Below are 72,089 nucleotides of genomic sequence, written 5' to 3'. Positions count from 1 at the left end.
ATAGCTCAATTAACAACTTATATATCCTTCTAGTTTTCACTACATTCCTATTAACTGCAGTTATATGTCCCTTACATGCATTATTACACTACCCAATGTCCTTATATTGTGCAATTGGATTTTGCTAGATCAGTATATACATGAGCTGTATCTTACATACAAACTGTCCTAGATGCAGATGTTACTGCAAAATATTTTGAGAATTACTCACACACACTACTGCTAAGATGGTACACTGACAGCTCTACTTTCATATAATTATCTAGATATGTTCAGGTGAAAGTATCAGTTATATGTTAACAGCTCCCTACATTTCTGGTAGCACACTGACATTTCTGGGGAACACAATACCAAGCTACTCATGTGCCAGATTAACCTGTACATGCTGGGCATGAACCAACAGCTGAGGGCTGTAAATATGCATAAAAGCAACTGGCACTCCCTTCATCCACATTATATGAGCCTACCCAAGTGTGGGTTGACACTGCTTAATACAACACTACTATTTGTAGAATGCAACAGTACAACAACATATCAAAGAAAATGACACAGACGCACTCCAGGAATTATACATTTATTAAAGGATTATTACACCTTTATTTATTGGGTTAAAACACTGTTTGAAGGCTCTCTCATTTATTTTATATAACAGTACATGCAGAATAATTACTAACCTGCCTCATGACGCAGCCTTTGCAGCCTATCTTCATGGGCTTGCAGATTCATAGCCTGGTCACCTGCAGCTGTGAAGTAAATGCAGTGATATTGAGACATACCTATCCATAGTATAGACAAGCATGGTAATTCTTAACTACATAATACAATGGCTACTTACTCAGTACTGGAGCATTAGGCATCCTACAGGATTCCTGGATCCACCAGTCCAGTTCATCCCCCCTACGCCGCATCAGGTCAGAATAATGTTGCCTGACCTGCTCACCAGTCTGAGAAACACCAGTGACACTGGTGAGATCATGGGCAAGACTGTTCCAGGCCTCCGTTTTATATTGGGTACCCTGGTACTGGCCCTGCAGGAGTCTTTGCTCATGTTTGTGGATGAGGAGCCAAACCATACTTTTGAACTCCTGGATGCCCCAGCGTTGTGCTCTAAATCGAGTGCCGTCACCTACACCAGCCATGCTGACTGCAGAAAGAAGCTAAAACCAGTTATAACAAGTATTCCCACCTGTGGAGATTAAATATGCCTCATTTCCCACACTTATTTGTGATTGGCCAGTTTTGGAAAAGCTCAGCTGTGGGCACGCCTGCTTAGCTGATGTTGGCAATGTTTAAAATCCCTTTGATTGATATGTCTCTGTTGAAAGTGCATGCTTGTGAAATGCTGTCATGGCTTAGTGGTTAAGTACTGCGATTATAGTGCACAGTATCCTGAGTTCGAGCCCTGTCACTGCTTTTTATTTTCCTGCTGGGCAGAACTGACTGGTTAAGGAACAGTAAAGCAGGTGTGAGCGTGTTTACCCGACTTTGCCCGAGTTTGCCCGATGTTGCACTGTTTAGCGCAGAGTTACGCAAAGGTAATCAGCAGTAACATGCGGTGAACCTGTGTTACTCCTCCTTAGCATAGCGCAGCTACAGGCAAATGTATTTAAATATGCTTAATGCTGGTAACATGTGGCTAGCAGTGCTTTATATTGTTTAAAATAAGGTACACATGCCTCAGAATGCATAAACATTTCACCTTCATATATATATAATTCATGCACTACTAAATTTAACTTTTCAATGCTTTTTACAAAACTTATACATAACATAATGTCAGGAAATGTTTTTGTATACAGATTTCCAACAGAAAATGGAACGTGCAGTAGTGGGACTCGAACTGGGAATGCCTCCTCTTTGTGTGAAAACTCTATCCACTATGCTATCTCTATGTTGCCTAATTTGCATATTTTTTTCTTGTTATCCTCTTCTGGTGTCTAAGCTGCTGTAACTGTAGCTAAGCAATGGGCAAACCCGGGCAAACCCATGCAACTATGCGCAGCTATATCAGAAGATTAAAAAAAAATTATTTTTATTTTTTATTCTGTTAGTTGTTTAACATATGGGGGAGTGTAGTGTTACATTGTACACATGTGAGCGGACTCGCTCATTTAAATGTGAAGTTGCGGCATTTCTCCATTGCAGGGGCGTGGCTATTTGGACTGCTCAGCAGTCCGACACACCCCCTAAACTCATCCACGATCCGTGTAAGCTTTAGAGTTGAGGCAGCGCACCCTCATTAATATGCATGGTGCGCTGCTGTCATACTCTTACACTGGTGCTTCCGTGCAAGACTAATCTAGTCTTACACGGAAGATTAGTAAATCCGGGGGACAGACAATTATCTATCATATTACTCACCAAATTCAGTCTTTGGCTCTATCCTTTAATTCAGACACATCTGCATCAATGAATTCTTGAGAACCATACCTGTCAATCGCTCCACTTTATGCAGTGGTCTGATTTAAGGCATAAATTAAATGGCTGCTTCACTCCCCAGCTTCAAACATTGACCACTTTTATTTATGCATTCTTATTGGTTTGGCTACAGTGTGGCAATGAACCAATGAGAGACCAGCTTCCTGGATCCCATCAGCTTTACAGTGGTCCAATCCCTAATTCCCTTACTATAGATATAACTCAATGCTGCATTAATGTAAGGCTTTGTTGCTGTTCCTGGAGCTAAGCAGTTGAGAGCTATGCTTCATAATATTTATAAATATTATAATAAAACCAAATTGCTATGAAAGTTCTGCTTAAATTGTACTGGATGTCTCTTTACTTTGTTATTCTCTGGACTTTGATGGTTTTAACACAGGATTCACAGCAAGTTATACTAGAATTTGTATGTGATTTGACCTACTTGTTTAAGTAGACATAAGTGAAGAGGGAATGATATTTTGTACCATTAGTCTTCTTGAGTGCTTCAGTATCCACCATGCTTGTTGTTCCTGGACATATTGTTTGTAGAAACTTATATGCTGCCTGAATGGATTTACATGGATTTGAAATGAATGGTGTGGAGCTACAGAGCTGAATAGCTAGAGCTGCATTTTGTTGTTTCTTCCAGTAGTGCTACAGCTGTAAATGTTGCAGTGGGTCTTACTAACTGAAGACTGCAGTAAACAGCAGCCATTAATCAAATCTGATATACAGAAACCACTGTTGTTCTTGAAAGGAGGGAGTTTACAGTTCATTTGTATACTAATTATACAATCTGAGGATGGTTATCCTGTGGATTTTGCCATCTTACACAGCCATTTTTGAACAGTCATTTCAACTCCATCTTCTGAGGCAATTTCACATGTTATTTTGAAGAATTTCAGACGTACTTTGTGAATGTTCTGTCATTTTTCATTCATACGGGGCAGTGACATTTATTGGAATTCCCCCCCCCCCCCCGAGTGATAAAATGTTCAGTGCTCATGTTCAGTACACCCTGAAATGAAGACTTGCAGGAAAAGACACGTTTCCATAGGGAGCTACAAGGATGTTTCTCTACTTAACAACAAGGCTTTCTACAGTATGTGCCTGTTATCACTTTCAAAGTAATTTTTAACCCATAATGCACTGGCAAAATCTATTTTAGTTGTCAAATGCAATTTCAGACTTGGAAATTTATCATACATTTGCCCTCCTACTGCAGCCTTCAGACTTGGACTTAAAGTTGCACAACAGCATGTGCACGGTTGAATATTTGTTATCAACTGCAGCTTCATCATACGTTCTAAATGATGAGAATTAATGAAAACTGCTGTGTTTACCATTTGCTTGTTTGTTTACTCTGATTTCTTGACTGGGTTTAGTAACTTGTTCCTCTTTTGTGTACTGTTCTTGTGGAGCAGTTTTATACATAAGAGTGAAATAAATGCACCTTTAAAAGCAGAGTAGGGGTAGATAAGTATTGCTGCCCCTGGGAGTAAAAATCTGTAACTCTCCCCTTCAAAATTACATTTCCTGAGTGCAAATTTACATGTTGACCCCATCCCTAAGACTGTGTATTAATATATATGCCAATGTTAAAGTTAATAATCATGATTTTGAACTCTTGCTATGATTTTAATAGTCCATGCTATCATTTGCATGGCTCCATCTTTTAAATGCCATTTTCTAGTGAAAAATAACTGGCAAACATATGGTAAGCTCTTTTATGATCCCAGTACCACTTGTCTTTAAAGTAAATCACTCTACTGTTTTTTAGTATAACTAAATGCATCAAATACTTTAATTATATCATCAACTCCTGCCAGGTGAAGGGAATGCACAACATGGACTAGTTATTTGTTTTTTTAGATAAGTCTGAAGTATGCTGTAATGACTGAACTGCTGCACCCATCGCCTTCAATGTTCTTCTAATCTACCACGTAAAAGCAAATATGCAGTTACAGTGGATTGCAAAATTGAGGCTAAAATGAATAATTAACAGTTGCTGGTGAAAGAAAATTGTAGATAATTTATAAAGTTCATGACTATTGCTGCAGATGAAACTTTGTTGGATGTTTCATCTTATTTGTCATTCATTCTGCTTCTGTGAATGAATTGCAGCTTTTTGTTATGTTTATTGTTGTCTTATTGAAGGATTTTTTTTTCTTTCCGTATTTAATGGCACTTTTTTGCTGTTCAGAGATAAATATTTGCTTGCTTTGGCTTGTAATTGTGTCAAAACTTGTCATGCCTTTAAAGCAATTGGTTTCATTATTTCACCCCCCTGATGCCTAAGATCATGTTCATGTTTTTTCTAAATCTTGATGACAGCCATTTGGCCCTATGTTATGTATTCCCCTATGACAATCAGTCTTCATCTCCACTGCCTTTAGACTGATGACTGTCCACAGAGTTCCTCAATATATATTTTCTCCAGAAGAGGCTAATACTACTGGTCCATTGGGTTGCAAGTGATCCGACTTTCTTTCATAATAGTTTGTTTTTAATATGTATGTTTCTTTTTTTCCTCTTAAATATTACTTACACAGTCTGCATTAGTTGCCCAAACCTGTTGCTGAATATCATAATATGACTAAGTATGATGTGGAAAATGTGTATATAAAACTGTACTTGAAAGCACATGAATAGTTGCTGCAGCTGCCTTTTGAAACAAATCATCATATGTGAGGATTTCTTCATTAGAATTCTTTCTATCTAATTTTACACCCACCCTCACACTAAAATTACAAATATTATAGTGCACTGTTTTCATGGCCAGAATGTAGCAAGGTGTAGTAGTTCTTTGGACCTAGATGCCTTACCTTTGCTTATAAATTGCATAACACAGAATGATTTCCTCACTGCTGTAGAGATGTCATGGTCAAAGGTTAGATTACTGGATATGTGTGTCCCCAAGTCTCTGACTACTGGGCCAACTGTTGGGGTGTGTTGTCAATGATAGTTACCAGAGATGGATGACTTCCTGAAGGATACTATTATACATTTCTTGGAATTTAGCTTTAGTCCATGGCTCTGATACAAGTTATTTGTCTGTGTCAGCCCTTCCAGGAGAACATTAGTGTCAGTCATGGATTCTTTGACTGCTCCTAATTTGCAATCATCTGCAAATTTGGTCAGCTAGAGACCATTGATATTCGCCTTAACTTCAGGGAAGTAAATGCCAAAAAGGAGCAGTGCCAGAGCCAATCCCTGAGGGATTCGGCTTGTGACTGACCTATTTATAGAGGTGGACTTCCCAATTCTAACTTCCTAGGTCCTGTCCGTGAGCCAACTGGCTAATCACTGGGTGACATAGGTTCATAGGTTCATAGGATGATCCTAGGCTATTGGCCTGGAGACCCTTATAAGCCTAGCCAAGATTTTCCCCCATGTTCCCTCAAAGTCAGCACCTGTTTCCCCTGTCCAGCAGGGACACTGGTGAGATCTCAGGGGTATATTTTCTGTTTCCCATCCAGTCGTCCAGGTTCCTTTTAAAGATGGCTAGTGAGGTACTCTGCTTGACATGGAAAGGGAGTCTATTCCACAGATGGTGGAGTCTTTGGGACACAAATCTATCCCACCAACAAGTTCTATTAGTGTCGCAGATCAGGTTAAGACCTTGCATGTGGGTTGCATGAGTGGAGTCTGTTTTATGGATATGCAGCAACTCCATTAAGGCTGGGTCTGAACTGGCCTTGTATGGCAGACACAGGACACTCTGAGCAGTCTATATGAGCCTGAGTAGAGGGACAGGGCTTTTAGCCTATCTTTATAGGATAGGTGTTTGAGACCCTGCATTTTCCTGGTCAGGAACCTCTATGGTCTTTCCAACTGCTGCATGTGTTTGGCAGGGTACATGCCGAAAGGGGAATTATACTCAATAATGGGTCTGATAAGTGACTAGTACAGGGATGTTATGACCTCCTTGTTCCTGGATGAAATACCCTTATTTATGAGGTGGGCCATGTAGAAAGCCTTCCATACAACAAGGCAACATTGTGGTCAAAAATCAGGTTGCTATCAACCTGGGTGCCCAAGTCCCTCACGACTAATTGCATGCTTAGTATGTTGTTATTAATGTGATAATTAGTGTGGATAACATTTTCCCCAAAGGGGATAATGATGCATTTCTTGGCATTCAGTTTGAGGCCATGCTTCTGGCACCAGTCATTAGTTTGTGTAAGGCCCTCTTGGAGGATGTTCACATCACTAGGGGAATTTAAGACAGCAGATAGCTTGCAGTCATCTGCAAACTTAGTCAGCACAGACCACTGGTTTTGACTTGCACCTCAGAAAAGTATATCCCAAACTGTAGAGGCCCCAAGACTGATCCTTGGTGTACACCACTCATTACAGGTCTACTACTAGAGGTGGTTCCCCCTACTTTGACTGAGTAGGTTCTATCAGTGAGCGAGTTAGCTACCTATCTGGTAACATATGGGTTGATGCCTAGCTGGGAGAATTTATCTATGATGCCCGAGTGGGGACTAGTGTCAAAGGCTTTGGCTAGGTCAGGGTAGGTGGTATGCACCATCTTTCCCTTGTCTGTGGCTTTGGTGACTGTTTCAAAGAAGTCAATCAAGTTTAACAGGCATGATCTCCATTTGATAAAACCAAACTGTGTGGGGTCAAGCATTTGGAGGTTGCCAATGTCCTTGTTTATAAGGTCCATGACAATGCGTTCCATGGCCTTGTAGATTAGTCTAGTTGGGCTGATCGCCCTATAACTGCCTGGGTCAATGGATGAGGCACCTTTGTGTAGAGGGATGACAGTGGCTGTCCTCCATTCAGCAGGGATGAAGTTGGTGCTCAGGTTTTGGTTGAATAGAGTGTCTAATGGAGCTGAGAGCTCATGCCTCAGTTCATGTAGGATGCAGCCAGGGATTTATCGGGTCCCATGGAGACTGTATTATTTGCCTTTGAGATGGCATTAAGTACCTGCTCCCTGGTGATGAGGGGAGGGGGGCAGGTGAGAGGGATGTCCTGGTTTACTGCTGGGGTGACGGGCAGGTGAAGTTTTCACTGAACCTGTCTCCCAGCAGATTGGCTATATTTATGGCATCTGTGTATGTGGTGTTATTGACTACCAGTTCACAGCAGATTTGGGTGTTGCCTTTGAGATTGAGGACATATATGAAGAAGCCCTTGTGATTGTCCTTGGTGGATGTGGCCAATTTGGACTCAAAGTTGACCTTAGATTTTTTATCTACCTTTTGAGTTTACCAACAATATCTGAGTGGGGTATTATGTTAAATGCCTTGGCCAAGTCAAGGTATGTAGTGTGAACTATTTTGCCCTCATCCATTGCTTTGGTGACCTTCTCAAAGAAGACCACTAGGCTGAGTAGGCACAACCTGCCTTTGATGAAACCAAATTCGGTTGAGTCCAGTGTCTGGAGGTCTTGTATGCCATTGTTGATATTTCCATGATAATTCTTTCCATGGCTTTGTATTTGAGACTAGCGAGAGTTATGGGTCTGTAGTTCCCTGGGTTTGTACCTTTATGTAGAGGGTTAACTGTTCTATTCTCCATTCACTAGGCACAAAGGGTGTGGGGAGGCTATGGTTAAATAGAGATTCTAGAGGGCCTGACGGGCCTTATGTTTTGTGCTATTTAGAAGGCATGCTGGCATATTGTCTTGACCCATCAATGCAGTGTTCTTGGCCTTTGACAAAGCATGAGGACCTGTTCCCTAGTAATAGTAGGAGCAATTATATATGATGGTATGTCGTGAGGGGAGGTTGAGGAAGAGAGAGGGGTAAAGTTATAGCTCAATTTGTCTGTCAGTAGGTTTGCTATATCTTTTGGATTAATATAGGTGGGTCTATTAAAAGTTACTCTGCACACAATCGTGTATTTTGAGGTTGTAGACATAGCTAAAGAATGCATTTTAGTTGTCCTTGGTCTGGAAGTCCAAATGTATCTTAAATTAGCTTCTGCAGGCTTCATTTTTCTTCTGAATTGTTTGTTTAGTTCTGGGTCCTACAACTCCTAATTTTTGCCAAGATTTTTTTCCTTCTGTTGTAGAGCTTACTGATGTTGTAATACTACCAGGGTGGCCTGTTATTTGAATTGGTTCTGTAGTTATTTCTGGTGGATAACATGACTGTTTAGGGTTTCTGTGAACAGTTCTGTGTAGGCAGCAGTGTTCTCAGGGTTTATGGGGACTTGGAATTTTGCCAGATTATCACTTAATAGTAGAAAATTTGCCTTAGAGTAGTTCCTGAGCCTTTCAGTGTTAGCTGGGGTTCTTGGTTTTATTTTTCTTCAAAAGATGCTGCTTTGTATTCTGACCATATCAAAGAGGAAATTACACTAGGAGATGTGCAGCACTCTCCCATATTAGTCAGGACCAGATCCAGTATGTTTGCTCCCCTGGTTGATGTATTGTATTTACAAAATCCAGGAATTTCTGTGCCTGCACATTTGGTGTCATATATGATTCAAAGTGAAAAGAGTGGTAATTAAAGTCATCCATGAATATGGTTTTGGGTTGGATCATGTTTCCAGTAAGCTTAAATACACATTATGGGTTTCCTTGGTCAGATATGGGCTTGCAAGGAAGTGGCATTGGATTTTGCCTATGGTGATTTGAATGTGGAAAAGGTTAAGTGCATTGTCCAGTTTGACCAGCCTTGACATATATTTATTTTTTTTATGTCAGTCGAGGCAGCTCCACCTTTAGTCCCTTTCTGTATAGTAGGTAGTCTGAATGTGTGGAAGGCATTATAACCTTACACTCTCGGTGTGTGCTCTGTGGCTTTAAACAATGTCTCATTGACTACACAGACATTAGCATTCTCTAGGATGAGGAGAGCTTGCAGGGAGTGGAGTTTCTTGTTTAGCCTGCTAGTATTTAGTAGTAACACCATTGGATTTTCTTGGTTTTGATTTGCAATGTCGTAAGTACTTTTTTGGCATTGAATAAAAAAGACACTATGGGGAGGAGAATGTTTTATCTAATATATGAAAGCCTAGAGGAATGATGGGAGAGGTGCAGACCAACCCTGGCAAAGCAGTGTGGTCTGTTCACCATCTCCCTCCATGCTGACATATACTGCACCCCCTTAGAATGACACCAGAATCTAAACCAATTATTAAAGTTAGTCATCTTCTGTTTGTATTGTAGCATCATCCTTAGAAAAAGTAAAATGCTGTTCAATGCTAGGCTCATACTACCCAGGGACAAATATTCCAAGAATTCCATGAAGTCTGTCTTCATATAGTTCAGGATCATACATTTCACTCCATTACAATTGACTAATTAGTGCAAGTGGAGCTAGAATATCTTTGAATACCATGGTTAGTTATACTTGTCTTATTTTTCTGTTTCACATTTAACTACTTGTTTTCTTTTTGTTTTCATTTTATGTACTTCATAAGTGTTTTTCATTCTCACAATCTACTTGTCATGAATAATTTAACATAATTTGTAATAATTCTTTTTATATTTCACTGCACCATTCTTTCTGCATCACTTTACTTTGTAAACATTGTTTGGGAAATAATTTGTCTAACTCATTAGCACCTATATAATGTGGAATGTCAAAACTCTAGCAGGATAAAAAAGCTTGCATTTTTAAGTATTTTCTAAAAAACATAAACTTAGAAAGCTTAAAATATAGGTAAATGTAAATATTTTGTTAACAGCAGAAGCTATTAAAACTGCACAAATATCAATGGTATCCACAAGAAGTGTTCTTTACAGAGAAAATAATCAGTGTATTCGTACCCCTAGATTTAATAAATTCTCTGCAGACATAGTGTAGAGCCTACAAGGAATGTTACCATGTCTGTGTACACAGTTCCCCCTCGGCAGAGCGCCATGCATATCAATCATAGCACATTGCCGCGGGATAGCTGGGGGGCTCTGTTATTAAATAAGTGTAGGGATTGTGGTGCTAACTGTGTCTGCAGATGAGTAACATATTCCCTGCACTGTCCAATTGGAGTGTAGAAATGTAATTTAATTTATATTTATTTTTTTTTTAAATCATGTTTGTGCAGTGTGGCACAGAGCACAGCAGTGCTAAGCGGCACTGAGACACCAGACATCTAAAAATTTAAACCAAATGTCTTTAATTATTTATCTAAAGGTAAAGTTTAAGCATAGCTGAGTGGGTTTGCTCAGTGTGGCACAGTGCTCAACAGTGCTTAAAGGTAGCTCATAAGTATATTTAAAGGTATTACAAAATTCCAGATAGCTAACTGGGTAGAGCTATGGTCTCATGTGCAGTAGGTGTAGGGTTTGAATACAGGGGAGGGCAAGTTAACATCTTTGTTCAAAATAGAAATTATGCAACTTACTTTAAATACTGGCCTGCTGCACTCAGCTAAACTCTGCTAAGCCCTGCTAAGGACCTCACAAACACAGTAGTGGCTGAAATTGTTTATGCACTGCTCGGCATCACTTTTCTGGGTTGCACACTGTTAAGCACTGCTAAGCATACGGGTTTTAGCACAGCTCAGCTGCACTGGTTTGTGTGGTGCTAAGCAAAGCACCACATTTTTAAATATTGCCCAATGGCATGTAAGAGCAGCAAAACAGGCTATATTAAGCCCAATAGGCAAGAATACAGCATAATCCATTGGAGATCTGTCTCTGAAGGATAGAATGTCAGGCATTGGAGAGGGTTCACACTTTCAGGCACAGTGGTGGGGCATTCAGGAGTCCAAGGTTATGGTCGGACTCCTTGTAAAAAACCATGAGGGCTGGCTGATGCAGGGAGGTTACCAAGGCTCAGAGTGGAAGGCGGAGGCCTGGGACCAGCTGGCAAATGATCTCAACTGGTATCCCCCACACAGGTGAGCAGTGTCATCACCACCATGATAGAAGGGGGCTCTCTTGGACACCTGGGTCCAAGAATTGCCAACTGGGCATGCCCCAACTGTATGTAAGTACCATTATCTGTGTTTCACCAATATCTAATCTTGAATTTCTGTTAGTATGCATAATATGTATGATGGTGTGCTTCTCTCCCAACAACTCCAGAGCAGAGGGCTCGCAACATCAAGGTGCATGCCAGGTGCTTGGCCAGGTTGCACTGTGAGTGTGGTGAGTACAGATGCATTTTGCTATCTATAGTCAAATAAGCAAGAATGAATAAAGCAGTAACTGTGATTAGGTATATACAGTGAAGACTGCATTGCAATGAATGTGGACTTACCTATACTGCAAGAAGTAAATACTGTCAACTGTAGTGTCATAAGTAGGGAAGACTAAAGTATTAACAGTAATAAAGTATATGCAATAATAGTTTGTAGTGCAATAACTGTGGAATTACAGCTGTGTTGCAACACCTGCATAATGACAACTGTTGTGCAATAAAAACATGAAATTATAGCTGTAATTGATTGAAGGTTTCTCTAATAAATTCTATTGTGCAATGACTGTGGAAATAGGGCTGTTTTACAAGAAATCAATTATTAAAGCTGTTCTGCAATAAAAACATGAAATGGTATCAGTACCTGCATGAAGGTATGTCTAATAAAGACTGTTGAGCGATAGGGCTGTTTTGCAAGAAATCAATTATCACAACTGTTCTGCAAGAAAAACAGGAAATACTATCAGTACCTGCATGAAGGTATGTCTAATAAAGTCTGTTGTGCTGTAAGTATAAGTTCAGAGTTGTTTTGTAAGAAATCACTTATGACAACTGGTCTGCAACGGGAGCAATAGCAACAACACCAAGGTAAATCAAGTGCAGCAGGATTATCTTATTTTGACCATTGCATGTCAGCTACAAGCAATCAGGCTGTGAGGTAAGTGCTGCAGTCAGGTATGACAGTGTACTAGTTATAGACTGCAAATAATAACCCATAATCACATATTGGTTGCTGACTTCACAGATATTTCAACACACTAACAATGTATTGAATTCTAAGTAATAATATATGCTTTACCTAGTTATCACTGTCATGCTTGAATGTCATGCATGTGTGTTCAACTGTCACTGCAGTCAAGTTTAAAACTGTACCACTATTAGCAGGTCATATTCTGGTGCCAGGTGAGCTCTAGGCAAATATCAATCAGCCAGGAATCAACAGTGACTCAGTAGTGCAGTTTGCTAAATGCTGTGTATGAAATAATTTTTTCCACACACAGACAAGGGTTTGAATCCAGTGCTATGTAGATCTAAATATTGCAGTATCTGTCTCATAATTTTTGCAGATATTCTCTCCATAGAAACTACAGGTGAATGGGTGAGGTAGCCCATATTATGAATACATTATTGTGTGTTTATATGTCACAGACTGTTACAATCATTACTAGGAATGTGAAAATACAGCATAAAAACAGGAAATAAGTGTAATAAAATAAAATAAAATAAAATGTGTAAGTTCCTGGTATGGCTGCATGCTGGAGTGTGTGTTAAAGGTTGCTGCAGTCAATTAATACATTTGATGCAGATATCCGCTGCAGTCATCGCTATTGGGTTCTATCCCCTTGCCTGCCAAACAAGGCATGATGGATGTTTACTGTCTGTACTGTACACATACATGTCTCTCAAGTGTCACACTGTCATGAAATGTAATTACCATTTGTCACAGATGTATTATTCACATATGTATGTAGATAGCAAAGTCACAGTACATCAGCCCACAGTACACTTTATTAGTTATATAGGTACACCTGATGTGCAAGTGTTATGTGTAGTTGTGTACCTGCAGTTATTACTGCTTGGCCCATACTGTCCCATGCAGATAGCTTGAGATGTATGTACATGCTACAGCAGCTATAGGGCGCTTTCACACATAAATAAAGGGAAGGCCTGTAGAGTAGATAGCAGTACTTATGTTAATTATGTATCCTGTAATGGTATTAATGGACTGTATTTCTCTCTCTCTCCCCACACTTTATCTTCAAATATTTGTTATTGTTATGCCTTGATTATGGTTTACTATTAACATGCATTGTTCTACAAGCTTTATTTCTGGGCACATGTTTTATTATTGTTATGCATTAGAATGGCTGCATTTTAAGATATCTTGTTGAATTACCTATTCTGTTGGCTATATGCCGTAGTTGTTACTGGCATGCTATTAATATAATGACTGTTCTGTTATTCATTGTTGTGTTTCGCATAATATGCATTGAAATGTAATGGGGTTATTTTCAATGTTCTGGCATGCTGTTATTAATAACAATGGTTTTGTTCATAACTAACCTAAATGCATTGCTTCACCTCCATAAACACAGCACATCAAAGTAGGTTATTGCTGATACACCTACCCTGCCTCATCTGGCCAAGGCAGCAAGTCTCAGCATGTCTGGGCCGCAAGCTAGTGCTGACCCTCTGCTGGCTGGGCACCACCTTTGTGTGGAACTACCTCAGGGGACAGGGCCCATATCTCCCCCGGGAGTAGTTGCAGAGGGGCGGTTGTCACCCAGGATCTACTACCAGTCATGGTGCGCAGGATTGTTCATAGGAGCTGTGAATATCATCTGCACCGGATTGAGGGCAGACTCGATAACCTGATGGGGCCCACTGGCCTTGACGCCCAGCCTCCAGGACAGCCACCTTAGGGACAGTGAAGGAGCAGTGTGGACTGCCCATGGGTGGGGACCTTCATCACACTGCTGCCTTCTGGAGGCACATGCACTTTGGATTCAACAACACCCTCCCCATCCAAGGTGTTTACCCCCCTAATGCATCTCACACTGCCACTGTCTGTTGTCTTGTCTGTCTGAAATTGCATAGATTTGATCCTTATTTTTCTTGTGGGGCAGAGAGAGTTTAGGATGTTTAGAAACTGCTGTTAAATTCCTGAACAGCATTGCTTAGGGGAAGGTGGAGAAGGTGGGACCAGTCTATAAGAGACAATAGATGGTTGAACTTCTCTGCATTGAAATTAGAGAGGTTACGGCAGTCTCTATAAATATGTTTTTTAGAGGTATGAAGTGGTGTCCTTTGTATAGAGATTGGGAGGTTATCACTTAGAGAGTCAGGTAGAGTACAGGGATTATGGTATTGATTAGGATTAGAGGTTCAGATCCAGTCTAGCATGTAGCTGGAGTCTTTGTTGATTCGGGTGGGAGTCGAAATATGCTGGCTGAACCCAAAGAGGCTAATACTAAGACTGGGGGAGAGGGGTGAGAGTTTGTTCCAGCCTATGTTGACATCCCCAAGTAGTATTGTTTCATATGATAGATTCTGGGAATTCTGTGCTAGTATAGATTCAAGTACTGGAATATTATTACCCAGAGGGCTATAGGTGGATGCAATTGCAATTTGCTTATGTGGGTTAAAGTGGCAGTTAAGGAAGATGAGTTCTGCAGGAGAGAAGTCAGGGAGGGGGATTGAGATGGGGGTAAGGTTAAGATGTTCTGAGTATAAGACAGCCACACCTCTACCCTTTTTGGATAGTCTGTCCTGCCGGAATATGTTATAACCTGGGGGAAAGATTTCTGCATTTGTGATATGGGGTTTGAGCCATGTTTCAGTTAGGGGTTAAGATGTGCAGAGAGTAACTAGCATTCCATGCATGTAAGTCTGTAATTTTATTTCTGAGACTTTGTAGGTTAATAGAGTAGATGGAAAGGAGTTTTGATGGGGAGGATGGGAGTAGGAGACTATTTAATGAGGCAACACTGTAGACATACTTCATACATCTCTACAGTGGACAGTATTTGTATTTACCCTCTGAGATGCTGTGCTCTCCACACCTCAGTAATGTCCATCTCAACAACTAAGAAAGGGGGCCAATGTCTACATGAAGGCCTTATATATTGTACTGTGGTGCTATGTCATTGGTTAATGATAGTGCAATTCAGCTATTTTGGATGCAGTTAGCAATTCTGAACCACAGATTGGTCCACATGGCAATTACCTGTTAATGAGCATTACCTACAAAAGGCCAACAACTGCTTATGAGGAACAGATATTTATGTGGCTTTACTCACACAGACAGTGTATGTACAAAGCATTTGCAGAGGAACACTTCAATAAAAGGAATGCATCACTCTACCAGGTATGTACTACATTTCCCCATAAAAAGGAATGCAGATGGGAAAATGAAGGTATGGGGAATAAGGATTAAAACAGTAGGCTTGTACTATATCTATGATAATGACATGTGAGTGATACTCTGCTGTCCATCACCTACAGGCATGCCTCTTAATTGTTGCTTTGAATCACATCTCTGCTCTGTCCCTGTCAATCCCTCCTGCAATGGTTGGCTGCTGTGGTAAAGATAGTGGATAAGATATATAGTGATAATAACGAAGGGTGTTCACTTTGTAACATCAAATGATGCACTGTAATTCACCTCCTCTCAGTCTGTCAATGTCATACATAAATAGTACTAGTATTGTAAAAGTGTCCCTGAATTTCCCTGATGTACTCTGGCTAATTCCCTGTTTTGTGGACATTCATCCCTGTCTGCCTGAAAGCTATACCGAACATACATCTCAACCTCCTACAGTAAGAAATCAGGACAAAGCCATATGTAACAGGGTAATGTAGTGTGTCGCCAAACTGTGGGGTATGATGTGTGAGGGAGCAGTGGATAGTGCAGATGTGTGAGGGAGCAGTGGATAATGCAGGACATTATGGGTGTGTAGGGTCTGTACATAGTGGACACCCACGTATCTGGCCCTGTAATGTGTTCTCCTCTTGTTGTCTTCCAGGAAATATGTACCGACGGAGGCATCCTCCATTTTCATCTGCAGAAAATGACACTATACTGGATGCCCTCAGACTCAACCATTACATCCTGCTGTCAAGGGGTTGCCACAATCATGAACAGTGGGCAGCATTGTGGGCCAACCTTGTGAGGGCTGTTAATGATATTGACCAACAGGACAGGACCAAAGAGCAGGTTCGACACTGGGCCACTGACATGGTAAATACTGTACGTCAAAGGGCAGCTGCTGTTGCCATGGATTGTGCTTCCACCAGTGAAGGGCATGCAATAGAGCAACCACTCTCAGCAACAGAGAAATTCCTGATGAACCTAGGAGCAGCTCACAGCTTCCAGCCAACCATCACACCATATATCCTGGAAGTGGATGCCGCAGTGTCTACATCAGAGGAGCGTCCAGGTAAGCTGACTATGTTCACCAGTATAATACATTAGCAGTCATTGTGGCAGGCTCTACAGACCAGTACATGGGTGTCATATACTCAGAATGTCAGCAAAATAGTATCACGTTAGCTACTGTACATGTGGGTATATGCACATATTATCTTGTAACACTGCAACATTTGGTTTTGCCGACAATACCTCTCCCTCACCTTTTCACAGTTACATCAGGTGTGGCCGGAGTTTGTGGTCCTGTAACTGGTAAATGTGATACTGTTGCTTTGCCAGATCAGCTATAACCTATGAATGTTAAGGGCTACCATTTTGCCTTTTGCACAACTATTGTGCTTAGCTAGAGTAGAATAATTGTATGTTACATTTTGGAGCAGTTAACTACAGTGCATAGCCTAGGGAATGACAGGTGTGAATGTGTACAAACATTAAAATGTTTGCACTTGTAGTTATGAGCAACTGCACAGCCTGCTATAGATGAGGCAATTACTCCAAGATGCTGATCCGAACACAACAGGGAGAAGTTACATACTTGAGGCAGTGATACTACAACTGGCATATCATTGTCAAGATAGGTGTACTGGGTTTTATGTGTAGTTCTGTCACATACACTGTCATATTGCATACCTCATAGGTGTATTGAACTGCAATGTTACTCAGATGTAGGTGACGTGCATGTTATACAGGCCCTGGGGTGTCTATGAATGTTGTTTTGAGTGGGTGTGTTGTGCATGGGATCCAAGATGAGAAGATGTGGGACATGTAATGCAGTTGTGGATCCACATCTGTATGTGCCTGTGTCAATTATCATACATAATAGTGCAGGTGGTAACGTACTGCTTTTGTCTTGCTTCTCACAGGTGAACAGTGGGGTTGAAGTCTGTCCCCCTCACAACCTGATGTCAGTGTCTCATTGGATTATGATGATGATGATGGTGGCCACAGTGAAGCATGGGTGGGGTTGTTGGTGGCTGAATCTGTCCCAGAGGTTGACATGCATCTTCTGCCCCCTTTGTCTCTGCACACAGTCAGTATGCTTACACATACCCAGTCACCAGAGACCACAGATATTGGCAGTCAGACAGTGGTGACATAGTACAGGACAGTGTGAAAAGTATGGCGTCAGTGAGTGTAGGCACTGGCCATAGCCAGAGAGCTGGTGAGGTCCCACATGGCAGATTAATAGGGGTGCTCAAAGGAGAACTCCTGCCCATCCACTTCTTGTTGCAGGTGTCACATTGCAGGTCATTTGCTGCATGCTTCGGGCTGTCATGGAGGCAGAGGCATGAGCTGAATGCAACACCAGATGGATGCTTAGGGTTATGGGTGAAGCATGTCTGACATCTATGCCTGCCTCCACTGCATTGGTGACACCATGGAAAGTTTCACTGATGTAGTGGACAGACAGTGGGCTCAAACAATGTCTGTCTTTGAGTGCATGTTGTCTGTGCTGGAACATGTGGTTGGGGTTGGGCATTGTACACATGGACATAAGCCAGCAACACCATCTGCTGGGAGTCCATGTGGCCATGCACAATCATGTTTCCATGGTGGCAGTCCCTCCAGTGCTACAGAGGGAGGTGTGCAGTCCACACCATGACATGGCACGCCATGGCCACATGGTCCTGGGTGGTCCCATGGGGGATACAGGCCCAGCAGACAGCAGTCACCATTAGGTACTAGCACCACATCTGATCTTGGGACTGGTGCTGCTCATGCTACTCATGGTGAAGCCAGTTCCCGTGTTTGTGACTGGATACAGTGAAGTGTCCACTCTACCGTGTATGGTCCACAGCTGTCAACCATACACATGTGTAGGGCTAGCACTGAGCTTGACTGTGTACATCCTCACACTCCAACACCACTGTCACATGCAGGTCACCTACAGGCACACACAGCACCTCTCCATGGCCCATGTCGCCAACACCCTTTCCTGACTCACACACATGCTGTCAATTGTTTTTTTGGTACAGCCTAAGCCTCCAACACCCCACAACACATCCTGTGCGTGTGATGATACCTATGCCACATCCCTGTCATCCATGCCATCAATGCGGGGACCCGCATGTATGTGCCTGATGCACAGGGTGACTATATACCTTTACATGTGTTTCTGTAATGCAGTAGTGTAGTGCCTTGGCAATTGGGGGCTATGACAGGTACTGTATGCTGGCATGTGTCAGGGTTACACATCAAACATTGTGTATCTTTGTTGCCTGATGGTACACTGGAGGTAGTGTTACAGAATGATAGGTGTGTCACAGAGCTGTGTATATTTTGTCCTAGGAGTCTGGGTGGTGCACCTATGGACATATGGTGACAATACAGCAGCACAGGATGGCAAGGCAGCACAGCAAAGATATGACATCAACAAGGTATACCAGTATATGTGCATGGCTGCCTAGGTACATATGTGTAGAACATTGTGTCAGGGACAATGAGGACAGTCAGCATCATCATGCCTTCATACTCTGTAACACATTCTACTACCCTTGATACAGGTCACCTGGGTAGTTTGCATGTACAAATGTAGATGGTGGTGGACATCAATTATGTGTATGTAGAGGAAGGCAATTTAGGGCCAGCAGCTAGTCACAGGGCCATAAAATACATAACCCCTACCTACCTAGTATTACACATTATAGCTCACAGTACTTATCAAATGTGCCACACTGTTTATGTGATAGTCCACTGTCAGCCAATGCATTTAAGGTGGATGACATCAGCAGGCCTTGTAACAGAGGTGAATATTGCATCCAGCAGTTAGTCAGTTGGCATAAAATATATAACCATTGTACAGAGAGTTTGTCTGACATGCTGCATGGGGAAATATTTACACATACACACACACACACACACACATACACACACACACACACACACACACACACACACACACACACACACACACACACACACACACACACACACACACACACACACACACACACACACACACACACACACACACACGTTGGATGCTGTGAGATTAGGACCCCTACCTATCTAGTATAACACACTATGCATTGGAGTACTTACCTCATGTGCCACAGAGTTTATCTATTGTTCAATAGTCAGCCAGTACTCTTAAGGTGGATGACATCCACAGGCCTTATAGAGAAGGGAATTTAGAGGCCAGCAGCCAGTCACAGGCATACCTCTCAACCTCTTAGTGCAAAAAATCTGGATAAAGTCTAAAATAATGGGGGTACAATGGCCAAAAATAGGGACAGGTTTTAAATATTTCTCCTTTTAACTTAAAGTTGTTAGAATAACACAATTTGTTTTAGCATGCATTTTCTGAAGTATATGAATTCTGAAAGTCAAATGTATGCCATTATTTAGTGACTTTAATCCTCAGTTATTTGCCAGAAAAACACACATTTTATGATAAACAGATAAAAAAAATGTGGCTAAATCTGGACATTCTGCAAAAACTGGACAGTTGAGAGGTATGATCACAGAGCCATAAAATGCATACCATTGCACAGAGACAGACCATATGGACATTTCCATAGTGCTGTGAGGGGATATATTGAGACACATGCACACACACACACACACACACACACACACACACACACACACACACACACACACACACACACACAGCTGGAGGATGTGAGATTAGAACTACTGCCTATCTAGTATTACACACTGCAGCTCACAGTACCTATCACATGTGCCGCAGGTTATGTCTGTTGTATATCTTGATGCAGGCACAGTACTTGTGAAGTACGCAACATGGCCTTGTGTTAGACAGCATGTGAGGCCTGCAGAGTGATACTGGTTGTTACTGTTATTGTATCTAGTGTCCTATAGGTTGTATACCTGGTAATATCCCTTCTATGTGTGTACACTTACCAGTCTGGCCATATGTGGCTATTTGCAGTTTGATAGGCAGACATGCGGCCAGGAACAATATGGCCTATCCAAGAACTGTGTTGTACCCATTGTACATTGCACCACATGTCTGCAGGGTGACAGCCAGCAGGATCAGTGGTCTGTGGGTGAGTGGATTATATACTGTTGTGGCCTTGGTCTGTTCCATCAGACAGCTGTTGTGATGTGTATGTGTAGATAACCCCAGCATTCAGGGGTATGTGGAAACATTCATACATCCCTGCCCATATCTATACCAATGGTGTATAACAGGGTTGTCTCCTTAAATGTAGTTGTGTGCATCAGTAATGCAAATGTGTTCTGTAGAACTATGTGGGGAGTCTATGTATCACTGTACTTTATATAGATATATATATACATCTGATAGGGGCACTAATGAAATGTGAGGGGGGATAGGGAGAGAGGGATATGTATACTTAGTTGCATGTCTGTACAAACATATTTCCACAAAGCAGGTCTTTTGATGGTAGAGGCAACAGACTTGGGCTCAAGTTTTCTAAGTTTAAGAGCATGCCCAGTGTGATTGTCAGTACTTACAAGGTAACTCAGGGTAGTGTGCTACATGGTAGAAGAGTTGCATACTGCTGGCCCTCTTCTCAGGGGTGTGGGGAAGATAAATCTGCTCACTGTCATGTGGTAGCATGGCATCCAGGGACTGGTGGAGTACCCTGGAAGCAAATGCCTGTGAGACCCCCATCATGTCCCCATTGGTCTTTGGGAAGTACCTGTAGCTAGTATCCTAAGGGCTACACATATCTTTGTTTCCAATGGTATGAGTTCCCCTCTATTGGCTCTGGGTCTGAGTTGAGGCCAGCAGAACTCACTGAGTTGTTGTAGTATGTCCCTGTTCACCCTGTAGCACTCTACAATTTCCAGCTCATGTAGCTCCTGGTAGGTTACCCTGGGTCTGAGCACTCTTCTCCTTCTCAGTCTAGGCCTATGGTTGGCATCACCTTCCACCTGTCCAATATCTGAGGGCTCCCTGGAATGGGTTGGTGTAGGTCTACTGGCTGTATCCAGTGAATTACAGGGGATGGGTGAATGTCACCTCAGTGTCAGATTCAACCTCTGCATCCCCCGACTGTGTAACACAGTGGGTTAAAACATTTTGCCCTTTATATATCCATTAACAATACCTTTAACAAGAAGCTGGATGACACGTCCACCCCAAGCCCACATGTAATTAACCAGCATGTGTTGTTAACTGTATAAATCTACAACTACCCCCCCAAAAAAATTGTTAAACAGAACTTAAATATTGCTGTCAATATTTTACTATACATGAAATATTTAACAATTGAGATAGGTAAGCCTACCTGGAAGCTCTTCCTGGGACATACTTGTCCTCCCTGAAACAGCAGCACCAACATCAATGACATGCTGTTGTGCACTTTCCACTGAGCTGTCTGGATCCCTGACAGTGGGCAGGATCTATTCCTTTGGTGTCAATGATGGCTCTGTAGCAGGCTCCCACAGTAGCCATCTGTTAATGGGCCACTGCAACTGTTCTCCTCTGGAACAATGAAATCATGTCAGTGGCCCTATGGAGCACCTGCTCTGACCACCTACTGCATTCACACCAGCCACTATCTGATGCCAAATGTACATTCTGCCAGATATACACCCATGTCCCCTCTCAAGCAGAAAGGCACCATGTCACCTAAATACTTCCACAATTGTTTCATTCTTAGAGTCACTGAAAGGGGGTTTGCTGTGATTATGATGCCTGGGTGCCATAATCACTGATGACATAAAACACAAAAGAAAGACAATACAAATAAGTATCGCACAAATAAAAGTCATGCTTAGATATAACACACAAAAGGTGTAGCATTTCAATATTACCCACTGAAGAAATATAAAACAGTCAAGTTATTGAAATATATAACAAATATGTGTTTGTAAAACATATTACAATCACACACAAAGCAAGACTGGATCCGAAACAAGGAGAGTAACAATAGCAAATTTTGTTTGTGCCAACACAGAAATGGAAGTCCCTGGCCTCCAAAATAACTGCCAAATGACACATTTTGCTAATAAACTGTCAGTGAAAAAAGTGCTATCAAATAAACTGTCATAAAAAATGTGTACACATTTCCCACAGAGCATTTAATTTTATGCAATTGCCAGTCACATCTACCTGTGGTCAACACTCCCCTAGAAGTGTCTATGGGCCGTCCTATAAGGCTAACATCCTTGTGTCATTGACTATATAGGGACACTTACATTTCTCTGAAATAACAGTGGAAGAGTGTAAAGAGAAAGACAGTTGTAGCAGCAGCAGTTCTGATGACAGTTAATAAGGCTGTGCATATGAGAAAGTAAAATGCCCTGAAAAAACATGCCTATGCCAGCAGTACACGTCTAAGAAATGCATACAGATAAAAGTAGCATTTGCTAATGCAAATATATTTCAAATATTTTTCTTAATGACATTTCAGTATATCCAGTATATAGCTGAAAAATGCAAGCATACCTTATCAAGATCAGTAAACATCTGTGCAAATAAATCCCAAAGTAGTATGTTCTTCTGTGTTATCCACATAAACTTGTCACCTCACCTTTAAGTTCCTAGCTACATGGTTCCCTTTTTATAGTTTAGATTCAGGGCTATGAGCATAGTGAAGATGCAAAGGAAGCGTGAACTCATTAAAATTGCTGCATGCCCATATACTTGGCTCTGTATACCAGATTTAAATATAGTGCAGGCACTCCCTCAGTGTTTGTTGCTATTGGATTGCAACTGTGAATGATTAGTGATAGGAAGAAGGAAAGCACAACAACAATTCAGACTCCCTTACCTCCTTTGGGTGGGTCAGCCAGGTTAGACTTACAAAGTGTAGAAGCAATTGTATCAAGGTTTTAAATCTAAGTAAGCAGCACACATTTCACAGTTTCTGTTCATAGACATCCAACCTCCCCTTCATTTCTTGACAGCTGTATATTATTGCCATTTAACATCCTCACATATTTTAAGGGCAATATACAGAATGCCTTACAGACTGTGTGTCTCAAATTACTGTTCAGATTACACAAGAATGAAAAAAAAAACACAGAGAGATAAGACAGAGCTGCATGTATGCAAGCAATAGTCATAAATGGTTGTGTGATCACTTAGTGCATGACATCTGAAATTAATACATGTATAAACAACTGGCATATGCTTTGTTAATGCTGCGGATGATGTTGAAGTTTCTTGTACACACAATGATTTTCATTCTCTGCTGCAAAGTTGTTTTTGTGGTAAAGTAGGATAAGACACTCTTAATGTGTTTTGAAGGTTCAAGGAGTGAGAGTTCAAATTCAGACCTGTGTGAAAATATTTCATGTGTAAGGATATAAATTTTTGTAGTGGCTTTTATTTACAAGATTTCTTTTCACCCTTTCTAATAATTTCCCCTTTTTATTTTTTAATGCTAGTGATTGTGCTATGTGTGGATTTGTGCAAACATGGAAACACAAAAACACAATAAATTTCATGTTTAGCTGTGTTTCTGTCATTTCCAAGATGCTTATCACTGCACAAACTTAGACTAGTGGCCCACACAGAAAGCAGATAGTCAACAATTTCAAAATAGGTACATTCTATTAATTCTGTTGGGAACCTTGCAAACACTCTAAGTGGCATTGCATGGCAGTTAACATACAGAATTTAAGAATGAATAAGGAATTATGCAGCTGTCATTTATCTATTCCTATGGCAGTAGGTGTAAGCGAAGGATTTTAATACAGATGGTCCTGGGTTCTAATACAGGAAGTACAACATATTTTTACTGGTGTGACATTTCAGTTTATAGTAATGAACAGGAAAACATCCTAGAATATTTCTGTTGCAACTGGTGTAAGTGCAGGGCTGCCAGACACATGGTCCTCTGTTCTAATACAAGAAATTCCAGATATTTTTACTGGTGTTCCATTTCACATTATATTAAATATCACTTAGAACAATTTATACATAATTATAAATAGTGGAGCTGATGTGAGTTATATGTATGAATGATAAGACACCCTTACTTTTGTTTTGAATAAAGTGTATGACAGAGGATATACTGTCTACTATGTTTCTCTAAGTATAATTCTGCTATCTGGGCTTGAATGGCCTTCACACTTAAATAAGACATGTACACAAATAAATGTATATACAAGGACCTTTTCAGTCCACATACATACATGGTTAACACCTCCGTCTGTCATTTGTATTTAATAACAATTCATGACTTTGTCTGAGAAGCATGTCATCTGTGGCAAGAATGGAAAATCACTGCTATAGAAGAAAATGTTTTGTCACTTACGCATAGTTTTTATCCCACACTGTAAAAATCAATTTTAGCAGTGTATAAAGCCAAACAAATGTGTCAGGTCATGAAATGTATGCTCCCAGTGTATGTCTGCAAAGTTAAATCACCTAAAAGTTACAGTAGCAGACACACCTCAAACTAAAGTCAGGTGTCAGATTACTGACTCAAACAAAGTTTCTACAAGTACAGAAAGTGAAATTGCCAGCAAAATAAGTCCAAAATCCAATAAAAGACAGCCAGAACTACAATAATGGAGTCAAAAACAATATTTAATATAGAAACAGTGCAAATAATTAACTGCATAAAAATGCAGCTTAAGCCAAACACAAGTCTCAAATGAAAGGACACAGGAGATAATTGAGTATACTGCAGAAAATATAGGATGCCAAAGCAGCTGTTAGCTTAAACGCTATTTATACAATCTGTTCTGGTTGCTAGTTTGTTAACACAGTTCCAAAATCAAAATTCAAAGGCTCCAACAAGCCCTCTTATCCATAGCACACCAAAACAAGATCACACATACAGCACAGTCATTTCATCATTTTCTGATAACACAAATTAGTTGAAGCAAAAATGTTAAGACACTAAAATGCCTTCATTGTTACATAGCATGAAAACACTTAGTAGGCCAAGGCTCAATGTAGAGAGAACAGTCAACATTTCCAGAACTCACCAAAATGAAACCATGTCTTAATTGCGTTCTTTTTAAATGAGGAAGACACAATAAAAGGCGGCTGGTCAATGTCGAACATAAAATGATCCTCTTCGTGGTGTCCAATTTTCAAATGCTTAGTTCCTCTTCCATACACTGCATGCAGAAAGAAACCATGCATACAATGTCTGTAATCCCATTCTTCTACAATAATGAAGATGGCTTTAATGCAGAAACTGGTTTGAATTGATTGTGTTTGCTACAGCTTAAGTTGCATTTTTATGCAGTTAATTTATTTGGGCTGTTTCTATATTTAATATTGGTTTTTGATTCCACTATTGTTGTGACGGGTGTCTTTTGTTGGAGTTTGGACTTCATGTGTTAGATTAACTTTCCAATTTCAAAAATTGCTTTCCTCTCTGTTTGGCACTGTAACTCTCCACTTAACATCACACAAACCCAGTTGTCATCATTGATTGGGTTTGTGCATGCCCAGGAAATGTGATAACAAGAATTGGAGGAAATCATTATTTGCTATTGCACTATTTTGGGATTAGACATATCTGGTATTAGAGGGGAAGGTGCCCAATTTATGGCAGAAGGGGTGGGGGTTTTAGGAGTCTAGAATGTTCACTGGACTCCTAGTAAAGCACCACAGCCAAAGGCTTATTCTGGCTCTCAGTACATGTCTGAGGCTTGGCCAAGGCTGTATCCAGTGCAACTGGTATCCCCCACACTGGAGAACAGTCCAGTCACCACTTCAATGACTTAAAAAGCCACAAGTGGGATACACTCAACCAATGATTGGATGGGCTTCAAACTAGCAACATCCCACAGTTGTGTAAGTACGCTAATAAAACAAATTTATAATAAATAGAAAGCTAAATATAAGTAAGACTGGTATGCATCATGCTCTTCTGCTCTTTTCTTTTCTTTTCTTTTCTTTTCTTTCCACAGCTAATTCTGAAATGTCTGTGAATAGGCAGGCCCATGCTGATGATCTAGACAGACTGAGGAAAGAAAGTCATATGTATGCAGCACAAGAGAAGTATTATTGTAGCTTTAAAATTTAAAGAAAATGTTTTTCTTTTCCATACGGTAGTAGCAAAGTAAACTTGCATGTCCTAACTGTAAAAGGAAGTATGCGTGCATCAGTCTGTAGCACAAACCAACTTTAGGAATCAAGTGTAAGACTGTAGTCAGAGGCTGTGGGTTCAAATAACATGAGTAACAAGTATGCAATACTGCAATTCCTTAATAATATTACTGTAATGTCCCCACACTGGGCCAGTAATCAAGGAGCCTGAATCCTCACCACTGACATTGGAGATGAACATGCACTTGGAATGCAAATGGATACACTCAGTATTTCCAGATGCAGACCTCCTTGTATCAAGTACATTTTCCCTTAAGAGCACACATCACAAGGAACACTCAGCCTGGGGTCTGGATTTCTCTATATCTTTCTCCCTCCAGGTCCCCAATAAGACACCCCACTGTTACAGCTGTCGGGTGAGGTCCTCAGTTGAGTGTCCAAGCCAAGTCCTCCATCACCCTCTCTGTGAACCCAGTGCTTTGTGTCCCTGCCCCAAGTAGCTGACATGCACACTCTTTAAGATTTAGTTTTCACACACACACACACACACACACACACACACACACACACACACACACACACACACACGCACAAACACACACGCACACACACACACGCACCCACACACCCACACACACACACACACACACACACACACACACACACACACACCCACACACACACACACACAAGGGCACACATACACCTAGGAAAGGCTGGCACAGATTACCCACTTTACCAACTTTTTCCAGATTATAAAGCAGATTCACTGTCATCAGTCAGTTGCTATAACGCTCATAAAAGGATATCCAATTATTCTGAGTGAAGTTAATATTAATGGAAATGACAGCAGTTGACCAAGACAGGTAGGCCTTCTGGAGTGGTCCACACAGTGTCATCAAATACATATAAGTACTCTTAAAGTTTAGATACTTTCTAAAAAGACCAGCCACAATAAAAGTTTTAAATATATTTAATAATAAAAGATCATGAAACTATTGAATATATATTTGCAGTAAACCACAGAGTTCAAATCACAGAATATTCTGAAAATGACATTGATGGACAGACTCATACAAATAAACAAAAATGATCTCTAAACTAAGCTTCACTATATTCCTGATTGAATTTAGAAGAATTTACTATTCCCTTATAACTTACATGGGCAAGGCAAGATGAAATACGTGAGCAGTCTTTCTAGTCAGGCTTCCAGACAGAATACTCAATACTCTGAGATTTCTCTTTGCAATATTTAAAATAATAATTTCCAAGAGGGATGGCAGAATGACTTCATCTGGTCACCAGATTCTAAGTTCTTACAGTATTCTCCTTTGAAGCTGAGACAGGGATTTAGCGTAGATGACTACAATATGCATCTAAATGTTTATGGCAGTGCCTGGGGCTTCCCCTCTTTTTACTGAGCTAAAAAACAAAGTTTTTTTTTTCCAGACCTAGCATCTCCAGTCCTACTCAGCACTGCAGGGTGATATTTTAATGGTTTAACAGCTCATTTACATGTCCATTATTTTCTTAAAGTAAGGTAGCTGGTAAATTTAATTCAGTTTCAATAATACGTGTACATTTCTTTTCATCCCACCAGGGTGCACTACTGATATATTTTAACACAAGCAAAGCTCATAAATACATTTTCAGTAGAAGTATCTGTACAAATCAGATTGATACACAAATGTCATGCAGTTCTAATACATTTATAACACAAGCATCTTGTATAAATCAGTTTGGTCGCCCAACATAATGCATCAGTGATACTTCAGGTGCAGCTAACACTGGGTAAGAGAGCAATTCAGGTTGTAGCCTGCTATAGGTCCCCAACCATGTCCCAAAACTTGCAATCCACATTCCTAAGCACCCTTGAGAATATTAGGGTCCAACCTAACACTCTCTTAGAAGGCAACTTCAACTACCCCTCCATTAACTGGGTAAACTACTCATACACTTGCTCAATGTTTCCTGGAGTTCATTAATTCCAATGCCCTGGACCAGCTCGGTCTTACCCCACTAGAGGTAGCAACATCCTTGACCTGGTCATTACTAACATGGGTGACTGTTGCTCTACACCAACAGTCAGTTCCTCCCTGGTTAGAGCCGACCACAAACTAATCACCATGGAAATTCACATCCCACCCACCGCCCCCCACGCAAAGGTAATCACCAAGAAAAACTTCTCCAAAGCTAACTTTGGGCTTCTAAAAACAGGTGGTTAACTTCATGGCACCCATGCAAATGGAGAATAGTTGCGTGACCGCAGACCATACAACAATGCACTGTACGAACACATACACAAATGCATGGATCTCGCCATACCCAATAGAACCAAGATGCTCTCCTCCAAAAAAGGAAGCTAATCTGATGGCCCCCTGCCATAAACAAACTCTACAAACCAAGAATATATGAAGAAAAACAAAAAGATAGCAAAATGAGGTCCTTGTCAGCAGAAAACCACACACCAAAGTAAAATCCTTAACGCGTTTTATTGTAATACCAAAGCGTTTTCGCCACAGCAGTCCGTGGCTTCTTCAGAGGAAAATAAACATCTAAAACAGCGCACTCCATTCATATCAGGAAATTCAGGAAGTGACATCTTCCAATTTCCTGAAAGTAGCAACCACTTTTTTAAAAAATATATCATATGAAGTATGAAGCACTACAAAACATGTTATTAATTAATACAACAACCTGTATATAAACTTTGTGTAAAAACATAACTAAAATAAAACTTATAAAATGCATCTAAATATAAATAAAAATTTAACAGTTAAAACTGCATCTTTTATTTTATTTGTTTGTTAAATTTATTTACAGGACCAGCTGTCATAGTAAAGGTACCTATATTGTATATGTGTATATCTGCCATTGCAAGCTACTAGACTGACATTTATTACAACATAACAATTATCGTCAAAAAGACCTGTCTTATACCTATATAAGCCAATTTAACCCTATAATATAAAGTAAAGAAAACCTTTTTCTATGTCCTTATACTACTAATGGTAGATGTTTCAACCTGTGATGTTTCCTTATGCTCCTATACATTTAATAAAGACTACAGACTCTACCCTATTTTCATAAAGAAAACTAAAGGAAATTATATATAAATTACCTGAAGTAACTTTTTAATTTCAATACAGGGGCTATATTGCAGTTGCTGTTCAAACCTGGATGCCTAAATGCATCGAGGCGTAACTGCCATTCTAGCTCCCTGTTTTCTAAAATTAATGAAAAAGGGCCTCCCCTAGTCTTTAATGGTACATGGTCGATGGCCATAAATTGGAAGCTATGACCTGGGTTTAAACCTATGTGTTTTGCCAGTGCATTGTCGCCCTTATTATTTTTAATAGCGTACAGATGTTCATACATCCGGTCTCTAACCCGACGGTCCGTTTTTCCGATGTAAAACGCCTGGCAACAGTTACACATGGCAATATAAATAATAGATTTACTCTCACAGTTTAAAGTAAAACGGATATGGTACTTCCTATCCCTGACTATAAATGTCTCACCAACTCTGACCTCATTACAAAATTTACAAAAACCACATTTGAACATGCCTTTCTTCTTATAAAATGTGTTTTGGGGTACATCCCTTTGTAGCAGTTCCTTAAGGTTGTTTGATCTCTTAAATATAAATCTTGGTTTACTACCTAATTTTTCAACCAACAAGGAATTTGAAGATATAAGATGCCAATTTTACGATACGGCCAGAATCCCTTTAGAATTTTTACTAAAGGTGGTGATAAAGCTGAAAGAGAAGTCATATTCTTCACCTAAAGGTGTAACTGTGACTATCTCCCCACTATTCAAATCACTCTCCGCCGGTGCTGCATTAATAGTGGGATCACTATGTGTGGGATTTTTTTGGAATAGTAAAGGTTTATAAAACCATTAGTCCTTTTAAAAGTAACCTCACCAATCAGGTCTGATAACAATTGGTCAGGGTACCCTCGGTTACTGAACATTTCCCTCAACAATTCACATTCTTTAACAAAATCAACCATAGTACTGCACATTCTTCCAGCCCTCACCAGTTGTCCTTTTACAATGGACCTTTTTTGTTGGAATGGGTGAAAACTGGAAAGGTGTAAGAATGCATTGCAGTATGTAGATTTTCTAAACACTGTTGACGTTAGTCCTTGACCTACAATGTCCTTTTCTAACTTAACGTCAAGGTAATCAATTACACTGGTTGAAAATTTGAATGTGAACTTTAAAAATTCAGTTGTTGAATTAATGGTTTCCACGAAGCCTGCGGCTTCTAATTCCGAGCCCCTGAACAAGATAAAAATATCGTCCAGGAACCGGGTGTAGTACATAACAGGTTCCATTAAACCAGGGATCTTCCTTATAATGTTAGCCTCCCAGTATCCCATAACATAGTTTGCTACTCCAGCCCCACATGGGGAGCCCATCGCAACTCCACGTTTTTGAAGGAAGAAGTCACCATTAAAGGTGAAGTAATTAGAGGTATGTCCCGCTTCTTACGCTGTGGCAGTTATGAATCAAAGACCTACTCTACGAACTGATAACGGACTTGTTGGGACTAATTTTGGTTTACCGGACTTAGGAGGTTGGCTATTGGACACTGGCAACCTAACTTTTGGACAACAAGGTACGCCATCTAGCAATGATGTACCAAACATCAGAAATACATGTCTAGCCGACAAGCTAAAACTATTTGACTCCAAACTGCTTAAATTAAAAAAACTGCAGTTGGAGTCGGCTTATTTTAAACAATGTATCGTAGAGAAACTAATACCTAAAGGGTTACGCAACAATTTTGTACCATCTGCTTTAATTATTGACCAAGCATTTTTTACTGATTTAGAACTACTTTTTCAGCAGCAGGGTGTTCAACTTTTAGAAATTATTGTTAAACACTATGCTTTGCACATTGACTTGTTAATGGATGAAATTAATAATTTAGACAATGACATTAAACTTGATTTGGACTTTGCTAGATATAAATTCGACTATGGACGGATTTTATCTAATATTGACACCGTACTGGTGAAGTTGAAATCTGGCAAAAATAAAAAACTGATGAGGGACAGGGAAGCCTATTCTAAAAATTGTGCATACCCTAAATTAAGGGGACCTAATAGTTCATGTTCAGGTCACATAAGTGACAGTCAGTGTACAGATGTGATGGAGGATAGGAGTGGGTTGGATGATATAATGGAAGAAAATGATGAAGGTCACACTAGCACAGGACCAAGACGGAACAATAGAATAAAAGGTTTTGCCAGAAACAATGGTGGCCCTGGCAATTACCAACAGGGTTCTAGCACTAATAATAAATCAGGTAATCAGTACAATGGTAAAAATTTTTTAGGTCAATGCAGCAACAGGACTTATGTGAACAAGAGGAAGAATTAATTGTAATTCCAGGCACTAATGGGCCTGGTGCATATGGGCTATCTTCCTCATTCATTGTACAAAATGACTTATCTTGCCCGCCTACTTTATCTGAATATCCTGTTATTCTCACAAACAAGAAAGGTGATTTTAAAATTTACAATTTTTCTGACATCTTCCTTGATGAGCAGCTAATTGAATTATTAGCTTTTGGTAACTCTTTTGTTCCAAGTAGTACTGGAAGTATTTCTAAAGAAATCATAGAGTTAAAATGTTATGTGAGGAAAATGAACCTCAAACTAGTCTTTAACCAACAAAATGAAATTGAAAACTTAAACATTGGAACTAACAGTGACAGTTTACCTATTATGAGACTAGCTAGTGTGTTTAATCCCCCCACTACACAATATACTACAACTGTTTGAGAACATCTGTGAAATGGACTTTAGATTCCTTGCTACTAGTGGTAATGATAGGTTAAGTACAGGATATTCAAATATTTCCAAGGAACAATTGTCATTATTGGATGAGATATGTCGGTTACCTGTACGCTTACTAAAACCTGACAAAGGTGGTGGGTTGGTGTTATTTGATAACTTAACATACAATGAGAAGATGACCATGGTTTTGGACACTGACGCGTACACAAGATCATCTAAAAGTGAGGTTAATGGTAACATCCATAGGATTAGGGGTTATTTTAGGGACCTGTTCCTGGCAGGAAAAATTGATATGAACTTGTACAATTATATTGACATAAATTGTCCAAAAATACCTGTCATGTTCGGGATCCCTAAAATTCATAAGAGCATAAATAACCCCCCTATGAGAGCGCTGATCGACGGTAGGTCCTCCATTACATATCCTTGTTCAAAACTTATAACAAACATATTGGACAAATATATGAAGGAGATTACCAGTATATGCAAAGACTCATGGTCCTTCCTCGATAACATCAATGGTATTTTATACAATGATGATAACAACTTTTTAACCATTGATGTGATAGACCTATACACTTCTATTCCACATCAGGAAGCGGTGGAATGGATAGGTTCTATGCTCCAGGCATTTGGGGCCTCAAAGTTGGAAGTGGACCTGGTCACAGAATTATTGGACATCGTCCTAACCTCTAATTACTTCACCATTAATGGTGACTTCTTCCTTCAAAAACGTGGAGTTGCGATGGGCTCCCCATGTGGGGCTGGAGTAGCAAACTATGTTATGGGATACTGGGAGGCTAACATTTTAAGGAAGATCCCTGGTTTAATGGAACCTGTTATGTACTACACCCGGTTCCTGGACGATATTTTTATCTTGTTCAGGGGCTCGGAATTAGAAGCCGCAGGCTTCGTGGAAACCATTAATTCAACAACTGAATTTTTAAAGTTCACATTCAAATTTTCAACCAGTGTAATTGATTACCTTGACGTTAAGTTAGAAAAGGACATTGTAGGTCAAGGACTAACATCAACAGTGTTTAGAAAATCTACATACTGCAATGCATTCTTACACTTTTCCAGTTTTCACCCATTCCAACAAAAAAGGTCCATTGTAAAAGGACAACTGGTGAGGGCTGGAAGAATGTGCAGTACTATGGTTGATTTTGTTAAAGAATGTGAATTGTTGAGGGAAATGTTCAGTAACCGAGGGTACCCTGACCAATTGTTATCAGACTTGATTGGTGAGGTTACTAGGAAAAGGATTAATGGTTTTTATAAGCCTTTACTATTCCAAAAAAATCCCACACATGGTGATCCCACTATTAATGGAGCACCGGCGGAGAGTGACTTGAATAGTGGGGAGATAGCCACAGTTACATCTTTAGGTGAAGAACATGATTTCTCCTTGAGTTTTATCACCACCTTTAGTAAGAACTCTAAGGGGATTCTGGCCGTAATACATAAAAATTGGCATCTTATATCTTCAAATTCCTTGTTGGTTGAAAAATTAGGTAGTAAACCAAGATTTATATTTAAGAGATCAAACAACCTTAAGGAACTGCTACAAAGGGATGTACCCCAAAACACATTTTATAAGAAGAAAGGCATGTTCAAATGTGGTTTTTGTAAATTTTGTAATGAGGTCAGAGTTGGTGAGACATTTATAGTCAGGGATAGGAAGTACCATATCCGTTTTACTTTAAACTGTGAGAGTAAATCTATCATTTATATTGCCATGTGTAACTGTTGCCAGGCGTTTTACATCGGAAAAACGGACCGTCGGGTTAGAGACCGGATGTATGAACATCTGTACGCTATTAAAAATAATAAGGGCGACAATGCACTGGCAAAACACATAGGTTTAAACCCAGGTCATAGCTTCCAATTTATGGCCATCGACCATGTACCATTAAAGACTAGGGGAGGCCCTTTTTCATTAATTTTAGAAAACAGGGAGCTAGAATGGCAGTTACGCCTCGATGCATTTAGGCATCCAGGTTTGAACAGCAACTGCAATATAGCCCCTGTATTGAAATTAAAAAGTTACTTCAGGTAATTTATATATAATTTCCTTTAGTTTTCTTTATGAAAATAGGGTAGAGTCTGTAGTCTTTATTAAATGTATAGGAGCATAAGGAAACATCACAGGTTGAAACATCTACCATTAGTAGTATAAGGACATAGAAAAATGTTTTCTTTACTTTATATTATAGGGTTAAGTTGGCTTATATAGGTATAAGACAGGTCTTTTTGACGATAATTGTTATGTTGTAATAAAAGTCAGTCTAGTAGCTTGCAATGGCAGATATACACATATACAATATAGGTACCTTTACTATGACAGCTGGTCCTGTAAATAAATTTAACAAACAAATAAAATAAAAGATGCAGTTTTAACTGTTAAATTTTTATTTATATTTAGATGCATTTTATAAGTTTTATTTTAGTTATGTTTTTACACAAAGTTTATATACAGGTTGTTGTATTAATTAATAACATGTTTTGTAGTGCTTCATACTTCATATGATATATTTTTTAAAAAAGTGGTTGCTACTTTCAGGAAATTGGAAGATGTCACTTCCTGAATTTCCTGATATGAATGGAGTGCGCTGTTTTAGATGTTTATTTTCCTCTGAAGAAGCCACGGACTGCTGTGGCGAAAACGCTTTGGTATTACAATAAAACGCGTTAAGGATTTTACTTTGGTGTGTGGTTTTCTGCTGACAAGGACCTCGTTTTGCTATAAACAAACTCTACAACAGAAGAATAAAACTGATGCGGAATAAGGTGAAGTCCCAAGACTGGAAAAACTCCCTTATCAGCCTCAAGAAAAAGTTGAGATCCTTCATCAAATCCTTTAAAGCTAGCTACTAAAATAGAATTGCAGCAGATAGCAAAGAAAACCACAAGGCCTTCTATAGTTATGTAAAGAATTTCCATGGCAATATCCAGATTTGCCCTGAGCTACTGCACAATGGTACCTCCTATACTGAGCCAATTGATATTGTCAGTATACTGACTGACTGATTCAGTGCCAACTTTACCCCTCCCTCAGAGGACCAATCACAATACCAGTAGATTTCCAGGCACCCAGTATTACTGCTGCATAGATTAAAACAGCACTGTTCAAGGCCAAGAATACAGCTTCTATGGGACCTGACAATATCCCTGGTTGTGTTCTACATGAACTACAGAGTGAACTGGAACCTCACCTGTGTGCCCTATTCAATCACAGCCTCACCTCAGGCTTTGCCCCTACAGAATGGTGCATTGCTACAGTCATCCCTCTCCACAAAGGAAGAGTGGCTGTAGACCCTGGGTACTATCACCCCATTAGCCTGATGAGTCTGATATGCAAAGCTATGGAACACATCATCATGGACCTAATAAACAAGGATACAGGGAATCTCCAAGATCTGGATCCCACACAGTTTGGTTTTGTGAAGGGTAGATCATGCCTGCACAACTTGGTTGTCTTCTCTGAGTCAGTCACCAGAGCTATGAATGAAGGCAAGGTGGTTCATACAGCCTACCTTGGTCTGGCCAAAGCTTTTGATATAATTCCCTACTCAAGAATCATAGAAAAACTCACTATGCTTGACATCAGCGCCTATATCACTAGGTGGGTTGCAAACCGGCTCACAGACAAAACCCACAGTGTGAAAGTAGCTGACTCCAAATTAGACTGCCGCCTAGTCATGAGTGGAGTCCCCACAGGGTTTGGTACTGGGTCCTCTCCAAAAGGACTATGGCTGACAAAGTTTACAGACGATTGCAAGTTGGGAGCTATTATTAACTCCCCATGTGATGTTGACATCCTACAGAATGGCTTCATTGAGACCAGCGACAGATGTCAGAACCATGGCCTTAAGCTCAATGCCAAAAAAAGTTTTATCATCCCCTTTGGGAATAACCCAGTTCCCGTGAATTACCACATTGATGGTAGTCCACTGAGCACAGAAGGAGTTATAAGAGATCTGGGAACACAGGTTGACAGCAACCTCTCTTTTGATCACCACATTGCCACTGTGGTCAGAAAGTTCTTCTATGTGGCACATCTCATTACTAAGGGTTTTGCATCCAGGAAAAAAGAGGTCATTGTCTCCCTCTACTCTTCCCTCTTTAGGCCATTCATCGAGTACAATGCCCCATTTGGCATGTACCTCACTAGACACCTGCAATAACTGGAGAGGCCACAAAAGTACCTCACAAAGAGTATCCTAGGCCTTAAACACTTGTCCTATATGGACATACTCTAAAAACTCCAACTATTCTCTGTCTCATCACCTACTTAGAGGTGATCTCTGCTTGACTTACAAAGCCATGTCTGACCCAGCTCTGTTATAAATGCTACATCTAAAGAAATCCCAATCCCTTCACACCGCACACTCCAGAGACCTCAACCTCATTACCACAATTAACAGAACATGCTGGAGGGACAGGTTCATAACCCAGAGACTGCCCATGTTATGGAATAGACTTGTCATACATGTCAAGGAGAGCACCTCTTGATGAGTGGATGGGAAACAGAAGATTCACCCCGTGGATAACTCCAGTAGCTCTATTTGACAGAGGCACTGGGAACTAAGGTCGGGTAGCACTACGCCAGGGTAATCCTATGGCTAGGCATGTAAAGGCCCCAGGGCCTTTGGCCTAGTACACACCTATGAACCTATGATATTCAAAGCACATATCATTCTTTACAAAACTCCCACTGACTATGCTGGCACTTGCACATATTATCACAATTACTTAAATTAAATTCTACACAAGTGGCATAAATGCCCTACTGTTAACTGTAATCTGTATAATTGAACCAAGAATATGTGCAATATCTGCACATTGCAAGCATTACTTTGAGCAATCCATATTTATAGTTTGTAGTTGTTAAGAAGTATACTTAAATGTAAAAATTCAGATAAAATGGTTGTATAATTGTGATAATGCCCTGTATGTCACACAAGATGGTACTAATTTTATCTGTTTTTTTACTGTCACCCTAACCCTTATCTCTTTTTCTTTTTTAAATTTTCTATTATGTGTTGTCAAAATGTCTCCATGTCATCCATCTGTAACAATTCACTAAATGCTTCACAGCACAGGCCAACCACAATGGCTCAGCCTGCCCCTGCTCCACTGGCTCTGGCTCTGATGCCCAGCACATCTCGGACCCAACCTGGCAGTATTACCTCTGCTACTCCTGCACTACTTGCACCCTCAGGTAGCACTACCCTGGCAGCTGGTGCTGTGGTAAACTCTGGGAGTACTGGCAGAGGTGGTGACTTCATCATCTGCCAGGAGATGCGAGGGTTGGTGTGTAGGGTTGTGCACCGCACCATAGGTGTACACATATGCCAGATGGAGAGGCTGCTCTCCCTCATGGTCCCTAGGAGGAGGAGATATCAAGCACTCCAGCAGCCAGCAGAGTAAGGGGATGGTGATGACATTCCTGTGGGTGAGGACTAGATTCACATTGTTCCCATGTTTGATGGGCATGGGCTTGTGTTGTCTCCTCCCTCACCCCAATCATGGTGTCCCCCAACCTTTTGTGTTCTCACCACCACTGTGTCTTGTCTTGTTTGCCCTGTTTGTTTGTATTTGCTTCCTCACATACCCAACTTACCTCACCTAGAAATACCAATGTCCCTTACCCGTCATTCATCTCTTACTGAAGTTAAAATAAATGGGCACCGGTCCCACGAAAAAAAAAATATTGTCCCATACATAGCTCTCTATTTCACACACGTCTTCTTGATGCACTTGATTTAGTCCAATTGGCTACACAACATGACTACACTGTTGTTACCCCTCTTTATGGAAGTTATATTCTAAATTCAACTAATATTCTGTACATACTTTCATTTTACACTGTTGAAGAAATGGGTAGCTATGGTTCTTTCCAATATTCCTCTTGCACATTCCTATATTGCTTTCCCTTTGTTCTTCCCCCTGCTTGCTCTTTCACCAATTTCCTGTCTACACCATTTTAACATCTATAATTTAGTCAAAAAATAGAATCAAACTCAATACACATAAGTAACACAAACAGTGGAGTCCTTCACTTTTTGGCCTCTATGTTTGGGCAATGTTTGGCATTGCAAAGCAATGCCAAACAATGGTGAACAGCTCTTCTCTGATGCGGTTACCTCCATGCAATGCAGCTTAAACATGCTACAGTATGTCAACACATAGGAACACATGGTGAATGTAGTTGTTTGTCTTTTAGGCTTTTCCCGGTTAGGGGTCGCCACAGCAGACCTCCGGTCTGCTAATGACTGGCAGTCAATTTTTATGGTGCCAGGTTGCCAGCCCGATGCCCAACCTTCAGTGAAGGCACACCCATTCATGCATGTCTTTCGGAGGCCACTCAACCACGGGGAGGACATGCAGACTCCGCAAAGAAGGCACTCCAGCCGAAAATCAAACAGGAGAATGTAGTATAAAGGATAATTTCAATGCATTATCACTGCTTTTTTTAAATTATCACATACACCTGGATTCAAACCCTATATCATCTTTGCTCAAAAAGAAATGTGCCAGTGCATTTGCACCTGCTGCCACAGAGTCAGGTAAGCAGCAGGTATGTTTCATACGCTCAGTACTGAGAACTCTCAGAATTTTAGCAATGAGGCTTGCATTTACACACTGCTTAACTAAGCCCACTGGTCAGCAGAGAGCTATGCAAAGTAGAAAATAGTATGTATTCCTTCTGTTTACTCTCCATTTAGTGTTCATGACATGAAAACACAAACAAAGGGAAGACACTATCTAAGAAAAAGTCACATATTTACCACCCAGCCATCTGTTACCTCACCCCTTGCACTACAACCTTGGTCTGTCAGTATTTGTTCACAAATATATCAACTTCACTGCAGAAATAAATAATAAATGTTGTTCTATATACCATGCACATACTTGCAATGACAAAACACATTCAGATTTTTCAGTACTTTTAGTAATGTGGACATCTGTTTGCATATAGCGTGTAAAGCTGTCTCTTAAAGTATACCTGCACATTGGAATCACAGCCACTAAATACTACACATTGCACACTCAGTCGGGTAACATGCAAAACTTTAATGTCTTGACTGTTAGACATGGCTATCTAGCCATTTCATGTTGGCCTCCATACACTTCTCTCCAACATCCACTGCTGATGCCATCATATATAATTTGCCCTGCATCCTTGTAAAATTCAGACTTGTGCCATGGCAATTACATAAAATACAGAGTTATGTAGTCTGTGTACTTACAAAAGGTAGGAGTTCTGTTCTCACTGCAGTCAAATGGGAGCTGTGTGTGTGTGTGTGTGTGTGTGTGTGTGTGTGTGTGTGTGTGTGTGTGTGTGTGTGTGTGTGTGTGTGTGTGTGTGTGTCTATCTAGTCAGAGGAGCATATGTGTGTATCCTGCAGTTCCCACTTCAGTCCCATGGATTGCCAGTATTTTGACACTTGCACATGCCTACTCATCAATTTCATGCAGGCCTCCCAACATCTTCTCTCCAACATCCACTGCTGTTGTCATCCACTATAAGTTGTCCTGCAGTGATGTAAAAGTCAGGCTTCTGCCATGGCACTACTGAGTTCTCTAGTCTGTATACTTAGATAGGTAGGGGATGTAATCTCACTGCAGTCAGCTGTGTGTGTGTGTGTGTATATGTGTGTGTGTGTGGGGGGGGGGTCACTTGTTTGACATTAGAAGGAGAATTTTACACCAGCATGTGGGACACTGCCATTACCATCTTCTCCTCACCAGACACTGCTGATGTCATCACCTATAAACTGTTGTCTGATACTCATGAAGTCAGACTTCAGCTGTGGCATTTGCCTTAAAACAGAGTTTTCTAATCAATGTATTTAGATAGATAGGGGTTCTATTCTCACTGCAGTTAAGTGGAGAGTGTGTGATTGTGCACTTGCTTGAGAATAGAGACAGCATTTTACACCAGCATGTAGGACACTGCTATTATCATATTCCTCTTAACAGACTCTGCTGATATCATCAGCTATAGCTGATTTGTGGATTTCCAGCATTCCCATCTGGGCAAGGTCAGAGACTGGGCTGTAGGCCAGGTACGTCACCTCATCCTATATGATACAGATTACAGTGACAGGGCTTTCATTATATCCACATACATCATGACATGGTTTGCATGGTGAAAAACCCCTGTGGTCTCTCCAGCTGCTGCAGGTGTCTGGTGAGGTATATGCAAAAGGGAGCATTAAACTCTGTTAGTGTTCTGATTAGGTTTGATTAGAGTCCTGTTATAGCATCCTTAGATCTGTATATAATGGCCTGACATATGAGGTGCACAACGTAGCCTTTCCATACCATTCTGGACATTTGGTGGTCGATGTTCAGATTGCTATCTATGTGTGCTCCACGGTCTTGCACCACTGGGCTTCAACATAGTGGGAGAGTTGTTAAGGGTATAATTAGCAGGGATTCCACTTTGCAGAAGGCAAAATTAATGACATAGTTTTTCTTTTTATTTGTAGACCATGTGGCTTTGGTACCAATCATTTATCAGTGTTAGCCCCTCCTGTAGTATGTTAACATCATTGGTGGGATCAATGATTGCATCCAATATGCAATAATCAACAAACGTGGTAAGCCAAAGGTAGTATAATGTAGCCAGGACTGTCAAGAAAGATATTCCAAACACTAAAGGGCCCAGCACAGATTCTAGGGGTATACCAGTGGTAACAGCTCTACTGGTAGAGGTTGATTCACCAACTTTCACAGTATGTGTTCTGTCAGTGAGCCAATTGGTTAACCATCTAGTGACATAAGGGTTAATCCCCAGTTGGGAGAGTTTCTCAATGATACCTGAATGAAGGGTTGTGTCCAAACCCTAGGCCAGATCAAGATAGGCAGTATGCACTGTCTTATCTTCATCCACGCCAGTCACATAGAATCAATGGGCTGTGACAACATCATAGATTGCCTAAAGTGTGACTCATAACATACATCTACCTGACAAGGTTGGATACACACTTAAACACACCTTCCAGACAGAATATGTTCCTGTAGGAAGGTGTACATCAACATGCATCCATCTGAGTGGGGGAAGCACCTGTTGCATGCATGTATAGACACATGCTGTCTCTCCAAATCTTTTAGGTAGACCAGCATGTAATCATGGATCTTTTTTAAATGGACACCAGTTATATCTTGGCTGTGTGCAACAGACATGTATGTGTTGTTAATGCTACATCCATGTATGTTACATCTGTTAGATGTCCTCAAAGAGGTCATTGAGGGTATGCATGATGACAACACTATTATCCTGTGGAATTTGACCAGGCCAAGGCATTTGACACAAATCCACACCAAGGTATTCACTCAGCACTGTCAGAAATGGCCATAAATACCTATATCATCAACTAGGTAGACCTGTTGATGTCGTAATTGTCAATTTTTATGTGTCAACATTTGTGGCATCGACATTTGACAGTTTTGATGTGATTAAGTTGACCTATACATATATATATATATATATATATATATATATATGTATATATATATATATATATATATATATATATATACATATATATATATATATATATATATATATATATATATAAAATATATAAATATATATGTTTATGTATATATGCATACACATACACATATTCTCTAAATAGGCATATCTCAATGCAAAATGTGTTCCCATCACTGTTCCACAATTTTTCAAGTATTAATTCCCATTAAACTGAAATAATGAGCTCTTAACAAAAACTTTTCAATACAGAAATAATTGTTTTATTGAACCACTAAAAGTGAATTTAGTGTTTCCATGCCAAGGATATGTTTTATAGTCACGCAAAGGCTATTCACATCACCACTAAGAAAAACATATTTTGTTTGTTTATAATACTGGGAGACATAAAAATTGGATTGGCCTCAGAAAAAAAAAACTACTATGTAGCCATATAAAGGGAAAATATTGTACAAGAAGTAGTGGTCCGATGTTGATTGACAATGCAGTAGGGGCAGTGTTGCACACTGGGTGTCAAACTAATTATGGAATTCATTGGCAAAAACTCAAAAGATTCCACAATAACCAGCAGTGTGTGATGTCAGTCAGTTAATAAGCCCAGTAGCATGTACAAAGCACGATCATGATGATGCACATTCAAATTTGATTTGAAACACCATTTTGATCACAGCTGAGAGTTCTGATAAGGGCTACTCAGCAAAATCCTTACTATTTTCTTACTATAACTGAACAAGAAACTATGAGTATAAGTCAGATAGACAGAGAGAATAGTAAGAAAGGAACACACCGAAGAACAAGGAGAAAAGAAGATTGCTATGGACTGGGGAAGAAAGGAAAAATGTTGAGGGGCAGAGGCAAATGCCCATTTTTTATATTTCCACAAAGGGTAGAGAGGGAAAGTAGAAGGGAAAGTATGGGTATAAAAGAGGGTATAAAGGTGTCAGCAGGGCATACAAACAAACACAAAAGACAGACAAAGCTCAACAGAGTAGGTGATGACTCAAATGGGGTGGAGAACACAAAGGAGAGACACCGAGAGATGGAGAAAAGTTGAAAAGGGGAAAACTGGACTAAAAACTGGTGTGGAAAATAACATATAGGAAAAGGAACATTATGATGGAGGATACACTTGGATGACAGCTGGCTGCCAAAATGCACAGTGTCTCAAGTAACCTCAGGTTAGTCACATCTATGATCACCCTCATGGCTGGGCTGAATGACTGTTGATTTTCTGGTCAGGGCCAGGCAGCTGTATGACTCTATCAGTCACATAGGAATGCATGCTCGTATCCCAATGTGACTGCCCAGCTGCTGGAACACCAAAACCATTACCATGCCCTCCACTTCTTGCTGGGTGACATACCAAGATCCACTGGTGATGTCCCATGATAGGCAGCCTACACTTCCCAACAGGAAGAGACCACCAGAGGGCACTACTGAGATCTCCAAAGTGCACCTTTTGGATGACTTATATAACCTTGCAGAAATGCTGCACTGGAGACAGCTGTGGACCCAGCATGTGATGGAAAAGCAGGTGAATGATGCATTATCCACATACATGGTGAACATTGCATAAAATGTAAACATAAATGAAGAGAAACACAACTGTAAATGAAAAATAAAAATAAAAGAGGATGGAGTTAAGTCCCTAGTGGAATAAAATGCTGATGACTATTCAATAGCAAGCAAAACACAAAATACAGGCCAGAAGAAAGTTAGTACAACAATATGGGTTTGCCTAGGATTAAATGCCACCAGATCAGTCCCTCTTTGTGTATAGTATGTGATTGGTTTATGAGTTGAAAAGTGGGACTGCAGGGTTTATAGTTCTGGGCCTAACACCCTCAGGAGCCTTATGTCTTCTGTAAAAAGGAAGTACATTCATATGGAAACCATAGTCTCAGAGACAGTGCCTATCATGGCGACATTTTGACCATGCCATAGATACATAGACACAGATGTCAAAATGAAATACACATGGGCACTAGATACCTGGTGGCTTTAATGTATCTTAACATATGACAGCCAGCATTAAATATCAACCAGAGACATGTCAGAATCATGGCTGTCATATGCCAGCTGTAACTGACATTGGTAATGGAAGAGTTATGCTGGCAAACTGACCAGCAGACTGTGCATGAATGGCTGGGTAATGTCATGGAAGTGACATTGTAAGAAGGCAAACAATCAGGTTACACTTGATGTTGACACCCAGGATGGTTGTGGAATACTCACTGTTCACTCAATCACTTTCATCAAGCCACCAGTGAGAATCCCTAAAGGTATGATGGATGGTAGAATAGATCAACCTCCAGTGACAAGGTATGTGAAGCTTATACCACAGCAAATCTGTATATGGTAGGTTAAAATTAAATAGCAGCAATGCAAACACTCAATACCCTCTCACAAGAGCACCAGGCAGCCATTCTGTACTGGAGACCCTCATAGGAGTCAACCAGTAGGTGCTCCTCATGTTCCCCATGCAAAAGATACAGAAAAAATATTGTTTCTTTCCTTCACCAGGCAGTTTTTTTTTTATATTTAGCACCTTCAGAAGCTCCTCAAGAGCCCAATGTAATCATATAATCACTTGTTACTAATCATTATGAAAAAGTGGTGTTGGGGGAGACAACATACTGGTTTAAGTGTATTTAGTCTATGCATTACTTGTCTCTGTCCATGCTTGTACCAAAGCACCTATAGGGACCATAAGGCTGACTGCTAAGCCCTCAGCCTTGTAGGGGTTATTGAACTACTGACACATATGCAGTGCGGCTTGCAGTCATATATGTATGTGCGCTAGCCGGCCAGAGTCTTATTGCACAGTTCAGGGCTGGTGCTCAGTATGTTAACTGTAATTCAGAGATATATATCCTAATGTATCTCATTAGTATAATTCCCACACAACTAACCTCACAACTGCATGATAAAAGCTGTAATGGACATTTCAGTGCTCATCTCATTATAGAAATTTGCTGAAATAACAAGGGGAACTACTAGTGCATAGTGTGTTCACTCTACACAGAACAGAACAAAAATATCTACAGCTACTTATGAAAGTTCCATAAAAGAGTTGCAAGTGGGGAGAATACCTTGATTGCTCCACATCAACCTGATGATATTGGGGGTATGAGGAATAGGGAGGTATGTGATAGAAATCTGTTGTACATAGACACCCCCCCGGATTCACGAATCCTCCATGTAAGACTTAATAAGTCTTACACGGAGGCTGCAGTTGAATGGTATGACGTCAGCGTGCCATGAATATGCATGAGGGCCCACTGACTCAACCGTAAGTCGTACACGGACCGTGTAAGAAAGCAGGGGGTGTGTCCGACTGCCGAGCAGTCTAAATGTCCATGCCCCTGCAAGTGTTTGAAAAGTAAAAGCAAAAACACAAGAGCGAGTCTGCTCAAATGTCCCTGCACCCAACACCACACTCCCTGATATTGTAAACCCCCATCACAGTTATAAAAAGCAAAACATTAAATTTATTTTTTGAAATTCCCAAAATAGCTGCCCGTATTTGCGCGTGTGTGCATGGGTGTGCCCATTGCTTAGCTAGAGTCAGCAATTCTGACATGGAAGAGCATAAGAAAGAATGTTTATGCAAATCACACCAAATAGCAATAGCATAATGGTAGAGCATTCGCACAAAGAAGAGGCATTCACGGTTCGAGTCCCACCACTCCCCTTCTTATTTATTTTTAAATCAGTATATGAAATAATACCAGACAAATATGTTTAAACAGTACTAAAACACAGTGAAATGGCCAATGTATCAGTGAACAAAATAAATATTTTAAATTATCCTGATTTATAATTGCCTGCAGTTAAGCAGTGCTTCACCCAACACAATAGAGTCGCCCATAGTTTAATAACGCTTAACCCAGTGCAATAGAGGTGCCCATAGTGAAATAGCACTTTAACCAGCACAATGTGTTTGCGCGGACATGCGTGCCGTGCCAACCAGGGCACCGTAGGGCACCGAGGAGCAACGTAGAGCAAAGTTGCTTAAATGCAGCCACACCCCCTAGCCTGTCTGGACAGGATGAAAATAAAATGAATGACAAAGTTCGAACCCAGGACTCTGCATCAGAAGCAAAGTACAGAACTACTAAGCCATAACAACTTAGGGGAAACAACCACTGTTAACATACATATACTTACTAATGGTAGTTTAACCATTACTAAGCAGGTCTGCAGTCAGCCGAGAATTGTAAAAAATGGCCAATCACAAAAAAGTGCGGGAAATGTGGCATATTTAAGCCCCATAGGTGGGGATACACTTCCTAACTGATTGTAGCTCACATCTGCAGTTAGAATGGCTGGTGTCGGAGAGGGAACACGCTTCCGAGCGCAACGTTGGGGCATTGAGGAGTCGAAATACATGGTTTGGCTCCTTGTCCACCGTCATGAGTCAAGACTCCTGCAGGGCCAGTTCCAAGGGACAGAGTACAAGGCAGAGGCTTGGAACCGGTTAGCCCATGACCTCACCAGTGCCACAGGTGTTCCTTGGACTGGTGAGCAGGTCTTGCACCACCATGCAGACCTGAAGAGATGGAAGCAGGACCACCTGAACCAATGGATACAGGAGGCCCGTGGTATGCAGAATGCCCCACAACTGAGTATGTAGCCATGGAATGCAGTATGTAAGAATTAATAATTGAGTATGTATAATGGATAGGTATGTCTCAATATCCCTTCATTTACTTTACAGCTGCAGGTGACCGTGCTGCGAATCAGCAAGCCTATGCTGATAGGCTGCACCACCAGGCAGGTTAGTGATTATTCTGCATGTATTGTAATATAAAATATGGGAGAGAGCATGAAAGAATATGTTGCAGTCCAATAATACAGCCATAAAATTGCCTGAATAAGTCCTCTGCATGTACTGTCAGATAAAAATGTCAGAGAGGCAGAAAAAGAGTGTAGTAACCCATTAAGAAAGGTAACATATGTCTGGAATAATATCTCTGCAGCCACTGTCATATAAAATAAGTGAGTGAGCCTGAAAAAAGAGTGTTCTAACCTATTAATAAAGGTATAATATGTCTTGAACATGTCTGCCATATGCACCGTTAAAACAAATAAAGGAGTGAGCCTGTGGAAAAGTGTGTAATGTCATTAATAAAGGTCTAAAACCCAGAGTGTGTCTGTGTCTCAGAGTTTGAAATGTTGTTGTACCCTTGCATTATACAAATAGTACTGTTTGAAAAAGTGCTGGCAACCCAGAGTTGTGCAGTCCCATATAAAGTGGGTGATGGAAGTGCTAGTAGCTGTAAAGCATATATACAGTCCGCAGCAGTCAGTTACTGGCTGGCATGCATAAGTAAATCTGGCACACGTGTAGCATGTTATTTTTTCCCCAGAAATGTGAGTGTGTGTCAAGAAATGCAGGGTTCTGTACAAATTGAAGTGAAAATGTCATGTGAAAACATCCCAGATATGTAGATAAATAAATAGAAATGCAATCAAGAAATATGTAGCAGTGACATCTGCATCCTGGACAGTTAGTATGTCAGATATAGGTCAGGCATATATTGAACTAGCCAAACCCATTACACAACCTAATGTATGGTGGCAAGTGTAATAATACATGTAGGGGATATACACCTGCAGTCACTAGGAATGTAGTGTAGACTAAAAGGTAATTATAAGATGCTAACCAAGGGTTTTTCTACACCCTACTGTATGTGCATAAACTATGCAATTCCACACCTCAATGGGTATGTGTAATCTTAAATATTTGTTGGGACATATGTCAAATTCAATAAATATTTGCATTCACGTTGATGCATGTGCCCTGTTTAAACACCACAATCATGGTGGCCTGTTGCTACCAAACATCCCTGCATGCTGTTGGAATATCCACTGTGGTTCAATATATGCATGTGTTATGCTTGCTGTTCAACTGTTGGAACCTTGGTGTGTTGGGTTAATGGGAATATTACTGCATGCTGTTACAACTAATCTTGAATGCTGTTGTTTATGTTATAATTAAACACACCTAATCACAGAATGTATGGGAAGGCCGGTTCCAGTGGACCCACCTGTCCCTCCTCAGCTGGCGAGTGCACCTGGTGCCAGCAGGTCCGGTGCCCAGCCCGGGCTCCCCTCCTCCATTTGTGCTGTGCCACCTTCGGGTGGAAACACTGCAGGGGATGGGGCTCGTCCCCCGTGCAAGCGTGGGCAGAGAAGGGCCACCTGTCACCCTTTGAAGGCTCCGGGTTGTGGTGTGTAGGGAGATCCAGCGTTCAGTCGCTGATCCCCTACGCCAGCTCAAGGTGAGAGTGGTGTGTATCATGAGTGAGCCTGCCCATCCTACGTAGCCCCCAACACAGTCACCCTCCGGGCTGTGAAGGTGCAGTGGTGACTGCCCATGGGTGGGGATCTCAGTTCCACTGTTACCATCTGTGGGCTTATGGGCTTGCGATTTCCAAACATCCGACCCCATCAATTGTGTTCACCCACCCCATGTGCCATACATCGCCCCTGTATGCGTCTTGTCTGTCTTGTCTGTTTACCTCTCCAACCTACCTCCCCGGACATACCTACTTCCTCTACCTCACTTCCCACTCTCACCTGAAAAAAAAAAAAAAGGCAATTTGTACCCACAAAAAAATTACGCCCCATGCATAGCTGCCCATTTCGCACACATGTCCATTGGACATGTAAACTGATAATTATAATTGGCAGTACAATCTACTTTGTTGTCCTCACCCCTCTCCCAGGGGTGGAAGGTTTCAAATATCACTCCAAATTTATTGCATATGCACAGCTGTTGCTGCTAAAGAAATGGGCAGCTATGGACCTTCCCTACACCCATCCTGCACATCCCGAGCTTGTTTACCTACTGTCTGTCCCTCTTTGTGCCTCCTTTTTCACCACTTTCCTATCCCCACATTTTCTTTTCATTCAAAGAAATTAGCGCGGGGTTAGTGGGAGTAAGCACTTTTAAGCAGTAGTAAGTGGGTTTAAGCGAGTGTACGCATGTGTGCGCTTAGCTAAGCGTCACTAAGCATAGCACAAACCCACGCAAACCTGCTTACAACTGCTTAAAAGTGCCTTAGTCACTCTATGGCAGGGCCCTTGTTCTGCTGAGCAGCAAAAGAAAAAACCTATGCCAGTCTCAAACCCCAGACCATTGACACAATAGACTGCACGAATTACCAGTAAGCCACAGCAGATATACAAATAACCTGGTTCTGAAATAAATATATCATGCATTACAATGAGGGAATGTAAATGGAAATTAAGAACGGTATAACACAAATCCTGTTCTGTGGGTCTTTACCAGCAGTTGTTGTGGAATTGCATGACATGACTGTGAAAGGAGAACCAGCCATCCTAGCAGGGAATAATGTTACAGTAGCACCTTACAAACACCACACAGTATCAGACCAGGATAAATACTGGCAAAGTTGAATAGGGCAGAGGCCAGACTCCCCAATTGTAACTGCTTTACAGGGATGTCTCTGATTTGTAAACCAATGTTAGCTGTGCCCCACTGAATCACTCTGAAAAGTACTAACTGTAGACAGACAAGTGTGGAATCGCACGTAGTTAATAATGTCAATAGGTGAGAGTAGACACTGCTTGCACGTCAGAAAAGGTGTACTTATACATATGCTCTGATTTCCAAGAAAGTCTCAACTGCAATATGTCAGTAATATATTGCAGGTGTATCTCACTTATATGTACCTTTCACTGATGCCGTTCAAATATATACCTGAGAGTATCTGAGGCCTGACAGAGGCAGAAACACACAGGCATATCAGCATTACTACTGTTACACACTCTGCAAATAGCTTTGGCAGGAGTTCCACAAGCATGCCCTTATGTTGGAGTACAACACAGAAATATCACAGGATGTAGCCATGTACTGCTAGTAAACAACTGTGACAATGCCAATGTGCCACTGCTGAAAAGACTGGTGAGGTGCACAGACAAAGTATAATAGGCTAACCTCTAGCTACCATCTGGATATGTCCACAGGTGTGAGCTACACAGACAGACTACTTGCCTTGATAGACTAACAGGTACACAGCAACCCTGTATGTTCAGTAAGATAAACCTCACATAAAAAATGCTCTTTGCAGTTCTGCACCCCTACCCAAAGGTACAACACACCTGTGTATTCAGGAAAAAACAGGGTGTAGGTAGGCATACTCAGTACTGAACTATGTCCAGTTGTGTTGAGCAGCCTGTGCTAATGTCAACACAAACAAACCACAAACTGTTCAGAAGTGAGTAACGTAATAATTACAGTATAGCAGTTCACAACACTGCATGTGCCACAGGAATACAGTGCAATAACCACATTTATATGGCAGTTAATTGTGTAAGTCAGAAATAAAGTACATACTCCCATGTATCCTGTGTTAGCATTTGGCGGGGTGAGTACATGTCTACACTGAGAAGTGTGTACTGGAAGCAGCAACATTCAGGTTTGAGTACAACATGCATATAACTGGCTACAACCCTAGCTTCAGATAAGATACATATACCAACCTTCTGACTGACACAACAGTGTCCAGAGCAAACAAGCATGGGCTCCACCTTGGAAAGCTGAAAAGGCTATGCCTACCTAACCTAGCATTTTATAGCAGTGGGCTGCAATCACAGTGAGTAATGCAATCAGCACACAGCAGGCTGCATGCAATTACTGAATGGTGGGCAGCAACTGGTGCAGAGGCTGTCACATGCACAAGTGCAGATACCTAGAAAAGCTGGCTGTACCTGCAGTCCACACATGCCATTCTATCATTGCAGGTGCTGAGAGATAGAGAGTGAGAGATAGAGAGAGACAGACACAGACAGAGACAGAGACACAACAGAGAGAGAAACTGAAAATAGAGCGGGAAAACCCAAAACAAAACAACCAAAAAAAGTAAATAAAAAAATAAAAACCTACAAAACCGTAACACATAGAGCAGGGAATTACAAAGGTAAGGTATGTAGCTCACATGTATGTGTTGGCATGTAGTAGATGTTCCTGAAGAGTACTCTACGCACTGCAAATCATCCACGTGTGGCAGCAGTACGTATCTATCTGTATCTGCACATGTGCATAGGGCAAGGGACATACTGCAACTGTTAGTGAAGGGTGGACAGATATCTGTCATTGAAGGTTGATATGTGCATATATGTATGTAGGTTGTAGTGTGTGGCCTAAAAAACAGCATGCAGTGCTGATATATGTCATATGGTGGTGAACTGCTGTGGGACTGATTTGTCATTTCTGCTGTGTTACAGCCAGTGAGGCCTGCTAATGCTACATGGGCTGAGGACACCCACATGCATTCTGCACAACACTGTGCAATATAATCACATAACTGTACATCTCACAACTGTCACATAAGTGATATCCCCACCATGAAAGGTGGACTGTACATGTGCCTATATGTACATCTATGTGTACAGCAATGGATGTGTACATGTATGTATATAGATATGCATATATATATAAGATATATATATATATATATATATATATATATATATATATATATATATATATATATATATACACACACACACACACACACACACACACACACACACACACACACACACACATATATATATATATATATATATATATATATATATACATATATAGAGAGAGGGAGAGACTGTACTGCAACAGGTGTGTGGTGACCAAGGCATGGACTGTAGACAAGTGTTGATACTGCAGTGCCATTCCTCCTTTCAAAAGCACTGTACCCATTAACTACCACATAGGTAGAGATCTACCTAACAGTGAAGGTGTGATAAGGGAACATGGGACACAGGTGGACAGTAGCCTCCGCTTTGATGAAGACAGTGCCACACTACACCTGTAATCCGTCTGTGTGGTATGTGTCATGACAACAGGTGTGTCATCTATAGAAATAGAGGGCAGTGTTCCCCTCTACTCATCACAATGCCCTGTGTGGTATGTACCTCACATGACAACTACACCAGGTGAAAAGGCCACAGACATACCTCCCAAAGGGTAATACTGGCCGCAAACAGATGCCCTATGCTTACTGACTCACAAAACCACATCTACACTGTATTGCATACTGGCCACACAAAGGTGACCTCTGCCACATATACGGAGGCATGTCACACCCATAGCTGGGTGACAACCATCAAGGCAACATATCACAATCCCTCCGGGATACACGCTCTAGGGCCCTAAACCTTGTCAGCTCACTAAACAGCACATGCTGGAGGGATAGGTTCCCATCTCTGAGATATGCCATACACCGGAATAGACCACCTAGCAATAGCAAACAAGGCTCCTCATTAGCAGTTGTCATAAATACCCCTGATTATTGTGTGGGAGATTGGTAATACACCCCAGGAAACACCTCTGTGATTCTGGTTGGCAGGGGCAAGTGAAATCAAAGTACATGTGTGTCAAAGGCCAGGGTAGCATATGTCTAGGCTGCCATAGGCCCTAGGGCTAACAGCATATTACCTACCTATGACACTATGCACTCACACATGTAATCAATGCAATACCTGCTATGTGAGGTTGAATAAGTGTAACGCTGAATGTGTGCAAGGTCTGTAAAGGTGTGATAGCTTAGTGTGAAGTTGTATCTGACATGGTAGTGTCTATCCTAGCTGTGAGGATGGCAAATGATGTGTAATGTACTGTTAGGCAGACATAGTAGTACGGCATATGATGTGACGTAGTTCCTTGTTGACGAATGTGGTGTCTCATTGTAGGCTAAAGCAATACATGTATGCTTATGGTACTGCTGGTGAATCCAACTCCCATATGAACTGTAGTACTACCTGAAGGTGTAGGCCTAAACAGCACAGTATGGTGTGTGTTCACACTTCTTGGAAACACTGTCATGTGTGTTTCCTGTAGTCTGCACAGAGGACAAAACTCAGGCATAAGGGTGTGTAAGTAGTGGCGCACAGTACTGTATGGTACACAGGTAATGCTCATCTGTGTTGGCATACATTGGTGTGTTGTATGTTTGTCTGATGTGTGTGTAATTACGCCTGTACAATGGCTGCAATCATATGTGTGTTACAGGGTATATGTGTGTATCCAGCAACATATATACTCTGTTACAGCAGTTAGCCACTTATAGTAACAACTGTACACATCTGTTAGGCAGGGCTATGGCATCAATGACTAGGGTGGTTGACTGGTACTACTGTACCTGTACTTTACATCCATTGCAATGGATGACATCTCTGTTCGTGCATTGGTGTGATATACACCTCTGTCTTGAGGTTGTGCAATGTGTCACAAACAGTGTCGGGTATTGTTGTATAGTGGTGTGATGTATATAGTCTGCCAGGCACTGTTAGTTAGTTGTGGCCTGAGAACCAATAAGTGGTATTGAACGTGTGTAACCTCTGACAGACAATAGGATGGTCTATATGTCAGTAAAGTGATATCTGTGGTTAAAGGTGTAAAGTGTGCCACAGGACTCGCTCACACATTTTGTTCATATATTTTTCAGCCAGATGGCCCACCAACGCAACCCATCGTACACAGCGGATGAGGAAGAGGTGATACTGCAAAGCCTATTGCAGCAGTACACAATGCTGCTATCCAGAAGCAGCCAGCACAAGCAGGAGCGGACTGCACTGTGGCAGGAACTTGTTCATCAGGTAAATGACATAGGCATGCATATCCGGACATATGAGCAGGTACGCCATCACTGCAGTGATTTAATTAGACATGTCCGGCGGTGTGCGTCTGATATCCAAAGACAACAGCTTGCCACAGGTGGTGGGGTGGCCATTCATCCTCCCCCCTCACCAGAGTGGAGGAGCTGCTCCTAAGCGTGGTGGCTCCTGGACAACAGCAACATCAACCTCTGACATGTGTTGTCATGGAGGCCGGAGCCACCCAGCACATCCATCTGGATCAAGCAGGTAACATGCCCTGTCTGTAGACGACAGTTAACTGTAATGTTAGATTATGTCTACGTGAGATGTGTACTGTGTGTTTAGCAGTTCTGCTGCCTAGTGTTGTGGAATACTGATATTTCGAATAATATCTCTACACCTGTGACTGTTGACTGTTGTTATACTGCAGTTTAGCATACCCACTGTAGCAATGCCACAGTTGTGGCTATTGACGAACTCTCTCATATTCTTGTAGGTCCCTCTGGTGTGACAGCAGGGCAGCCGATCCATGCTGGTGAGTGTGTTATAACTGCAATGTTGGTAATGAAATATGCATGTCATAGGTGAGGTGTAGGCCATGTACACTTAACACATCTACGCATAATGCATGCCATGCATGTTTGCTGTAAGATGTTGCACAGCTCAGTAATGTCAGTAGCTGCCTCAATGACATGCAATACACAGAGCATAAGACACAGTTGTGGCAACCCCGTACTGCACATTGGATAGGCATAGTTGCAACACCTGTACACAACATAACACGTTTATCATACGCAGTACACAAAGACATGCTACATATGGCATAACCACACACCCACTGTAAGGTCACACTTCAGTATCCCACATGTCATCCACACACACACATGATGTACCTCAGGGGTAGAGGCCTATCATGGGGTTGTGCAACACTCTTCAACACATAAAGAAGTCATGTTAGGCAATGCTCCCTATTGGGCACCTCATACACCCATGTACAAAGTGTCTGTGTAATAGTGAACGTAGCCACGGCACTGCAGTTCAGGTACAGCATGCTAGGCGGTGGTCTGTCACACAGTAGTAGCCGTGAATGACCACAAGATGCATGATGATGATGATGAAGGCACATGGTACTACACCCCATCCAGTTACAGCGACCACAGTGCTACACATAGCGGTCTTTGCTTTGCGCCTCATTGTTGTGTGTGTGCAAACATATGCACCGATACACAATATGCATAGCATGTGTGTGTGCTTACATATGCCAGTATACACAATATGCACAGCTGTCGCCATCTGTACAAAGAGTTACATATATATCCTGGAATGCTATTGGGTGCATAGTTCACATGACACACATTGGGTATGTGTGGTGTTTAATGTTGCAGTCGTGTAGCATGCCATGTCATGGCTGGCACCAACATATCTGCAATATGTCCCACACTCACCATAACCACTGTACAATGGCCATGTTGAGCATTGGGATTCCTTCACGTCTTCATGCATCACTCATCCCATGTCTGTACATTGCATGCATTTGCTACACCTGTGCCCACTATTATTTGCTATTGACACAGACACTGTAATCAGACATGGCAATCTATGTGTCACACAGATAACACATGCAGCCATGGTATGTATACCATTGAGTGATGGTGCACAGGACATTGCAGAGCAGATAATACTTGCACAGCAATGTTGTGTCCATGTACACATTGTGTTCCAGGGTGTAGACAATCACTGAACAACTAAACACATGCATCCAAGCCATGTATAATGTCATTAAATAGGGCTGTCTACACTTGCACTGCATGGTCTTGAGCAACACATATTCTGCATGCTGACATTGTCTATGTGTTGGATTGCTGGTGTGTGTGTATGTACTGTGGGGAGCAGTGTATTTGTGTGCATGTGTGCATGGGTGCATGGGTGCATGTGTGCATGTGTGCATGTGTTCATGTGTGCATGTGTGCATGTGTTCATGTGTTCATGTGTTCATGTGTGCATGTGTTCATGTGTTCATGTGTGCATGTGTGCATGTGTGCATGTGTTCATGTGTGCATGTGTGCATGTGTGCATGTCTTCATGTGTGCATGTGTGCATGTGTGCATGTGTGCATGTCTTCATGTGTGCATGTGTGCATGTGTGCTAACATCATGTACAGATTGTGAAGTGTGTTTCCTGTCTTCCTTCCACAGGTGCTGAGTTAGGGGTGTCTGATTGCAGCAGGGAACCTGATGTCACTGCCACTAATAGTGGAGATGATGAGACATGTATTGTGGCACAGGAAGGTCTGACAGGCTCTGTCATTGGTCCACCAATCGACAGTACACAGAGTTCAACCCCATCTATGCACTCACTCATACTGCCAATACATCCCTCATCACCAATGGCCTTAGCTGAGGGACAGCATACAGTTGGCATTGACCAGGAGAGTGTGGTACCCATGGCACGTGCATCCCCTCCCAGCAGCCATAGCTGGATTACTGGAACAGTACCACATAGGCGGATGTCCAGGGGTTCTCGGGGGAGCACCACTGGTCGTATTGCCCCTGGCAGACGTGCCCCCAGAGGTATTACAACCTCCAGTATGTTCTGGGCTGTAATGCAGGCACAGACACGTATGGAACGGTACACCCAACAGGGACTAAGGGCACAGAGGGCCCATTACACTGCTATTAATGACAGCATCCGTGACCTTGCCGGTGCCATTTGGAATTACATGGAGGTCATTGATAGCCGTTGGAGGGAGACATTAGATGTCCTTCACAATGTGTTAGCCATGAGCCAGGACTGTGCAGGATGGATGAGAAACTGACATGGATGCATGCCAGCAACAGCATCAGCTGACAGTCATTGTGGATGGACCACAGATCACAGCTGCTCCCGTAGTGGCAGTACCAGCCCCAGCAATGCTGGGGCTGGCCTGTACATTGACCATCCTACTAGACCATGTGTACATGGCACTGGCCAGTCCCAGCAGGGACATGGGTCCAGTCATCATACCTCTGCCTCTGATGATAGCACCCAGTCAGGGTTGGTACCCGATACTGCCCGTAGCATCCCTGCCAGGCACAGGTACCATGTCCATGGCCGGAGACAGTGATCTGTATGGCCTGGCAGGTGCAGTCTGTGGCTGCCCCACAACCAACCGTATATGGCAGCCACATGGTGGAGTTGTGTGCATGCAGACACACACACATTAACCAAACAACTAGGGCTCACACATACACACACACATTACATCAACATTGGCCCATGCTGTACTGTTGTCCCCCACACACACACACACACACACACACACACACACACACACACACACACACACACACACAGACATGTCGATTGGATGGGTCAATGTCGGGCTCTGGCAAACCAACAACACACCCTGTGCATATGATGACACCTGTGCCACCTCCTGTCATCTGTAACATTGATGCAGGAATAGGCTAACATGGTTCTGAAGCACAGGGTGACATTATAGCAGTGTAGCAATAGTAGCAAGTTGCCAACAGGAAAGTGTAATGATATCCTTGTAGGTATATCTGAGCAGGCATTATGCATCACAGCTCTGATAGTCATTGTAGCATTGTTTACACCAGTGTTAGGTCTGAGTATGTATTGTCCACCCATGTGCCACTTGGCTGAAGTGTACAGTGTTGCCAGCATGTGTTAGTGAGTGGACAGTACGTGTGTGATGTGTGCATTACAAATTAGCAGGTGTACGTCTGTGAACATGGTGTGTGCGCACTGCCTGCATGTACGTGCATAGTGGACATGTAGGATGTGCGACATACCCTGTTGTACACATTGTTAACATCTCATGGTATCTTTCGATGACCAGTATGCATTCTACTACAGATATGTTCTAACATGGGTACACATGTGTGTATGACATGGGTTGACACTATGCTGTGGGTGATACTGTTGATATCTGTCAATGATCTGCAGTCTGGTAGTATACACCACCTCAACAGCATGATTATAACCAATCATTAGATGATGTCCTGACAAATGACACACAGTTGTAGGGAATTCAGTAACAGTTGGATCCTTCCAGTACTATACTATAACAGTAACCAGTGGTATTGACCACCACACATTCCTGAGACCACACCTGTGTGGCATATAGCACTCTTAGGTACATGCAAACACACTAGGGATATGTCCATCCACATCTGGAAACGCATGCATTGGCCTATACTGCATTCCCTGGATGGGACGCATATCCTACACAAGGGTATCATACAGACAGATACCTGTTGTCCAATACATGCTGTATAGTAGTAAGCCAACTATGGCATAGTCATCCACATTTAATAGACATACTATCCTGACAGTACCACATAGGTGGTAGCCCTCAACATGTATGTTGGGTACCAATGTGTACAGACAGACACATGTTATGTCATCTGTCCCTTGGTGTCCACATATCCATAGGTATTGTGGGGTCCATTGGTGTTTCACATAACACATTAGGGGCCTGCATGCATATCCACAGGGCTGTTGTTCACCTATAATGACTGTCCATTATTGCCAGTCGTTGTTGTGTATGAACATGTCTGACATATACCCCAGGCAATTACCCTCACTCACAGTACTCTATAGTACATGTCATGGGTGTGTGTGGCACAGATGACCCTGGCCACGGATCACTACAGTGGCCAGGCTTGTCGCATACATACATATGTGACCTATGATCTGAAAAGCAGCGGCACAATCTATCGAAGGAAACAAATGTATTCATGTAGTATGCAGGCTTCACAACTATGTACTGATTGAGGTCACATGTACACATATTTATTTGCCACGCAGATACCCGATGTGTGCAATGCACATACTGTTTTAATCATATGTCATACCATAGTAAAAGCAAAACCCACTCTGCATTGACCACCAGTGGCACACACACACACACACACACACACAGCATTTACAGGATTCAAACCCCTACCTATGTTACGATACTCGAGAGATACGCATTAACAGGGCACGCTATATGCTTTACTGTGTGGTTTCTGTTCTCCTTGAATATTTGTAGGATGCTGACATCATCAGACATTCCAAAGAGGAATGTACATCTTTTATTGTGTTTTCCCAGTCTCCAAAAAGGCTACTCCTCTCAAAGGAAATCACAGACATACACACACACCCACACACTAACAGCGATTGCAGGATTCAAACCTCTACCTAACTATGTTATGATATTAAAGAGATACGCATCAACACGGTGCGCTGTATGCTTTACTGGGTGGTTTTTGTTCTCCTTGAATATTTGTAGGATGCTGACATCATCAGACTGGGCATGGTAATGTGTGTACACTTTCTTTTATGCAATTCCAGGAATGATCCATGTGGGTTGGCAGGTATCAACAGCTTGAACAGGACCCTGTGAGTCTCACCTTGTGTGATCTATCTGTGGACACATTGACATCCCTTCATATGTCGACACATATCTATGCACAGATTGTTGGTTTTGTGGATAAGACATGTGTCTGTGATGTTGATGAAGAGCTATTCAAAGTCTATGTGGGACATGTGTAGCTCTGTTCAGTGATGTATGTCCTGGTTGGCTGCCTTGCAAATGGTGTAGCATGTTTGGGAACCATGATCTGCACATGAACATACCACAGTTGGTAGGGTTGTGTGTTTGTCAGCTTCCTATGGTTCTGTTTATGACTTCAGCCATGATGCACTCCATGGCAGTGCAGATCAGACTTTATAGGCTTACTGGACTATACTTCCCATGGTGTGTTGTGCACCCACACTTGTGAGGAGTGCCATATGTTGTTGTAACACATTCGACGGTTCCAGATCCTGTGGAGTGGGTGAGGCTCAACAGACTGTTCAGGTGCGGGGTCTGTTTGTTCTGTAGTACATGCATGGCACATATTGGGAAACAATGTAATCCAATTGCTGCCATGCTTTTGGCTTTGGGGGGAGCTGTTCAGCCATTCTACACATGATATCTCCTGGTATGATGTCAGAGACTATCGTCAGTGGGAGATGGGTATGTATATATGGGCCTGTCTGACAGGATGTCTGCATTGTCAGTAAGGTACAGTTGGCCCTGACGCAGGACATATATGAGAGTACATTACTATTTATGACATAGCTGAAGGACATGTCATGATTCTCAGTCTGGACTCCTTCTCAGCTACTCTTTACAAAACACTAACAAACCTGAGCATTAATCTCGGTTATACTCTTTTACACACTTAACACCCTACTGATCCTTTGTGATCAGGCTACAGAGTATGTCATCATAATATACTGGCATGTCCAGGGGTCGGTTTCGTGGGTACTCTCCAGTCCAGCTAGTGAATATTGTGGTTATTACACAATGTCACATCTGCCTCATGTACACAGACAACCCTCTCCTCCTCCCAACACACTCAGATATATGTGAGAAATGCATCAATATTGACATACAGGAGGGTGAGCTCTCTCGACCCATGACTGGCATAGTCTATCAGGTGGTGAAGGTGACCACACACACCACATATCAGTCTCACATACACCGATAGCAACAGCAATCAAACCACATTATCACACATACACATACTAGGAGGCTCTACATACACTCTGCCTAAGCAGCAGAGATGTCCAAAGCAGACACACAAACAACTGCTACCCCACTAAAATACCCACATACCACATAGTTCACAATGTCAGTGTGCCACACAGTCACTGCCCTTTGGGCTAAACAACACACCTGATACACTTGTAATAGGTGACACTTAATGTCAGACACACTGACGTCCCACTCACCAGGCCAAACAAGGGAATAGTCACTTTGAGCTGTCTCTCAGGAGCCAGGATCCAGCACATAACACATTCACTCAGGTCACTCCAAAGCAAGTCCAGGACTGGCTCCATCATTGTCCATGCTGGTGCATACAACCTCAGACATTCCTCCCTGGACCACATGACATGATACATAGAAGAACTCTCTGATCATGTAGCCCAGGCCAGTATGACCCTGACCTTGTCTAGCATCTTACACTCACCAAGTATGATGTCGCAGTATACCAAAAAACTGATCATGTTTAACAGTTGGCTAACATATTGGTGTTATTCAAAGGGGATACAGTGTCTGTCAGCCCGGGGTGACATGCTCGACATACCACGTAGCTTCCCTATGGACAGCTTGCACCTGTCACCCTTGGACTTTTGAATACTAGCTAAGGCACTTGCTGCCACCATACTGCCTTATTTAAGCGGGGCTCAAAAGACAGACCCACCTCCATAGACATTACAGAGTACATGACACTGAGGGTAATGCTGCTCAACACCAGATGTATTACCCTCAAATTGCGCCCACTCCGGAATCTCCTCAGTATGGAGAATAGCAATATCTGTGCACTAACAGACACATGGTTCAGGCTCCCACATGCACACCAGCACTACCAGTTTATATTTCGTACCATGCTTTCTGACCACATAACTTGGAATGGCCAACACAAATAGGGGGAGTATCCATATACATCACCGATACACATACCTCCGTGTTGGTAGCACTGCACAAAGCATCACATACCATACATATGCACCTAACATTGTGCAAATCTGCCTTTTGGTTTGTTGCCTACTACAGACCACACTCACAAACTCAGCAACCACACTCGGCTTTCCTGGGAACACTGGACAATATGAGGGTCTCCCCAAGCACCATTATATTGGGTGACGTCAAATACCCACACATTGACTGGGGATAGTACTCAGGCCCCAACACCCTCACCATGCAGTTGCTACTATTTGTAAACTCATATGCTATGGTACAACCGGTCACCACACCCACAAGAGGGGACAACATATTGGACATGATCATCACCAACATGGGACTCTATGTTCCACACCTGCAATATACCCCTCATTGGTAAGGTCAGAACATACTTTATCTCACTGGACATCCATATCCCGTCCCCACACCCATCCTGGGTAATCTTGGTGAACTTCCCAAAAGCAAATGTCACACTTCTCCATACCACTGTGGTATCCTTCAGAGACCCTGGGTCAGTGGTAAGTATGGCTCAGACTGCTGAATCCTTTACATACACATTCTATGGACACCTAGTGGACTGCATGGATCGTGCTATCCAAAATAACAACTGGACTCCCTCCTCCAATGGCAGGAGACCTGTCTCGTAGACCCCGGCCATTAATACGCTATACAACAAAATGAGGAAGCTACTACATGATAGAGCACAATCCCAGACAGGGAAGGCATCTGTAATCAGTACTACAGACAGCTACAATCACTCAACTATTTATGTCAGGCCCGCTTCTAATGGACAATTGCACCAAACACATCGGACACTCACAAGGCCTTCTTCAGTTAATTCAGGTACCTGGCTGGACACTCACTGATATCCTGTGTGTTACTGCATACTGACTAAACATACCCTGAACCCACAGACTTTGCCAACATCCTGGCAAACAGGTTCAGTGCAGATGTCTTCCCCCCATCCCCCCTAAAGAGGTACTGTCCATCCCAACAGAGTGTAACCTCCCTGACATCACGAATAAACAGGTGAGTGCTGCCCTCCCCACAGCAGACAACACAGAATCAATGGGACCAGACGGTGTCCCGGCCAGTGTTGTGCACGGCCTTCATGAGAGACGTAACCCTCACATTACGTCACTGTTCAATATCAGAGTTACTGCAGGATTTGTACCCACAGAATGGTGTACAGCGATAGTGGTCCCGTTCCACTGAATACTGCCACAACAGACCACAGACAATATCGACCTATAAGGCTAACTAGCCTGTTCTGCAAAGCTATGGAGCGTATTGTAATGGGACCCATGCACATAGACATGGGAAACCTACAGACACTGGGTCCTACACATTACAGCATTGTTGTGGGCAGATCTTGCCTGTTGGACCTGTTCATATTCTTTAAACAGTTACCAGGTCCATCAGTGTTGGGATGGTTGTCCACACAGCCTGCCTGGACCTTGCACAACCCGTCAACACAATACCCCACTCGGCCATTATGCATAGGCTCACCGGCATCAATATCGACACATATCTCACATGATGGATTGCTACATGGATCAGGAATAGCACCCACATGCTCAGTGTTGCTGGTGCCATGTCTGACTATACACCAGTTACACATGGCATCCCACAAGGCTCAGTCCTGGGACCTCTCTTGTTCAATATATATTTGTCTGATGTACAAGCTATCACAGGAGGGATATGGCTGCCCATGTTCGCAGATGACTGCAAACTGGGTGCCATAATCAACTCTCCAGCTGGCACATGCATACTCATACAGGGTCTCACAGAGATAGGATGACTGGTGCCTGAGCCATGGCCTACAGCTACATGCCATTAGATGCATAGTCATCCCCTTTGAGAATGACAACATGCACACACATTACCACATAGATAGTAATCCATTACATACGGTAGTAGTTGTTACGAGTTTGGGGACATGACCTGTTCATACTCTCGTCTTTGACAATCACATTGCCAAAGTGGTTAGACAGTACTTCTACATAGCCCACCATATCCCACATGGTTTCACATGTTGATCACGTATAGTCAGTGTGCCCCTATACTCATCACGACCATGTTTGGTTACTATGCCACATTTGGGATGTACCTTACCCGACACCTGCAGCAACTGTAATGGCCACAAATGCTACTCATCAAGCAGATGTAGGGACTCACACGGATGCCCTGCACAGTTCAAATACAGGAACTCCAGCTCTACTCAGTCATGTACCACCTACACGGATGTGTTGTGTGCCTGCAGTTTAAGGCAATATCTGACCCAGAATTAATGGACATGCTCCACCTCAGGATATCCAACTCCCTTGGAGCTACACACTGCAGGGACATATACCTCAGCACAGATGTTAATAGGACATGCTGGGGGGACAGATTATTATCCAAAAGGCTCAACTCACTGCAGAGTGTAGTCCCAGTTTTGCATAGGCAGAGCCACCCACTGACCACCTACAGGTGACATCTTGACAAGTGGATGGGTGATTGTATGTTTACCCATGGGATATCTTCTGGGTCCCTGATAGACAGAGGCACAATACACTACACATAAATGGGCTATCTAGTGACCTACTATTCACAGGCACAGTGTTCTGATTTGACTAGGTTGCAGAAGCCAAACACACTCTGGCTATGCTTGTACATGCCCTAGGGCAGATAACCTAGTATCAACCTCTGAACCTATGATAATGTTCATGATGCACAATGTTTATTGCTGATACTGTTTGCAGGTTTTTTCATCTTTGCTTTCCCACTTTCTATGAACCACTTAGGTATCTGCAGAACATATCTGATTATGACAGGGTTCCACTATATTATATACGTGTCTGTTGTCATATAAGTGTGTGCACAGGGCAGATTGCTGGATAGTGAGAGGTTCCTGGATTAACACATGCAACTGCCTGATATGTGTGGCCCACTGCTGTACTCCAACATGGCCTAAGTGTGTGAGCATGCCCAGTTCAGACTGTCAGTGTTCTGTTGCCTGACATTTGTCTCATGTATTCAAGTGTGTGAGCATGCCCAGTGTGACCTTTCAGTATGTTGCTGTCTGAGGTCCACTACATCTGTTGATGTATGTGTACATGTCCAATATTAACATTTCTACTGTGTGTGTTGAAAGTCATGTTCTATTCTTACTGCAGGACTCACCTTTGTGTCATAACTCGACAGGGATTATGCTGTGCCTGCAGGGTTTCCATGGAATACTTTGCATAGACTTATCAACATTTCTTCATACAAGCTAGCCACTGCAATACTGTCATGGTTTAGTGGTTCAGTACTATAACTATAGTGCACAGTATCCTGGGTTTGAGGCCCATCACCACTTCTATTTTCATACTGAGCAGACCAGACTGCTTAAGGGCCAGTAGAGCAACTATGAGCATGTTGGCTTTTGTTCAGCTATGCCCTACTTAGACCCAGCTTGTCCAACATTGCTCAATATTAACCATCATTGCTGGACGTTGGCCAATATTACTCAACATTGACCGCATTTGTACTAGTTGGTGTGTGCAATTTTGTTTACATATACTACATGGTGGTAAATGCTGTTTAGCACTGCTTTATATTGTTTAACACATGGCAGTCATGCCTCAGGTGTTGATGCAGGGCTGCCTATGTTGGATGCACATACTACACTCCCTATACATGTTTGAAAGAAGGTAGTGTCAATGTAGGCATCCCTTTTACTATATGTGTGGGTCAGAGAGATGTATCATTTCCAGAGTTCCTACTGAGCCAGTGTATGTGCTATGCGTTGTCTCTTTGCCAAGGCCAAAGCATACTGGGCACGCCTCCTTCTGCCTACTGGGGCAGGCTCAGGTTGTTCCTCCTCCGAGTCACGCTCTGTCTGTGATGGGCTTGGCAATGGTGGCGGGCTGTTTGACCCGGGCCTATGCTGGTCCTGCTGCAGCTGTTTTTGCAGGATCATATTATGTAGCATAGCACATACCATGACAATTTTGGTACATGTAGTTGGTGAGTACTGCAAGGCTCCACCAGATGTGTCCAGGCACTGGAACCGTGACTTGAGCAGCCCAAATGCACGCTTGATTACATTTCGTGTTTGTGTGTGTGCCTCATTATGGTGTTCCTGTTCAGGTGTGTGTGCATTTCTGATGGGTGTCATCAGCCACGGCTCCAGTGCATAGCCAGCATCCCCCACTAGGTGACCATGTGGGATGTCCCCATTGGCGAATGTCTGGTACAGCTGCGTCAGATGCCAGATATGGGAATCATGGTAGCTTCCAGGGCAGCCAGCACACACATTCAGTATTATGCCCTGGGCATCACACACGACCTGGCAGTTGATGGAGGGAAGCCCTTGCGGTTGAAGTAGACCCTGCCCTGCTCACTGGCTGGTGCTTTGATGCATATGTACGTGCAGTCTATTGCACCCACTACCTCAGGGTATTCCGGTATTTGCTGGAAGAGACGCATATTGCTGGCCAATACCTCACGGGAATTGGGGAAGTATACATGTGCTGACATGGCATCCAGGAACTGGTGCAGTACCCTGGATGCTGATGCCTGTGATATCCCCATCATATCACCAGTTGGTCTCTGGAAGGTACCTGTTGCTAATATTCTTAGGCCAACACATACCTTAGTTTCCACTGGGATGGGTTCTCCTCTGTTAGTTCTGTGTGTGAGGCATGGCCTGCACAGCTCAACAATTTGCTGCAAGAGGTCTCTGTCCACTCTATAGCACTCCACTATCTCCAGCTCATGTAGCCCCTGGTAGGTTACCCTGGGTCTGTACACTCTTCTCCGTCTCCTCACTGTGGGTTGTCCAGCAGCATTTGCATTAACACCACCCTCAACATGTTGCATATGTCGCCTTATAACAGCAATGGCAGCCCCTAACATTTTTTGTCTCAGTAAAGCTTTTTCAGTTTTCACTTCTATTAGCTTACTGCAGTGTTGCAGTGTCTCTTTAGAGAAACATAATGGACTGTTGTTTGCAGAGTTTTAAGTGCTGGGCTGGGCTGGGCTAGTGTTCTGCCTGGGTAATTGCCTGATTCTGATTGTTTTCACCTGCTAGCTCTGCTAGTACTCCCTGATAACTTCCATACTATATGGTGTGCTTCCTTTTTCCTTTCTGTTTTCTCAGGGGGGAGTGCTGCGCACACAAGCGCAAACGTGCACATCAGCTAACATGCGCACACATGCTTACACAGACTAAAACTTGCTTATTCTTGTTATAACGCACGCATACCAGCGCAAACGTGCTTACAACTGTTTACATAGCCTTACATATGCTTACTCAAGCTTACATGTGCACATATGCTTACATGTGCGCACACTGTCTTACTTGGGTTTACAGGCGCGCACACGTGTGCATGCATGCTCAGCAAGAAACTTTGGTGTTATTCACGGCATACACCTTCAATTTCTTGACTTTACCTAGCCTACCTGTCGACACACCTCTTACAATAATTTGTAATTGTCAGCTGACACATGACAATCTGCTCCAATGAGCTTCACTCCTTTCATACATACCCCCCCTCATGATGTCACCTATCTTCTACTCTGTTACTCCCCTTATCCTACTCCTACACTCCACTGATTGTGATCATTTCCTATGTAAACTTGCGATTAATTATCCTAACTCTCATTTGCATAGAATTGCCTACTAATGCTTGGTTACATCTCTTAGACTGAGCTTCCCCCCTTAGCAACCTCTACTCGGTGGCCATGTTGTCTTCAGCCTGACAATCACTTGCATTGTAAATTCATTTTAGCTATAAAATCCACATTTGTGGATCTTAATTATTAATTTTCTGGTTTTTAGGGCACCGCGCGTTTGCACGGCGCTGCACTACGGTTAAACCCCGGAGATCGGGATGAAAAAAAAGTTATTTTATTTCTATTTTGCATCACTTCCCATTGCCATTGGCAGTATTTTTGGCCATTGGCATGCTTCCTCCTGTAAATGCATGCTTTTTTTGCAGCTGTCACGGCTCCGTTTTGCTATTTGCAGAACCACACTCAGTTATCAACTGAGTACATTTCTGCAAATAACTCTACTCCTACTCGGACAGGTTCGGGTTTCCTGCATTGCAAATTTACCTAATTTGCATAGCTTTCGCCTGCAATTGAGGTAATTTGCATACCCAAGCCCTGTCCGTGTAGGACTAGTTTGGAGAGCTCAGTTGCACGCCCCTACCGGCTATTCCTGGATCGCTCGGCGGACATGTTGGCTGCATGGTGTCTTACTCTACTCTTAGACTCCATGCAAGCCTTCATGAATCCGGTACACAGTATTTTTTTCCTCACATTTTTTTTTATTTTTTAGGGGCGTGGCCAAGATGAGCCTTCGATAGCAGCAATTTCTCTCAGCTCTGCCTTCTTAAAACTTTTATGACAGGAATTTTTAAATATAACTAACTAAAACATTTTTATATATTTGGTTTCATTTAATAGTCTACCTTGTTAGTATCATAATATTTTTTAATTTTTTTAACTTTTCCTGTCAAAATATAAGAGACAAGCTTCCGGCATCTGACTTCAATATGAGCTTTACAAAACCTTCTCGTCAGGACTCAGCATTAAAAAAAGAGCTTCAAACTCTACTAACTAACATTCAGGAATTATCAACAAAAATTGACAGAATGGACATGAAGATTGATAGTTTTAAAGAAACCACTTCACAACAAATGGAGACATTACATTAAGGTCTTAAGCAACAGAAGAATCAAGTTACTGGTATAGAAACATCGTTAAACAAAATGGATAGTAGAATACAACAAAATGAACATAACTTAGAATTTCTTTTAAAACAAAACTCCCTGCTTAAAACAAAAATAAATGGTCTAGAGAACAGATCACAAAGAAATAACATCAGGATCTTTGGCCTACTAGATAATATTGAAGAAAATAATATGGAGAATTTTTTAACCTCATGGCTACCTGAGATTTTATAGCTTCCTGGAGCACTTTCTTTTGGTATAGAAAGAGACCATAGGTCCCTGGCTCCATCTAAAAACACCAAAAGTAATTCTGCAAAATCTGTCATAGTCAGATTCTTATCAACACATGATAAAGAAACAGTTTTGAAGACAGCCTGGTCTAGGTCACCAATTAAATACAAAGATAACATCATACATTTTAATAATGACTATTCTTCATCTGTTATAACTAAAAGAAAACTATTCTTATCATTGCTCAAAGAACTTAAAAAAATACAAATAAAGTCTCATCTGCTTTTCCCTGCAAGACTGAAAATCTTCCTTCAAGATGGTCCGAAGATATTTGATGAGTTAGATGCAGCTATTAAATACATACAATCCAATAAAATATTGGAAAAAAATAGATGAAATGGACTGGGCTAGTTCAAGTCTTAAAAGAATTGCAGAAAATGGTTTCTGAAAAACAGTTGATCATAAGAAGAAATTAAAAAAATAATTTGTTTTAAAATATAGATTTTTTTTGTTTTTACATGCATATGATCTTTCTTATGACCCAGAAGTCATGGGAAATGAAAATGGTTCAGCAGGTGAGTATTGTTCTAACCTTTTTTATTTTATGTTTTTAGCTTGTGTTATCTATTGACTAGTTTAATTAGATTCTTTCATTGGCTGTTAGCACTTATTTTCAATTCATACATTTATTAACAATTTTAGTTTTCCTTGTCCTAGATAATTCTAAAAATATAACATAGTTTCTATCTTTTAAAAACATGCTTTATTAATTCTCTGTTTTATTACAAAAAGTTTGATCATTATTTCTTACTTGCTTATCTTATTGAATATATTGACAGTGATAGTGGAATATTGTATTGCTTACAGACATAAGAAGCTATATATTGATTTGGTTACACAGTTAATATTCTTGTTACTGTTTTTCTTCTATCTTTTTAACGGATTACATATATGAATAGTTCGAGGTTTACTTTTGCCTCAGTCTGCTTACCCTTTTATCTAATATGTGACTTCTGTTACACATCCTCTTGTAGCTGAAAGGAATATGTGGTGGACTGATGCACGATTAGTGCTTTTGATATAGATTCTCTATTGTGATTTTGATTAGTGGTTTACTTCTGTTCAGAGCAGTTGGTTGTGTATCTTTGTTTGTGGTGTTGGGCATCGGGTTCTTTTTTCTCCTTGTTTTTGTGTTGTTTTTAATGGAATATTTAAAGTTAATATCACCATGGGGTGGCCATTTCTGTGGTACTGTGACTATTTTGTTATGTTTTGTTAATTGGTGGCTTGGAGTTACAACAGATCCGCACATTTTTTTTCTTCTAATTTGACATTTTGCATAAGCTGTAATTGTTACTGGGTTGCCTCACGCATACCATTAGACTTCAGTAATCTTTCATTTGTTGTATAAACAACTTACAGTTTCCTGCTGGAACACTTGGAGCTTTCTTTCTTAACTACAACTCGGCAATATGTTCCTTACACATCTCTGAAACTTTTCAGAACCATGCGATGTCATCAGCTCGACAAACTTTTTAAAGAGGCAGTTTGTAAATCCTTATGTCTTTTTGGATTTCCATATTATGGATTATATTGATGTTGGCATCGAAAAAAAGAAAAAAATGTCCGTAAGACTTCTTAGATTTAAATTATGCTGTTTTCTATTGTAAGTAAACTTGTCATTGTTCATTAGCATTATATATGTTAGAAGCAACTAAACAAAACTAGTCACATTGTAAATAAGGTAATACACTAACATACCAAAGTGCTACGTACAATATGATTTATTTAACATTTACTATTTGTTTCTAAATTGGAGGTACCAAACATAAAGCTTCTAATGAGTGTCCCATGCATTAGATCTCATATTACTTTTTACCTGCTTATTTTCATTACTTGCTTCACTCTTTTATAGAAATGTTTTGAGAAATACTCAGCCACACCTGTTCACTTCCCAAGATGTCTGTATCTTAGAGTTTGAGTAAGGTTTGTAAATTGAAATAGTGTTTCCCTGTTCTATATTTCATGGTGGGTAAAACCTCTGATGATTGTGTGTGAGGTGACCATTTATTTCTTGGCTTACTATTAAAAGCCTTACATTAGATAGATCAGTGTTTGGTTTAATCTATGTATGCTCTGTCTAGTGTAATGTTACATTGTGTGGTTGCTGGCGAACTGTTTAGTACATGTTATGGTTATAAGAGAAACCTTAAAGTATAATAAGAAAGTATAGCTACATTTCTCATATCTAAGCAGTTGGTGTTTGCTAGCAAATATGATACAATTGCTAAATTGTCATGAGATACATTTCTGTATTGGGTTGACTGCGGAGACCTCAGAACAGTATAGAGTTATAGCATCAGTCAATGTTTTAACATTATGGTTTTAGCAGAAATTTAAATTACATGGTTATGATTTCACTAACTAAGCTTAAAACTGAAAAGTAGGATACAACAGGTATAAACATTAGAAGCAAAAATGTCTATTGCTGCTGATTTGAGCTTCAGCCTCACAGTATCACATTTACAAATCACTAGGTGTATGTATAACCCTCTTTGGGCAATGCATTAACTGCCAACTCTTTGATGAATCTGAGGCTGGGATACTTTAAATGACCTTGTAAAAATATTTTATTTTCTTGTTTGGGTTAAGCCCAATAGATTAATGGCCCCTTTCAGGAAATAAGGAAAAAATTGGACAGGGTATTGGAAAATTTTGTTCTTTTTGAAAAATGGTAACGGTTCCTTTTCTATATTTGCTACCACCAATTCTGGTAAATTCTGCTGCTTGACATCATACACCCTATGGTTAATACTCTTACAAAATTTAGCCTTCTGTAGTTCCTACAGATATGTTTTTCCCTTCTAGGGCCATCTTATAAGATAAGTAGGAGTACAACCTGGTAGATTTCTTCAGACTAAAATAGGACTACTTCAGGATCCATTACGCCATCTCATTTTATATAATCTTTTTTCTTGAATTAATCTCTGCTTACCTTAGTCTGCAGAGAGATATTATTATAGCAGGTATACACTTGACATTGTGTGGAATCATGGTCATCTCCCTAGTGACTTATTTTTCTATTATCCAACCATCTGTTAATTGTGATGACCATAGTCTCAGTGGACAAACTCTAAACTATACTAGGAACTGTGACATCAGGGCATTCATACAGATATACTAAACCTAAGTAAATTGAATATTATTTTGCTGAAGGATATTATACACTCTGTTTATATTTTTTCTGCTGACTTTAATCAATACTGGTGTTAAATGTTACACAAATATGTTAGTTAAGCGAGCTTATTACATGTTCTTTAGGTTAACAGTTCTATAGAATTAAATTTTAGTCTTATTGTATTGACTTACTGTATGCGGATCATTTTTTTCTTGTTGTTGTTATAATTCCTGTTCTGGCACTACTATAATTTAATGTCTCTTGATCCACAGGTTCAGTCCTGACAGGAAGTACATTCCTAATTTTATAGCTATCTATGATACCATACATTTAACAACTATATAATATTATCCTATGTCATTCATTGTTGTAAACTATTACTAGTTAACTTGTTTATTAACAGAAAAAAAAGAAAACGGCAACAGGTGTACGAAGTATAGCTCCAGACCACATAAAATATAAACCAAGACCTTTAATGTTTGGTAAGCACTTTTACCACTATCTGTGGCTTCCTCAGACCATACTGACCAGAACCTGACAGAAAAAAAGTGAGCTAAGATGGATATTAAAGCTTAGAGAAGATAAGGAGAAGGAATTGAATGGTAAAGTGTCCATTAAAAGTGCCCTAAAAGCATGTGGAATGCCTAGGAAATAATGATAGATATTTAATAGATGGTACTTAGAAATATATCTAGTAAATATGAATATTGTAGAGTTCTAGCTAACTTTTTGGAACATCACCTACCTAAATATACTTGGAAAGAGAGTTTACCTATTATAAGAACACTAAGTAAGAATCCGTGAGAATTCTACCTAACTTTTTGGAATATTACTCTTCTAAATAAATCTGGAAATAGAGTTTATCCATTATAGGTCTGTGATACTGCCTGCCCATAACACATCTATTACTTATCTAATGTGATGAGAATAATCATATACATGCTGCATATGTTTATAATTATATATAATATATTCAATCTATTAGAACTATTCCCTTATTTCAACATTTGGTGTTTGCATGTACTTTACCGTATAGGTATTTTATATGATTATATATAAAGATCTATTTATATTTAATATTTACATTTATGCCAATATATTAATTCA

Source organism: Protopterus annectens, chromosome 3.part1 (assembly GCF_019279795.1).
Source record: "Protopterus annectens isolate FY-2018-M chromosome 3.part1, PAN1.0, whole genome shotgun sequence".
Lineage (NCBI taxonomy): Eukaryota > Metazoa > Chordata > Ceratodontiformes > Protopteridae > Protopterus > Protopterus annectens.
This window is presented reverse-complemented; position numbering follows the sequence as displayed.